Here is a 72,089-nt window from a genome sequence, read left to right on the forward strand (position 1 = left end):
TGAGGATAGTCTATAACACTTTGTCTTCGCCAAATTTGAGCTTCTCGTGGATCACTTGGTGGTGTTCTTGGCATTAATGCATACAAATCAGGCCAATACAGATTTGCAACACTCAATGTAAAGACTATTGTAGGCGAGCCGATTTGATGAAGCATGTCTGTCAATTTTGCACGACATTGAGCCCAATATGACCTTGTACCCTTGAGTTTGTTTCCAAATCACATTAGCCTATCAGCTAGATGAGAGTGTGACATGTTTTCCATATGCTGATGCAACTCATAAATGGTGATTGACATGTCTTGCAAACTTCTTTTCACAAATATTGCAGATGAATTTTGTGCACGATATCTCATTATCATATTCATCATAAAATATCTGAATCTTGGATGTTGACCAAAATGATGATCCTTATACCTTAATAGATGCTTCACAAATTCATGCAAATGCACTCACCTCATTCGAGGTTCTAACCAATCACAACCTCCATCAGTAAACAATGTTGGGAATGCCATATCGAGTAATCCTGATGTGACATACTCATTGGTAGGAGATGTGTTGATTCCTGGCCAATCAATCAATGTTGTTGGATTTGCATCAGAATTATTAACCCATGCATGGATCAATTCCACCTCTCTATGAATAGTAGGAGGGTTTAAAGCCATTTATGTTGTGTGGTCAATTATATTACCTTCATCTGTCTCCATCATTAGACCTACCAATATGATTTCATTTGCATCAAAATCAAATTCCATTTGCACTGTCTTCAATTTGTTGAAAATATTTTCATCAAAATTTCTTGATAGATCATTGAGAGCATTTTTATCAATTCTAACATCAGATAAAAACTTGTCACGCTCTACTTTGTACTTAAGTGATTTGTACACATGATCCCTACTAACTATAAAGTTATATTTGGTGCCACATTGATCCCTTCTTCAAATAATAATGATTGGCAAATGATCTATTGTATGTGACAAAATTTGTGAAACATGTTCAACATTTTGCGAGAAACTTATCGTGTGTCCTTTGGATCTATATTGATCACCAATTGCACGTGTAACTTGTAGTATTGGGCTGACACGTGCAATCAACATTTCTTCTACTTGAGTTAGTTTTGAAAGCTCCTCTGGTTGCGACCTGAGATCCATATTATTTGAAGTTGAAAATCTATGAATACCTCTCTCTTGTCAACATCTAACTATATAACATTCTTGACAAATAGAAGAAATGTCTGACAATCTAAAGCTATCTAATTGATGTCAAAATTGTAGTTGAAATCTTTTGAAATTAGCTTCAAGCATTCTATTTTAGTTTTGTATGTTTTCGACATTCCTTTGTATAGTTGAATTGATCCCAATTGGAGTTGCATTAGATGGCTGATTGTATGTCCCACTTGATTGTAGGCCAAGTTGATGTCTTTCTTCTCTTTCAAAATGAGAAATATCCTCCAAATGTTCGTTGATGAATATTTTAAATTATATTTTTATCATCTCTATTTTGATTTTCTAATTCTTGTATTGTTACTTCTGCCCTTATTTTAGCATTTCTTTGTCTTTTAGCTTCATTATGTCTTGTTATTTGTTATTCCCTTTCAAAATATGTCATTTGTTCCCATTATTGTCTTCGGTATTTTCTTTGATACTCTCTATGATATTCTCTTTGATATTGTCTTCATTGTAGCTCCGATTCAAAATTCAATCTTGGTCACTCCATAACTGTAAAAAAAACATATTTGGTATAAATTATGTTATTCTTGGAGCATTGTTGTAGAGAAGCTTGGACTTGGGAAATTATAATGGAAGAATGACAAACTTATTTTTGTTTTATAGCAATTGAATTTTGCATACAACAATATTGGAAAAGGAAGATTCAAAATAGATGGTAATTCTAAATTGAGTAACAAAATAAGAATTTTATGAGAATTAATGACTGTTGTATAATGACAAGATATGGTAATTGAACTATATATATATTTTCTCAAGCATAGAATGAAATAAAATTTATTTAGAACAAAAGCTATAGGTTTTTCATGTCACATTGAAAAAAATGTGAGATTAGAATGGTTATAGGACACATTTTCATGCAAAAAAAAAAATCAATGGGGAAAGAGGCTAGAGGGTGAGAAGCATGAAGTGGTGAAATACATTCATTATTCTTGTCTTAAATATGGAAGGAAAAAACCCAAATTTGAGTGTTTTCAACTCATCAAATTTGACGTGCCCAAATTTTGTTATTAACCTTAGTTATGTTTAATTTTCTAAATTAAAAAAAAATACAATTGAAAAAAGAAGAGAGAGTAGATATACACACCAATTCACCTTCAAATCTATTGGAAGCACCAAATTAAGCCGCCCAAATCAAACTGCTCACACCAAATCAAATTGCTCAAATCAAACTACTTGCACCAAGTCAAACCACTTGCACCAAACTGCTCTCTATACCCAACAAAACCTTCCAAACTATTTATCTATTCAATGTTTTGCAAAAAACTTTCTATTGTTGTCATGTATAATCTTAGTACATTGTGCTGTGAAAAGAAGGTTAATTCCATTTTATAGAGGTAGGGCTACTATTTGTGGATGATAAGACCATAGTTTTCAATTTGCTTGAATTTTTGTTCCATTCAATAAAATAAAAGTAAAACTTTAATTTTTTAGTTTATTCAATATAAAATATGTTTTTTTTTTATTTAACAAAATTCACTTTGTGTTATGAAAAATATATGCTTTTCCTTTTAAAAGAGATTATATATATATAAAAGTTAGTTTTTAGTTTTATTATTAAATATAGAAACTTAACTTTAAAACGATTTAAAGTAATTTCATATAAGATATTTAATTTAAGTCAAGTTGTTTTATTTGATTTTTTTTTTTGATCGGTAATAGGTTTTTTTTTTACAATTTCAGCTGCTCTGCAATGTTCCACTAACTTAAGACAATATGGGGTCTCGCCCCTACAATAATCATTTTTTGACTGGAGCTATGAACCAGTGGGGTCACAAAGGGGGACCCCATCCCCGTGGTAAGCATGTTGAGGCATTAACACATCCAATGTTTGTCTCATGCAACTTATCAATCCTTCACATTCATAATACTCCTTATATCTCCCTTCTCCTTATCTCTCCACAATACTCCTCTTATCTCCCTTCTCCTTATCTCTCAATTCGCCTTATATCTTCTGCTCCTTATCTCTCCACACTCCACCTTATCACTCTGTATATACTCCTTATCCCTCCACTTGAACACCTTATCACTCCAACTAGCAGCGGGTTCAAACAGGTCATGGCAGGGGCATCCATGCAACTGCATCGAGGAAGTAACACATCAGATGACCGCCATCCAACAGTCACTGGTCTGGTCAACTTGGAAGTCAACACCGAAGTCACCAATGAACAAACATGGGCATTAATGCCATCAGCAGGAGGAAGCAGAACAACGGTCCAAGCACACACCAAGGCACGAATAGGGGGACACCAGTGCAGGGGATGTCAATTGGGCATAGATTCAAACCAACGACCCACTATCAATAGTGGAATGCAACTTGTCGTTGCATTGCGGGGTTAACCCCCGTTTTATTTGATTTTTTAATTCTTATACAATTCTTAAATTTTCATTAGCTTAAATATTACTATGTTTAAATTAATTAATTTAATTATTAATTTAAATGATGTATGTAAAGAACTTAACTTTAGTTTCTTCTTTTTCTAAAGAAAGAAAACTATTTAATTTAATTTCATTTTAGTTATTTAATTTAATTTAATTTATGTTAAATTATTTTTTTTGATTTTTTAAGTCTTATACAATTCTTAAATTTTAATCAATTTAAATTTTACCATGTTTAAATTATTTTATTTAATTTGATTAAAATTTAATTTAAATGATTTAATTTAAGTTGTTTTATTTGAATTTTTTATTGACAACATTAAGTTTAAATAATTTAATTTAATTTTAGTTATTTAATTACACGACACTCATTTGCACATCAAATTAAATGGGTTTAGTTTTTATTAACACATATTTGTCCATCCATTATATGACTGTAATACGCCTCTCGCGTAATTAAAATAAAAAAATATTTTAACTCAAACTAAATTAAATTAAATAATTTGAAGTAAATTAAATAATTAAAATGAAATGAAATTAAATAACTAAAATATTTTGAAGACATGTATTTTCACTTGGCTCATAACGACTATTTTTATTTTTTATTTTTTAGCTTCTTTTAGCTTAAGTTTTTGTTCTATTTGAATATGGATAAAATAGGTAGTGCATGGTCCAATCAACTTATACTTAGTCTAGTCAACTTGCAATTGTACAAAAATTTATTTTATGAAAATTAAAGTCTTTCTTATTAATATTACTCTTAACTAAAGAGAAAATGTACAAGTTTTTCTTATTTGATTTATAATAGAAAGATCTATGTAATTCTTACTATTTGATGAAATTCTAATATTATTTGACTAATTAATAATAGATATATCTATGCAAGGAAAAATAAAAACTCTATCAATTGACAAATATTGATTAATAATTAAAAAAAAATCTAAAAAAAATTAGAAGCAAAAATTAGAGATTTACATAAAATTTTAAAAAATAAATATAGAAAATAAATTAAACAAATATTTTACTCTTTGAAATGAATAGACGAACTTCTCCATTCTAATATTAGCTTTTGTTGATTTAAAAATTACGAACTAAACAAATATTTTATTTAAATTATCATATTATTATTAAGAATTTTAAATTAGTTTTATAAGGTAGTTTCGTCAGGTTATAACCGGGAGGCTTGTAATTGTGAAATTTGAGGCGTAGGTAGCGTAACATGTATGAAGGGTGCGAGCACGCAAACTGAAGCTCTGTATTTATCATATGTGGGATTGATCATTCATCATTTTTCTATTCATCATTAATCACAATCAACATGGATAATGAGAAGCAAGCCAAGATTGCTTCTTTTATCGAAATAGTTGGGGAATCCACAGACAAGGCACGCCAGTTTCTTCAGGTCGGTTAAAAAAACCTAAAATTTATTTGCTTGCTTCAATCTTCTGACCCGACTGGTTATATGATTGTGAGACGCACCAATGAATTACATTTTACATTTAATTGTTAATGGGGATAATATTCCTTTCCTTGGCAACACGTAGTTAGGTCAGAGAGTGACGCATGTCCCGTTTTTGTTAGATGAATGGATAGGAATGATGTGATAAACGAAGAAAAGTTCCGCAGATCTTATTTTGTTAGATGCAGACTTGCTAGGTAGTTGGTATGATGTTAGCAATGCTGCATGTATATGCATTTCTTAATTATAAAGTTGCAAGCTTTGGAATGCTGTGCAAGATAACACAAATTTTTTGATATTGGTGAGCAAACAGAGGAACGCAACTTTTTTTAAGGAATATAGGAATTAATCCTTTACATCATGTGAAAAATTTGAGACCATTCCGAGTTGAAATTGCTGTGCTTTTTTTGGATTACAAGATTTGTTTGAAGGAATTCTTTAACATGGAAGGTTATGTTGTGGTTTTATTTTTGTAAAATGCTTCATTTTTTCAATCAATATACAATATAATTCAAAGATCCTGAACGAGAAACAATGGGCAATGCAAGGCACACCTCCAATATCCCCTAGGCCTAGGATGGGATGATGCTCAAGTTCAAAGGGCTATTAATGTACGTTACCCGGGGACGCATCCCCAGCTTTTATTCAGTGTCCTGGGGATAGGGGACTCCTAGGGGATGTTCTCATAAATTCTGCATATTGACAGTGAATTTTGGCAATGAATTCTATAAGCAATTTGACTTTGACTCTCAATTTAACACAATTTTGGCATAATTACTCTGCTAGTTATATGTTGAGGTTCTATAATGTATATGTGCTGGTTTTATCCATGTTTTCATATGAATATTTAAAATTTCCCTATATATTTTAATTTTCCCTATTTTTATAGAGCTGTCCCCTTTGTCGTCCCCAATCCGTCCCCAAAATTGGCAAAAAAAATATCAGCATCTTGGAAACACGTACCCCCGTTCCTTGCCGTCCCCGTCCCAGAAACTCAGGGTAACATAGCTATTAGTATTAATTCAACATTTATACAGTTGGCACTCCAAACTAAGAGCAACTAATAAATTTTTTCTAAAGTCAATTTAAAGAAGTTTTTTCTGATAAATAACTGGGAGGGGAGGCTACTATTAGGGAACCAGGCTGTGGCTCAAACCTGGGCCAGCATTGGGATAGTTCCAGGGCTTTACTACTGGACCCAACTCGCATGTCAGGATTAAAGATCTAATAACATTAAGATCGGAAAAAACAGAAACTTGTGCTCCATTTATTTAGCTTAAGTTAGCCAAGGGTCTGTATTGTTAACTTCCTAGTTGTCAGTGGTTCAATCGTCTTGATCTTGGTGAAATATCCGTTCCAGATATTATTCAATTATTCAAGCATATTTGCAGGTATTTTATGACATGGCCCATTGAGATCATTATCAATGAATATCACATTTTGAATTTTTTGGGGAAAAATCCAATGTTTTGTAATTGCAAAATTGCAAGTTTATAGCATAGTTTGGAGCTTTGACTGGGAACTTCTTATACATTTTTTTTTTTAATATTTTATCACTGGTGGTAACGAGTATGGAATAATGTTTTTGTATTGGTTTGTTACAATTGTTTTAAATGGTATGCTATATGTTTACTTTTATTCTCAAAGTCAGTTTTTTATCTTGTGCCTGATAGGATGGAATATCCTTAAGATATCAGGGTTTATGTGGACTAACATTACTTCGTTCAAAATCATGCTTTGAATGACAAAATAAAAGTAAAATGAGAAATGAACATCTGAAGTCTGATTTGTGTTCCTGAAACTCTCAGGTGATATGATTACATTTTAACAGATGCATATCCAAACACGAATTCATGAGAACTTCTCTAGTTTTCATGGTCAAGTAAAATAAAAGAAAAATAATAACAAAAATATAATTAAATGAATTTACAATCTTGTACACTTTAAAATAAAGAAATGATTGTGTGCTTTCATTAAAGAAAAAAATTGACAGAGATTTAAATTTTAAAGACAATCATGTTTACTTCATGGTTAATGATGCACAGTACAGATGATCCATATGGAGTAAGAAAAAAATTAACAAAATAAGGATCAATAATGCTGTAAATATTACAAGTTTAAATTATTAAAGATAGTCATGTTTACATGCATCACTAATGATGCACAATACAGATAATAGATATAATGTAAATACTAAACATACATAGGATCTATATGACAAAAATATAAACATAAAATTTAACATAAACTAATACAGTAATGTTGATTAAATTCACCAATAAATTATTGTGTAAATTTAACATAAACAAATATAGTTTTTTAATATGAAGAAAAATACCAGTTCACAATTAGTCATGCAATTATGAAGAGATGAAAATAATCAAATCCTTGCAACCTGGAAAAAAAGATCACAAATGTGTAGCGAACCCTAGTGCCTAGATTGTTGTTTCACCACAAAGTTGCCACTACAAACTGCAGGAAGTGAAATGTAAAATAACATGAAAATGCATGAGTAGAAGCCCTAGGGACAGCATTATGCAGGTGGGTGAAAATCAGTCAAACTGGTGCATTAAAGTTGAAAAACTGCGATTAAACTTGAAAAATTGGCAACAATTGGGGAAAAACAGTCAAAGCCAGTGATCAATGATTTATATGGAAAATGTGTTTTTTAGGGGATAAATTTGGGGACTTCAACTGTTCATGATTTATTGTGATTTTTTTACAATTTTTTCCCAATTTATGCTTCTATGGACTAATGAATAGAAACTAAAAGAGGTGTCATGTAAAGCTTTACGTTAAGCTTACAACATAGCAGAGTGACATTTAGATTGACTTATAAGTCAACTAGTATGATTATTTAACCAATAGCAACTAATAACTCTTAATCAAAGTAATTGAGGCTAAGTTACATCCACAAATCACTCAAGTCTAAAGTGGTTAAACTAGGTGCTTATTTCAAAGAAGATTCCCCAAACAGCTGGGCCCTATTCTCTTGTGTTACATCCACAAATCTCTCAACTTTGAAGTGGTTAACAAGGTGCTTATTTCAAAGAAGACTCCCCACATAGCTGGGCCCTATTCTCCTTTATAATACATCCACTCCATGCTGATCTCTCAGCTGCACATCGTGAGTTGTTTAGGACTGCAATAAAGTTCATCCATATACATGGCCAAGATAAGTGGAGTAGATCTTCAAATAAAGAATTAAAATCTGAACTAATTGTGGAAAAGCCCAACTTAAGTAGAAACTCATTGATCTTGAAATTCTCAACTTGTGGTGTATGCAGCAGCAGCCGATATTAGGCCCTTTTCAATCCTTGGGTATCTATCTATGCACCTCAAGGCCTTTGGTAGTTGAAGCAAAAACTTCAACAAAATCAACTATCTGTTTTTGAGAATCCTCTAGCAACAATAGTAAGAGTCTCATTAAAGTCAACTCCCTCTTTTTGAGAGAGTTCTTCAGCAATAAATTTATCTCCAAACTCTTAAATAATCTCATTAGTGGCATGCATGGAAACTATTAACGATTTGGATTCCATGATAGGTTTATAACTTGTTTCCACAAAGCTGGAAGGACACTTCTCTGTCATGGCATCCTACTATTTCTGCTTGACTGGATCAACAAATAGCGTGTAAAGGCCACTATCTTGAATTCCTTTGGCTAAAACTTGACCAGGTTCCGGACTGTTCTTTGTAATGGTCACTCACAGACCACCAAACTCGGCAATACAATGTAAATCTGTGGTGCAAGAAATTGAAAAGACTCTTTCTTTAACTGTGAACATACACAACATATTTAGCTCAAGAAAATCACTTGAAGGCACGAGGAAGGAGACAAAGGCCATTCTGATAATTGAAGAAGTGACATCATTCCCCAATTCCACTTGTATTCATACTTCTTGTTCTTGAAGTTTGTTGAGTACATTCTTGTTGAAGGTTATGTGTTTGGAAGCTCCATTGTCTACATACCACCCTACACTAGAAACAATGTTTGTGGATAGGCATAATTCCATGGAGGAACTTATCTCTAGCCTGGATGCTTACTTGTTTGCTTCTGTTGAACTATCTGCATTCCCAACAAACTCTTGCTTTGTGGCTTTATTTTCTTCTTCTGAAGACTCTGAGATGCATAGTGGTTCATTTTGTGGCATTTGAAACACTTAATGTGATTCAAGTCTGTAAGAGCCTTTAATGGTTTTAGAAGACTTTAGATAGCCTCCCTAAGATGCTTCCAAAGTCTTTTCTTCCTTTGATCCAAAGAATCTGTTTATTCATCCTTGCCCTTTTGCTTCTCCCCCAATCCTCCTTTCTTAACACTTTTCCTCATCTTCTCAATGAGGGCTAGTTTCTAACTCTTTTCCACTTTGGTTGAAACAGTCTCTAGTTTGCTCTTCTCTTGGATAACATCATCCGAAAAATTCTCAAATGTGGGAAGCTTGTCACAAGCATAGACAAATGGATCCCAAAATGGAGAGAACCTATTTCTAGTTATCGGTATCAACACATCATTTTCCACCTTCACCCCAACAGCAGTGAACTTATCTTGAAGCTTAGTGATCTTCATAATGTAACTGGCCGCTGTGTTTAGCTCACTCTTGTGTGGCACTGCATTTGTTCTTTAGCAGCATCTTGTGGGAAATGTTCGTACTCCGGTATATAGATCAATCAAGGCATCATATGTCTGCATTGTTGTCTTCCTCTCTGAAATGCAAGGGATCAATTGGTCCTTCATTGAATCTCGGATAATTTGCTTTGCTTTGGCTAACTTTTTGTTATATTGGCCAACTGAATAGGGTCTCCACAAAACTCCAAAGATCAACCTTTCTGACTAGCATCTGCAATCTGCACTGCTAAGGTGTAAGGTTGGAAGCACCTTCTAACGGTCACTCATTGAGACCAAGATTGGTCATACTTGCAACTCTTAGACCGCTCTAAAACCAAACAGATCTTACAGGTCTAGATCATTTCAACCATTGAAGCAAGGGCATTACACTTGTTGAAATCCTCTGACAGCTCCTCGCAAGTAGCAGCCCACTGCATACATGGATCAGATTGCGTGGTCTGTTACCATGCTAATTTTTGGACCATCATAAGCAGATTCTGCACTCAAAAAGTTTAGTCCTAAAATTAGGTAGATTAAAAAACAAAAACTGCAATCAAAATTCTATATAGAAGTAAAAGAAGAAAGAAAAAAAATGGTAAACAAAAAGAAAAAAAGGAGTCAAATGGTAGCCCTAACTTTATCTAATATGTACTGTCATTGTATTCATCCAATTGAACACTTATTTTCAATCAGCCTTTTTCTCCTCTTCATATTATTCACAGCAAACATCCAGGTAACAGTGAAGGGCTCGATTTCTAGCTAACAAATGTTCTCAAGTAGTAATCGTTCATATTGATTTGTTTTGGTTCGTAACTCATCTACTACTTATTTACTGAAACCTAATATGATGTCACACCGAGAATTTGTAGTTTGATTTAAATAAGAGCTCTAAATGCTTTGGATATTAAATTTTGTTTAATTGGCTTCATGGTTTTTATTGTTGCTTTAAAACTAAATATTATCTTACATGATGTTATACGTTTGATTTAAACTTTATTGCTTTTCACAATCCCATGTTCAAGTTTCAACTTCAAGTTTGATATTTTCATTTTTAATTCTGCACACATGCCCAACTTCTAGGGTTTCCACACCTTGCATACTCTTAACATCCTTTCAACTGCATATCCAAGTTTTTGTGCTTTGCACTATGCATATCCCTCTTCACATTCACCCACTTGACCTTAATGAGTACTATACCCAAATCACAACTATATTGTTGAAACATTAAGCTCAAGGAAACTACATTTTAAATCATGATATTAAGATGGGAGTAAAATGATTATTTTTGGAATGTCAAGTTGTATCTCGTCAATCAAAACTAGGGAAACTTGATGACGCATCTGCAATATTTATTGGGGTGTCCCCGTGTCCAAAATGTCTGGTGACAGGAGGACATCCTCTGGTCGTCCCCAATTTTTGAAAAAACACAGGGGACGTCCTATAAAACAAAAGAGGACATCCTTCTACCCCTAGGATGGGTGGGTATGTTTGTGACGTCCCTTAACCATTCCAGGGATGGTTGGCCATCCCTATAAAAAAGTAACGTTTTAAAAATGTAGTAAGTCCTAATTTTTTTTCCTCTAGTTCAGCCAATTGCCTTCAGCATGGGTAGGGCAACTACATCTAGCCTGCCTACAACCTTCTGCCCTTTAGGCCTTTGGCTGTGCCCGACGCATACTATTCACTACTCTTATATGCTTCATCAACTATTTAATCAATGCCTGATAAAGAAAAATGACTTCACATGCCAACAACTCCCGCACCCCAACTTGCTCTAAATGATAAGGAAATAAAATGAAACTTTCTTCGTTTTTGTATTTTCATATTGTAGGTGAAGGTGAGACTTGCAGCCTTTGGGCATTTTGTTGTAACTTGTTTGACTCTCGTGTGAACTCTCAATTCAACACAAATGTTATGTACTAACTATTAAGGATCCATAATGTATATGATGAATGCTTTATCAATGTTATTATATGAATATTTGAAATTTTCGTATATATTTTTAAAATTTTCTTTTTTAGTATAGCTGTCTGTAATGTCCCCTTTTCTTTGAGTGATCACGCAGAGGAGATTATTAGCCTATTTTATTCCCATAGGCTAATTGGATTTATTTAAAGGAATAAATTAATTAATTAAATTTTAAATAGTCCGTCCTATGGGATTATTTAATTTTAATTAATTAGCAGCTGGACATACTTTATTTTATAAAGTGACTTTATAATCATGTCGATGACAAATTATAAGTTAAAGTTACTTTTGAGGGGAAAAGTAATTTAAAAGAGAAATAAAATAAAGTACTCCTTTCGAAAAGGAAAAGTATTATAAAAGGAGGAAAAGTGCAATGAGGATTCATTTTGGAGTTGTTATTTTCAAAGAAACTTTTCCTTCAGAGCTTTAGCTTGCAAGTTCAGTAAACCCTAGGACGGAAACCCTAGAGGTTTTGGCTATTTGGACGAAAATCCAGATCGGCCCACTTGGTGAATTCATCTCAGGATTCAGAGTTGCACATCATTTATCAGTTTTCATGGAGATTCGATGATCTATCTTGCATATTTTCAGAGGGTTTGCTATTTTATGTATGGAGGCATTCCGGGTATGTGTTACCTGATGGTATTAGGCATTTTCTGATTTGTAACAGCAGCATGTGTTTGTAAACAGCAATACATTTCTATATCAAAAGAATACCATTGGCTTATTTAGATTCTCTGTATTTCATCGATTGATTTCCTTGAAAATCTATATTGTTCGTCTTGCATGTTCAATCTGCATGTTTGCATGTCTCAATATTACATTATGATGAAACAAAACATGAGTAAAAATGAAAACCCAAATCAGATTTGAAGCATTATCCGAGTCTGGGATATTACACTGTCTCTTTGCTGTCCCTTGCTGTCCGCCAAATGACCCCCAAAAAAGTTATCCCTGAAACTTGTCCCTCTGTCACCTGCTGCCCCCATCTTGGAAACCTGGGGTAACATATATTAAAAATATTATGATGTGTTTTATTGAAAATTTCGTTATTTTCAATAGTCTGTTTCTAAATATTTTCATACCCAATTTCTTTTGTTTTAGGCAACAAACTGGCAGCTAGATGAAGCAATACAGCTATTCTACGTAGGAAATGAGGGTGGAGCTGGGACATCTTCTGCTAATATACCTTTGGAAAGGAAGTCTCCTGGATCTCCATCAACTAACGACAGGTTTTCCAAAACCAGCTTATGTTTTTGATAATTATCACATATTTTGTTCATTTTTGTAACACTTAGTATCATCTACCAATGTTAAATTCTGACTGCCTATTGTTTGATTTTGTGATTATGCTTCCTAGTATTTGTTTTGTAGTTTTATTTGTTGTCATCACGTCTTCATGTTTTGCCAATCCTTTTTGCTGTATTGACTTATTTGATTTTATACTCTAATTTTCATGACAGGGAAAATGATACTTCTGGTGATTATGTGCGCCCACCATTACCTGTTAAGAGAGAAGCACTATATGATGATGTTTTCCATTTGAGGTGTGTTAAATCATCCTTGTGTAGTTCAGCAGTTTTTTAGATGTATGCCTTATATGATGATCTTTTACATTGAACTGCCTAATTAAGGATGCTAATTATTCTGAACTTCATGAAGTCTACAATCTATATATAGATCAATATAAGGAAGATGTGCATATAAAATGTTTTAGAAAAGCATACTTCCCATACATCAAAAGAACAGGAGAAATAATTCTGAAGATCATTCAAAGCAAAGGATTTGACACAGCATTTTGAGCAATAAATGTCAAGAATTTCAAACTTCACTGAACTAATGGCTGTTTTGGCCTGAAACTTAACAGCAGTGTATTCATTTTTTTGCGCCTTGTGGAGGACTATATATTTTTTGGAATTGGGAAGATCTGTTCAAGCCAGGTTAAAAGAACATAGTGGACATGTTCATAGCAAAAGAACTGGATAATTATCATTAGCCAAATACTTTCATACGTTAAAACATTTATATAAATATTGACAGTGTGAAAGTTCTGGTCAGAGAAGATCGCTACCCAAAAGGAATATTAGGAAAGCAGTAGAATGTTAACAATCTAAATAGATATGGTGGTTGGTACTTGAGCAAAGCCTTGTAATGTTGTAGAAAACTAAATAGACATCTTGACTATCAATATTTTATTGCTAGTGTCTGATATTTATAGACTGGATCATTTTTTAATCACCATCAAGCTTTTACTCATTTCAGGCTGTAACTTTATTATTTACATGTCAGAGCACAACAACTAGCACAGCCAACCAATCAACCCAATTCTGTAGATGCCTTTCGGAACTTTGAGGATGAAGCTAAATATCGCTCTGTTTGGGCATCTGATCAGAATGGATCCTCTTCAGTGGATGGGCCGAGAGATAATCTTGCAGCACTTTATCGACCTCCTTTTGGATTAATGTTTCAAGGCAGTTTTGAGCAGGTCCTATTTTGTTTTAAAGTAGAATATAGATCTTATGTGCCTTTTAAAGGTCTAGCTAGATGTATGCAGTCAACTACTTGGAACTTGGATCACTTATACATAATGTGGCTGTCAAAATTTCTTTATGGAGATCCTTCACATTTATTGCTTTTGGGTATTCAATTAATGATGTCAAGCTGGTGAAGTAATTTTTTTTATTAGTTTCTCCAGTCTTTTTCAAGAGCATTTCATGCTCATATTAAGTCTATACAGGCAAAAATTGAGGCTGCTGGACAGGGTAAATGGCTGATAGCAAATGTGCAATCAACAAAAGAGTTCAACTCTTATATGGTGAACAGTGTTTTTGGCTTATTATTTAAGCTATACCTCTGCTTTTTATGGCTGCTAACTGACATTTTTAATCCACTTTGGCATGCAGCTCAATAGGGACACTTGGGCTAATGAAGCTGTAAAGGAGACCATTAGTACAAGCTTTATTTTCTGGCAGGTTAGTTGGCACATATATCTTTGTGCTGATGCCTCAAGATCATAATGTTGCCAAATTTTACATTAGATTAAAACACCCAGTGACAATGAATTTAGATTGTATAATTATTTTGTTCTTTCATTATTTTTTTTTACAAGTGAAGAGTGTGTGCTGTTTGTTTGGGCCAGTAACTGTTAAAGAGAGTATTCATATTTGTACAAAAACTCAAAATCTGCCATGGATCTTCAAACCCAAAGAAACTAGACTAATCCATACCCTGCACAGAAATTCGTCAGAATTTAAATAGATTATGGCCGTAGCAGCCAAAAATTTCCAAAACTTAGAGCATAACCATAGGAACTTGCCATATAACCATGAGAGAATAAAGACAAAATTCCTCTATAAAATAACAAAATCAATACTAATAATCTAAACCAAACTCATAAGTTATTCTTTTGGTGCATGATCTTTCTTGTATATATTTTTGTATTCCATGTTTACTGGCTTTTTATTTTTGTATACTCATATAGCTGTGAGTGATCTGATGTTTTGTTTTTAATGTCTGCATTGTGTGAGATGTAACATAGGGCGTGTGGGTCATTACTAGGGGATATGTAGTTCAATAAATATTTGGTCGAGTTCTGAATATATTTTCCTGAGACAGGTATGTTTGCAGGATGCCTGAATAGTCAGTTTCTCGTGAACACATAAATGCTGCTGACTATATGTTGGGAATTAGTGTTCACATTGGACACACAAAATAATTATTTGTATGGTTTGTTATATTTTGTTAAAGAGGTTAGTATAATAGAGGTACGAATGTGTTGAGTTGTCAACATATTTGGGTAAATTGTTGTGGGTAGTTTCCTAAAAGATAGGAAACTTAAATCCTATAAATAATGTAGATGTTTGAATACAAGGGATGAAGAAATTGAAGCTATTATTCTGTGTGTAAAATCTTCTGTATGTTTCTGCATTTCTGCCCAAAAGATCTGATATGGTATCAGAGTGGGCATGATTAGAGGGATTATAGATCACTATTGCTAAGGCAATGTAAATGGAGGCAGGAGGCACCGGAGGCTGGACGACAATCAGGGACCTCTCGTCATTCACCAACGATGGGGCCGTGCATTAGGTGTGGTGACATTTTTTTTCAGTTGTGTATTTTCTTCTAGTTGTGAATGGTGTGGTGTGCTGTGTGCTTCAGATTTTTGGTTTTCTACTTTACATAGTGTGTTGGATGCTAGAAAGGCAATTGTATAGGAAAGCAGCTAACGTTAGTGATCCTCTGACTACGGAGATCCTCTGACTGCCATACTTCATCAGAAGATGATTGACTAGTGAATACGTTCACTGGCAAATTATGATCATGTGCAACAAGATCCAGATAGCAAGATCCAGACATTGGTATGCAGTTTCATGTGATTTGTTTTCTTTTCAATGCCCTTGTGTGGTGTGAATAAGTGGAAATTTCACATTGAGGGGGGGACATAACATCAATGTTCCATTTTGAGCTAAATCGGCTAAAGTCAAGGGCAACTTCCAGTGGCAGTTTCCTATGTTGTTTGAGATCAGGTGGCAGTGATCGACAACAATGACTTCAATTGAGAACATTTGGTTCTCATAGATGTAATGTGACATCGTTCATGTTTTGTTTTGTGTGAGTTGCATTTCTTATATTTTCCCTTGATGTTGGAGAAATATAAGCACCAGTGTAAATTAGTTCATGGATCTTGAAAGGGTTTGTGGGAGGATCCAGAAAACCACTTGAGGTGGACAGATGGTGGAGGTTCCCGTTCATGTCAAGGTTTGTGGTAAGGCTATTTAAAACAATGGGAGGAGAGAGCCTTTCTTTGGATCAAGGTCATGAGTCAGTTGGACGTGCCATAGGGGTGTGCATACTTGCAGAGGAGTGTGTGAATATTTTTCTACCATCTTCACACTAAGGGGGGGAATGTTGGGAATTAGTGTTCGCATTGGACACACAAAATAATTATTTGTATGGTTTGTTATATTTTGTTAAAGAGGTTAGTATAATAGAGGTACAAATGTGTAACAACACAACATATTTGTTGTGGGTAGTTTTCTAAAAGATAGGAAACTTAAATCCTATAAATAATGTAGATGTTTGAACGCAAGGGATGAAGAAATTGAAGCTATTATTCTGTGTGTAAAATCTTCTGTATTCTACATTTCCACCCAAAAGATTTGATACTATATTTTTATAACTTGGATTCCTTCAGTTTTGTTAGTTGAGGCATGCAATACCTTTGGTGATGGAGTTATTTTGAGATGCACAATTCAAAAATTGGGCTTCACATTCTTGTTTGATTGAAGACTTGTATTCACTTCACTTGTGTGAAAAAACTAGACAAGTCCAGCTAGATAAGATGATAAAATATGAAGACGTTTTGAGGGTTTAATGAAATAAGGATTTTGAGCATAATTCTTTTGGATTTGATATCCTCAAGCTTGTCATTTTGCATTGTTTCAACTGATAACACAGCTTGAAAATTGAAATGGGAATAGCTCTAAGGAAATCTATATTTTTGAGAAAAACTTAAAACAGTGGTTACGTGCACCACCACTCTTCTATACTACTAACATTTACTTAGATTTGTTTGTGCGCTAAGTGAGTCACCTTGCCTTGTAATTCTTACCAACATACTTGAGAAAATAGAATTTCATTAATGTAAATGATATTCATGGTGGCCATCTTTAGATAACTTAAAAGTACAAACAATTAAAATCCTTACTATGTAAACATGCCTGTAAAAAAGCTTTTAATATTTAAGATATGTATATATGATTGGATTTTACACGTTTTAAAAGATTTGCCAATGGGGGAAGAGGCTGGAGGGTGAAAAGCCCAAGCAGCAATATTATTCAATGTTCCTCCCTATTAACAAATTCGTAGAGGATCTTTTGTGCCATGTGGGTTCCTTTGCATTTGCATTGTAATTTTTCACAATGTAACTGAGGAAAAGTGCACCGCCTCCTGCTGATTTGTGATTCCCTGCCACTGATGCAACTCATGAATCTCTGCAACTGGTGTGTTTTCAAGCCTTTTTTTCACCTCTTGCATGCAATGGATGCTGGAAAATGTTGCACAGAAGCATCTTATAAATTTTTGCTGCGGTTTTTAGGGTTTTTTCTTTCCGGTTTGTGGCAAAAGAAGACAATTTTTAGAGGATTAAATCATGATTTACAACACAATTTCAGCAATTTATAATTAAAAAATTGTAGACTTTTGGTCAATGGTTTCTGCGCAATTTTTAGGGAAAAAATTAGGATCGGGATGATCTTTTTAAAATTGTGATTAATTGTGATTTTTTCCAGAATTATGCTTCTATGCTTTTGAGGATGACGAGCCTATTGACCTTGATGAGATTGATGTAGAGTCTGAGTGAATTGTGGGTGATGATGACTTTGTTGACCCTGAGAATTTTGAGATCCTTTAGGCCAACTTGGATAATGATGAGGTTGGACGACTTAGAAGAGTCTCTGACCGAGGAGCTTCATCATCAGGACCTGTAACCCTATAGCATAGCTCTATATGTAGTAGCAAGAGTCATTGGTTATGTTTTATTTATTATCAATCAACACATACTTTTGAGATGCCTGTGTATATAACAATGGAAGAACTGTATTGTATTGCTTGTGCCACCATTGTGAACAACTTTTTGTCAATTGTAGCCTAATAGATCACACAAGACAGGATGCCAAACCAAAGTTCCAATTTGATTTTGGTACTTGGCAATTCTGCTCTTGTGTGATGAAAGTTTTCTTCCAACAACTCAAATTTTTGTTTTCTACTATTAGTAGGGATTGTTAGGTGTGTTCTGAACATGCCCCTGTTAAATGGCAATTAGATCTGAGGCAAAGGCTTGCTTGCCACCAGCATGTGGTTTTGTATTCTATCAACTTATTGCAAGTATTTAAGTTTTTGTGAAATGGATTTGAGATATGTTCTGTACTTGTTTGGTACTAAAGAAGCTTTAAGCTACTTTTTGGTGCTAAAGTAATGGGGAACAGGGTTATCCACTTCAGTTCATACTGTTAAGAGCGATTGTATCTGTGTCTTGTGTATTCTGTAATCTTTTTATGCTGAGAAGCGTAACTAAAGTGGCAACAAGGGTTGGAGTGTTATGGCCTGTGTGTTATCAAAAACTAAAAACCAAAGATGTAAATATCTTAATCGGCATTAAATCTTTTGACTGAAATTTTTTAGAAAATCGGGAATTGGCAAAAAATCGGCAATATCATCGAACATTTGAAAATATAAAATTACTTAAAATATTCTAACACACACACATATACACTAAATTTATAAAACACAATATACTCTCTTTACTTAAATTAATTTAAATCTGTTAAGTTTTATAGATTTGTAATTTTAAAAGTAAATTAAGCATTTTAAAATATTAAATTTTAATTTATCAAATACTAATATTAAAAATAAAAGAATAAAATAAAGTAATAGTATACGATTTAATTTTTATAAATGCCCATTATTAAAATTTAAAATACATATTTGAAATTTTATAAAAGAAAGAAATAAGCTAATTTAAAAAAAACCTAAATACATTAAACACTAAGCAAACAATTGTAAAAATCATTTTTTTTCGGCAGCCTTCCTGGAGGTTGCGGTACAAGAGGCGACGCCCAACACAGGTCAAGCAGGCTTTGTGCAGGTCGACGCCCAGCATGAGTTGCTCAACTTTTTTACACTCGACTTTTTTACAAGTTGACGACTCGAAAAGAAGTCTGAAGTCAACAGACGCAATTTTTTACATTTAACTCGCGATTTTATCGCGATTTTAAACCTGCAAAAATCGCTATTTAAAAAAAAAGACGTCTGCGATTTTTCAGCTGATTAAATTGGCAGGGCAAATGACTTGGGATTAATTGCGATTTGAACGATTTTTACCTGATTTTTTCATCTATGCTAAAAACTATTAAATTGCTAACATATATTTAAAAAATATTAGAACTTCTAAATAAATAAAATAACTACAAAGTAAATAAAATAAAATAATTCTTAAATAAATAAAAATAAATCTTCCAATAAAATAAAGTAAACTAGGATAAATATCTTAAATTAATAATTCTCTTATTTAAATAAATAGCTAAATATTATCAAATTTATAGAAGAGACAGCTCTTTAATACATTTATATTAAGAACACCAAAACCCAAGAGATATCTCTCAATGTCTTTTAGGTGATTGTATTTAAGATATCTATACTAGTCATAAAAGGATGGAATGCAGCTGATGTTTAAATTTTTTTTTGTTATGTCACAAAGTTGGTTGCAGGTGTAGCACTCAATATTTTTTCTGCATTGGTTATAAATTCTGTGGAGCTTTAATGATTCATTATCAAAATAATCAGACGTGCTTGCATACTCCTGTCTGGAGATTGCTTTAAGATTCACAACTCCAGAAGTTAAGACTGTTCAATCTTGTGTGCTTCCATTTTCATAATCCTCTTAAGGCCATGATGATAGTCTGTCCTTAATACTTATGCGATTTGTTATACTAATAACATATGATATTTTTTGTTGTTTTCCTGCCTAATGTGGAGAAGTGGTTTTATCATTGTAGTTTATGGGTTTTAATATTGTTGATTTGTTGGTGATTATTATTTATCATCTACACTCTTTAATTTTTTAAATAGATCATGATCTTGTGCTCTGCCCTAACCAGGATTCATCATAGAGGTTCTATTTGAATTCAAATTGTAGGCATTTTGGGCATGATATGTTGTATATACAATTTTTGGCAGATACTCCAATAGGGGAGACTGCCTATTAGTGAGAAAATTTCAAAATAGAAAGGGTTACAATTTATCCAATTTACCCATCTTTTATTTTGTATGACCTTCAGTCCTTCATATGGTTACTGATTTTGATGCTACAGGTATATGATGATACTGAAGAGGGAAGAAAGGTGTGCACCTACTATCATTTGACAAAAATGCCAACGACTCTTGTCATTGATCCTATCACTGGACAAAAAATGCGAGGATGGCATAGCATGATTGATCCAGAACGTTTATTGGAGGTAATCTGAGTTAATGTACAGTGTATATGTGAACATTGTTCTTACAGAAACCGATATTAGATTATTTTAAAGAAAGTTTTTGCTATTTTTACTTTCTGACATTTTTTAGAGAAGTGGCTGCTGAAGTCATGCATTCTTAAGTTTAAGGCGGCTTTGTTTTTATGATTCAATGTTGTCTTTTCTGCAGGACCTGATACTCTACATGGATAAAGGTCCACTGGAGCGCCATCCGAAACTTCCTCCTCAAAAACGACAAAGAGAAGTTGATGAGAAGACTGCACCAATTTTGCAAGGTATGCAATATTAGCTTATAGACTCAAAGTTTGCAAATCTTTTGTCACATAGGTATCAAATCAAGTGAAACATTTGATAAATGACCTAAGTACATATTGGTTAAATTGGCTTCCATACAATAGCTGGCTAATTTATACTCACTTTTACCCATTTATTAGTCTTTTTTGGAGAAACATTCAAAGCATAGATACAATCAGCTAGTGACAGCAAATAAAATAAAACAGTACATTGATCTATCATTGAATTCACATGTTACAAGTTTCAATAGTTTTGTCTACTAACTTTTTAGTCAATAATTTTAGAAGATTAAGGCACCCACTGTATGATAAAACAATAAAGTGATATGTCTCTACGGTGATGGGAGAAAGCAATGGAAGAAAACAAACATGAGATAATGGTGAAAAAGATGTCTCTACACTCTCCATTAGGGAGGTTAAATACATCCATAAGGTTGAGGATGAGTGATGGCTAGATGAGCTCAAGGACATGCAGACTGCCCCAGAACTGGGAAGATAAAATGTACAGTCTTACATGCATTCAGTGAGGCAACTGTGAGGAGGGCCAACTGTACACATAGATAGGAGATACTCGTAACAATGACTCTCCTCCGGCCTCCCTATTGAGAGAAAGGTGTCTCTGACTTCTAGATGAGGAAGCTTATTGCAAATTGGTCTTTGATAGCCACTTGGCTTGTGTTTGCAGTTTTTTTTTGTTGCTTGTTGCAAGTCCAAACATTGACCAAAGCTTTCTCAACAAATGTGTAGTGTCCCCTTCTCCTCAGTGAACATTCAGGTGTTGATTAGCCTATTCTTTTGTCATTCCGATAGGCTAATGTGGAGATATAAGGGATGAGAGGCTGGCATTGTCAATTATTTATTGATGGAGAAATAAATAATATTACTTTGAGCCCATAAAGTAATATTATAAGGGAAAAGTCAGTTTTGGTTATAAAATTGAATTTTAAAAATAAATTGACTTAAGTTATGAAATAAAGTCATAAAGTGACTTTATTAAGAAGGTAATAAAATATAAACTGACTTTATCATGAAGGCAAAGTTATAAAATGTTTTTTTTATTAAGCCTTATAGAAGTGGGACGAACTTCTTGGAGGGAAAAGTTCATTAAAAATAACACATTGTGATTTTGAGGTCCAAAAGAGGTTTAGAAAATCAATTTAAGGGGTTTCCTTCCTTCTCCAAGCATCATGATATGTTGATTTGATACTTGATAAGTTCTCCATGATTGCTGGTTTGACAATAGCAGCCATATCTAAGGACGGAAACCCTTGGATATTCGAAGGTTGGGTGGAAACCCAACACTACTTGAGAGGTGGGCTCATTCAGGGTTCATCATTGAGCAGATTGGCATCATTTTAATCAGGTTTTGGAGGAGATTTTCTGGCTAGGGCGATTGTGTAGTAGCAGTTTCTCCAATTTTGGAGAGTAATCATTCTTCATATTGCAGCGATTATTTTTAGGCTTGGTTGATATTGATTCCTCCTTGCATGTTGGTATTGGCGCATCTCTACAGCAGCAGCTACACATTGCATAGTTCTCTCTTCTTGCATGTCATTCAATCTTCTTCTGTATGTTTCAAATGATCATACATGTTTTATATCAGAATCATTATCAATAGATTTGTCTTTGTAACATGCTTATTTTCTTGGAAATCTATATCGTTGCCTTTGCATGTTGACACTTTGCAATGAAATGAAGCAAAACATGGCAAAAATAAAAAACCCAAATCAGATTTGAAGCATTATCCATGTCCAGGATATTACAAATTGGCTATTGAAAATATGGAGTGGTAGCCTGAAGATAAATGGCGGAAACATCCTATTTCAAGTGGGATGGCGTGAACAACTTGAGTTCACTCGCATTAAAAATATGAACAAAAGTGTAAGGTCCAACTGTTCGGAGTGTGGAGTAAGGGTTCTCCATGTGTTAGGCTTATAAATTTTGATTCTAACTATGATTTCTCTGCTTATCTCATTGGAGCCAAATTCGATCACCGATATGAAAAGAATAAGGTGCTCTATAATTCGTTCAGGAGACGAGAAAACAACCCTGAGGCAAACTTAATGAAAGGGCTTTGTGATTATGTCTTGTGCCTCTTAACTTGATGGAGAGGTGATTGAATTGATCAATTTGCTGTTGGAGTGAGTAAAAATATGGCCCAATAAAGATGGAGTCAATGTACCAAAAGGCCTACTTTGTATACATGGGAGTAAAAGACTTCTTTATAGTCTATTTGAAGACTTTCTGGGTGCTGATGACTAGCTGCTTTGCTGCAGCCAGAAGTTGGACACGAAACTGCCACTAGGTGAGTGCTTGACCATTTGTATAAGCTTCAATGAGTATAATGCTTTTGAGTCAATGTCTTTATCATGTAATTCTTCTTAGAGGAATAACATGAACATAGTGTTTTAGTCCATACCTAAGGGACTTTTGAGTCATCTGAAAACATTCATGTCATTTTTGTTAATGCTAAAGAAATGGTGCAAGAAATAAAAGAGCAAAGCAATGCACTACAATAAAAACTACATTTTATTTTATGAATCAATTCTTTGTGTTTTTTAAGCACAATAAAACTTCAATTGACATTGAAAAGACGTAAAGTATAATGAGATGATGGGTTAATGTCCCCCTTATTGGACTTGGATAATTAATCCCTAGGACCATTACAAAAGTGATAGCTTGATCAAACTCTAGCATGAAACTCTCTAAAGATCCCTTTAGTCTTAGCTTTTATTTTGCTAAGGATATTAGGGATCATTGGGCCCTAGCTTGGACGTCCCTGGGATGTGGGGACTTGAAGGAGACACTCCCGCTCTATCCAACAATTGCTGCTCAAGATCCCAGGATGTTTTTAGGACATCCCCCTCAAAGAGCTCAAAGAGGGGACATTTTTGGGATGCCCACTAGTTTGGGGGATGTTGAAGTGATGTTGAGGTGTCTCCCAACGGCCCAAGGGACTTCTAGGTGATCCCTATGGAAAGAAAATTAAAAAAATCAATATTTATTAAAAAATAGAAAATGTTTTTGATATGTGTGCCATAAACCCTAATCCTAATGGTCTATGGGTTCACTGGAACTCTAACCATGCACAAAAAACTTATAAATAGGCATCTAACTTTTAAGCCTCATTTCAAACCTGCCCTAAGTTTCAAAACTATTAAAGTTTTGGTGTTTTAAAAAATAAGTGATAAAATTGTGAAAATGATATTCACCATGAAGGTTCGTGTGGCTTAAAGGCCCCTCGATCTCTTAGGAACTGTACTTCCAAACCCCTACTAGTCATTGAGATCTCTTGTCATAGAAGAAACTTGATTACAATGAGGGGGTGACGAGGAATCGAGAGATAACTCTTGAGTATGTTGAATTAGACATTATTATCGCACTTGCCAAAATTCTTTTTAGATAAGACAACTTCTTCATATGACATGTTTCACCGCTATGCCCAATAAGGTAGTACACACCTCATAACCCGGGCCCTTGAACCCCTTTGGAGCCTCATTAATTGATCTCACCATTTTTTGCCAATAAGGTGAGCGAACAACATTAAATGCCAATCCATTAGCATAGATACATCTATGTCTTGCTTGGCAATCTCTCTACCCTCGTTGTGAAAATGCCCTTTCCAACGGTCCCTTTGCTCTCTTTGTGTCTTTCAAGCACAAACAAGAATGGATGGTCCTCTGTAGGTTCAAGATTGGAAGGTGATGGAGAGGCCTTTGATCCTTTCTTCGTCTTTAGTAAAGGTTGAGCACCTGTAGCTAGTTTCCCTGCTTCTTGGTCTGCTTTTGCTTGCCCTTCAATATATCCCAATACTTGTTCCTCTGCAAGAAGGACTTTACCTTTTGGCTTGCGTGGACAAAATTTGATGCCTTGTTGAGGGATAAAGTACAAATGTGCTTTCACTCAATTGTATGAGCTGTTATATTGTTTTTTGCAATGACAACAAATCCGAGTGTAACCTCCTCCACCTGGAAGTTGTTTTAACTTTTACCATTTCCACATTTCCAAAGGGGAGAGTGTGGGTCTGTTTTAAAGCTGGGTTGGCTCCCACATCTAGAAGCAATTGCAATTTTAATACCTAACACAAGTAATTCTACAACGTGGACATGCACAAAACAAAATGAAAAAACTTCAAAACAAAACTAGAGAGTTTATTAAAAAAAAAATATAAGGAAAAACTTAAAAAAAAAAAAAAAAACCTACCTCTTTTGTTGAAATCTTCCTCTAAAATGTCTCTGAGAACAAATCAACACTTGCAAATGCGTAGTAATAGCACAAAAACCAGCTTGGACCATGCAACGATCAAATCTTCAATTCTTTTTGTGCAATGGCAAGCAAAAAAGAAAGTTCCAACAATGGAGCAAGATGTTTTGTTTTTCGTTTACAATAGCATAAATGAAATAGGATTTGCCTTTTTGTTGTTTTCAATGGTCAATTTAGGGTTGGGGGGTCAAAATTCACTTTTTGCAAAAAAAAAAGAAAAAAAAGAACACTGAAAGTTTTAAAAAAGTGCTAAATTTGGCTTGGGCTCGGCCGACGGTAAATTTTTTGGCACAAATACGTCTCGGGTTTGCTTGGGTTCAGTAGGGCCGGACCCACAGATGGTATCCGAGAACCTGTTCAGACCCACAATGAGCTGGCCCAAAACCACTAACCTGGTTCGAACTGGACCAGGACCCAGAATTGTAGGGGGAAGGGCCCGGTAATGATTTTACATTATAAATATGTATATATTAATAAATTTATATGTTTTTTTTTTAACAAATTCAAATCTATTTACCAATGTTCAACTATTTTGATCTGTTTGTGAATGTTTTATTTATATTTAAAAAGAAAACCAAATTTATGTAAAGGAGAATTTAATGATGGTTTTTTTTGCATTTTTTTTCCCTCCTTGAGCTCCATCTGAATTTCATTGTTGTGGAACACGAACTTGAACTCAAACCTTATGACATTGTTTGTTGTGGATGCCATATTCTTTTCAGGAAAATGGAAATAATATAAAGTTTGCCAAAAAATAAATAACATAAACAAGAATTAATAGTGATATGGATACTGTAGTGGCGTAGCATGAGTCATAAGTTCATAACAACTATTTAAAAAAAAAATAATGACTGTCACAGTTCATGGCAGTCATTTATTAATTGATTGGGAACAGTAAAACCACAAAAATACTTTCATGGAGAGACTAAGGCATTCAACGAAGTGCTGAAAAAATTCTCTCAAAACACAGCAATGTCCACAGACACGAATGGAAGCCAACGGTAGCTTGGGCTTAGAGCATCAATTATAGAGTAATAGAAGAAACACCATTCTATTTAGTTGATTGACTTTAGGCTATGATGCTAATGGAACACATTGTTACTAGCTATCAGACAATGATTGCACTAGATTCAACAAATCAGTCTTGGTAGAGAAAACTGGAAGATTTGATTTGTTTGAGTGAATTAGGATTGATCTCATGGTGGAAACAATAAGCTCAGAAGTGGCATTAAAGTCATGGTATGACAGAAATCTGTTGTTGAAGGAGTTTATGTAGGACTTCAAGTATTGCAGTATGAAAGAAGATACAGGGTCGATTTAAGAAAGCTCTGCATTTCAGGCCGAGGTCCATCTGTCATCCACAACATCCGAAACAAAGCTGCAATCAATCTGCAAGAGTTGCTAACACAGGTCAAAGGTAGTCTAATGAAGCCCTACCATTGCCAAAGGCTGCAGCAAACAAGATGGTGGTAATAATTGTGCAAGTCAGCACACAAGTAGGACTAGAAGCTTAGGATAGATAAGTTGTAAATGCCAAGGATAGTGTAATCGAGTAGAGCAGTTTATTATGTCAAATTTGCATGGTAGCTGCGAATAGAGGAGACACACTTATTTGTGAAGGTAAGGCAGTAGTTGTTTCAGAAACTTCGTTGTGAGGTGAAAATTAACATATTGAATTGAGGTGTTGAAAAGAAAAGGCTATTCTTACATTTGAATAGTAGCTATCAAATGAGGAGTATGCTACCTCATTTTTGAGAGGAAGGTAGTAGCCACTTTGAGAAATTTTCAAACTCTTCAAAACATCACACTAAACATTGTAAAGGAAAAATCCACCAAGGTATGGGAAAAGACAGCAAATGAAAGAGAAGTGAACAATCTAGTACCTGTGAAAATAGAAGTGGAACAACCTAGAAGTTCTAAGTTAACAACCTCCAAAAATGGGCAATAGAGGCTTGGTTGTAGTCAGAGTGTGCACTAACTGGAAGAACAGCTTGCAAAAATGTCCCTGCAGCATTGAAAAATCTTGTGAAATTGCATTGAAAAGGGTTTGCATGAAGAATGGTTGTGCCCTCCAAAATCCAAGGTGGAAAGAATAAAAAAATTGTGCCTCCATTTTATAGCAATGCTGGACAAAATTTTCCATAGGCGCAAGTCAGGAGTTTTTTTGCGTATTTATTTCAAGTTTTTGACAATAGACTGCCATGATTTTTAGCAGAAACTGCTGAGTGAGTAATTACTGTGATTACTTGTCCATGGGAACTTTTGATGAGTACTCGCTGATTTTTGAAACTATGGTTTTTAGTGTGGGAACTTTAGGGATATGCTTTTTATTTATCTTGAATACATCGCATGCAAAATATTGTAAACACTTAAGTGCATCATGCACTTCAATGAGGGAATAGTAATTTTATGCCCGCTTGGAGTTGAAATTTTGCTGTTGAAGCCAATCTGTGTGATCTTTTACCTTATGAGTTGAATGAAATTTAATGACTATTGTAGGCTTTGTATTTCAATCTCTTTTGATGAAAATTCAAGCATGTAGTTTTTGAGTCAAACTTGGTTGTTGTGAACCACTACTCATGAGAGTGAATGGTCCACTTAGCACTCATTGCATCTAGGTGATAATCATGGGTGAAATGGCAGAACTGCTTGGGAGTCACCCATCCCAGCATACCTTCAACTCAAGCACACTAAACATGGAGTTTCCTCTAAAGATCAAGCAGATGGGGTAGTGTTGATGTGTATTTTGTACACGACCAAACACAAAATAAAATACCCAGAGGTATCTTATCCTCTCTTGAGTAAAGTCTCCGAATGCTGAAGATATCGCAAAAAGGATCAATTGGAAGGACTTCAAGGTTCTGCTTTGTAGGATCTCTACTCGCGGATAAGCACCAGTGGTCGTTGTGTTTACTGTTTTTTCAAGGGGCCTTACGTACTTTAAAAGAAAGCTTGTCCGTGCTACTATCTTTCCAAATGAGGAAACAGGATTTTCCTAATACTAACAGATTTTCAAAAAAGATCAAAAGATGAGGGTTTCAAGGAAGAGATATTTAAACTAATCCTAAGAATGACTTAATGAAGACTGGTCTTGATAAGATTCTACCAATTTCAGTATCGCCAAAGGATTACAACTTCACTGGAATTGGTGCGATCTTCTAAGGGGATTCAACGATTTTCAAATCACCAAGGAGATAGATACTATCAGGGAGATACATATCAATACTTCTAATGATAATTGAACTCTTAATCAATTTCAATGTTTCCAGTTGACCACACAAGGCGTTCTTACCATCAGTAAGGAGCTACTGGTTTGGAATGCGAATCTTATCAAAGATTAGGCACAACATTCGTCCTTCAAACTTAAAATCTAAATGATATTTCTACTAAGAGTGATTCAAGAAGATAAAGTTCCAGTGTTCCACGGGCGTTCGGGCCGGGGGGACGAGGGGGACGTGTCTCGGGGACGGGGGGACCAAGGGCCTAAATTTGGGGACGGCGGGGGGACGGCGGCGGGGGGGTGGCGGGGTGGTGGTGCTCATATATATACATATAGTACTTGAAAAACTAGTTTTGAAAAGATGTATAACAGTATAACAGTATAAGAATTAGATTTCAAATGAAACTATAGGAAATACCAAGATTACTTAGATTAGTGATACGTAACTAATTGCTAATTGCTAAAACTAAAAGTAAATAAAATTTGACAAATGAAATTGTCAAATTGGAGATTTCTCATTTCTATCATATGAATATCGAAAAAGGAAAACGAAAAATATGAATATCTGATGCCATTGCAAAGTCTATAATAATAAAGATGATTACATGATTCATCATTACAATGAGTAGCCAAATACAAATACGTGTAGCAATAGCATTACAAAAGAGACGAGTCAAATACAAAATGACAAAACTGAAAAGTGAAAACTCAAACTGTAGCTAATGGAGGCCTCTAATCATCTGCAAACTCCTCCTCACTGGAACTGCTGGACTCCTGAGGATCAAGGTCCCTCAAGCTCACACCAACTAGCCCTGCATCTGAAGTGGTAGGATCATCCTCATCAATCTGTGAAGGCTCCTCTGGCTCTACATCCCATCGTGCCGCTGGACTCTCCTTGTACATAAGTGTCTTGCGGTCAATGAGACGCAAAGCACTGTGTACAGCCACAAGCTTCTCTGCTCTCTTAGAGGTAAGTCTGTTCCTCTTAAGAGAGTGGATGAAGCTATATGTAGACCAGTTCCTCTCAGCAGCTGAAGAACTGGAAACCTGGGATAGCAGACGGATGGCTAGAGTGGTGGTCAAAGATTTCGGGCCATGACATTTCCACCACAAAAGTGGGTCCTCCTGTGCCATAATGTCTATATCCATCTTTGCTGCATCTGAATAACCTCTAAGAGTGGCAAATCTTCCCCACTCAGTGCGCATTGTGCCGGCATCTCTGGAATCAAACATCTTCTCTATGCACCTAAAGAAACCTGCCTTCACCTCATCATCCTCAATCGGTGTCGTTCTACCCGGTCTAGCCTTGTACCACTTAGGATTCAAGGCAAAGGCAGCCATATGCAAAGGAGTGTTCAACTTGTCCCATCTACTTTGAATGATAGGCCGGATTTGCTCATTGTAGAATGCTAGAGAGGGGTCCTTCACTCGCACAGCAGCCCTCATCTGGCCAAGCATAGAGTCAATGCACTCATACACCTCTCCAAGGTTAGGTGCATCCCCATCCCCATATCTGATCACCTGGAATACTGGAGAAATGATGGAGACAATGTATTTCGTATCAGTCCAAAACACATCACTCTTCACTATCTCCTTCACCCTTCTCCCCTGCTCTGTCTTGGCCTCAGTTCACCTATTCCACTCATTAGTCATAACCATGAGTTGCAATGCCTCTTGCAACTCAATCATTCTCTCCAAGAGAATGAAATAGGATGCATATCTAGTCTCAACTGGTTTCAAGAACTCCTCCTTCGCGAAGGTCCTGAAGAGTGCATGTGAAATGTGGTGGTTGCAGATAAACATCTGCACATCTCTCGCATCGGTGACCACTCCTCTAATCCAGTCAATCTTCCCCATGTCCTTGAGTGCATTGTTCATGGCATGCACACAACATGGGGTCCACCAAATGTGTCTATAGGCTGCCTCAACGAGTCTCCCTGCTGCTCTACACACATAGGCTGCATCTGTCACTACTTGGACCACATTTTGTGGCCCAACCTCCTCAATAGCCTCCCTGAGGACCTGAAACTGGAAATCAGCATCTTTACGATGCCCTGTACAATCAACTGCTCTAAGGAAGTATGGGCCCTCTGCACATGTGACCATGACGTTGATGAGTGGACGATGGCTAATGTTCGTCCACCCATCCATAACTATGCTGCACCCCGATGCCACCCAACATGCCTTCATCTTCTCCATCAAAATATTGATCTTGGAATAGCTTTTATCCAAGATCGAGGTCCTCATTTTCGTCTCCCCTGGTGGCACATAAGATGGTCCTCCCTTGGCCACCATATCTATCATCTTCCTATAATAAGGAGACCGTGAAACATGAAATGGAATGCCATTGGCAAAGAAGAAATTGCCAATGGATTCATCTATCTCATCTCTCAGCTGCACATTAAACATATCAGCAATGGGGTTGCTCTGTGGTGTATGCAACTTACGTTTCCCAGCCCTGGCAGCAGTAGAAGTGGAAGTAGATGGAGATCCAAACATCATTCCTCCCGCCTGCGAAGCATGATAAGTATGTGGCACTGGCACATTCTGGCTGTCGTGAAGTGATGCCCTAGCAGACAAAGTAGTAGGCATTGAAATATTTGTGTCATCTGGAACCCCCCAAAGCCTGTTAAACTCAATTCTGTAATGTATATTTTTGGGTTCCTCCAAAAACTTACAATGTTTCACGCCTTTTCCTCTCCAAAATAGAAAGTGTGCATTCACCCTGCTAATGCTACCGAACCATTCTCTGTCACAAATATTGCACTTCCACTTCCTTGTTCCCCCACTTGAATGTGATGCAGTGCCTTGTACTGATATTTGTGAAGCAAACTGTTTTAGAGGAGACTTAGGATCAAAATGACCCCTAGCATATGGTGCCAACAACTCTGAAGGGCAACCTGTACTAGCTGCTGCACTTGCCATAGAACTAGATTGGGCTTCAGGATCAGCCCCATGGTCACCCCCCTCATTTTCAGGTTCAAATTCTGAATCATTCTCACTATGAGAATGGATTTCCATGTTATCTTCACTCGTGCCTTGGGAGCTCATTGTGAAATTTTCAAATTGACACTGCATTTCACAAAATAAAAATAAAAATAAAAATAAAATCAGCCTTGTTTAACAATATATTTTTAAATTTTTTTCCTATTCATCTCAAAATGAGATTTGATGTTGAATCTTGAGGGCAAAATGATGAATCATTTTGCCCTCAAGATTCAACATCAAATCTCATTTTGAGTCTTAAGATGAATAGGGAAAAAAAATTAAAAAAACCAAAAATGACATAGAACAATGAAAATCAGAAAGTAAAACAAAAAAAAAACAAGAAGAAGTTGAAAAACCCTACCTTGTGCTTGAAAAATCTCTCCAAAATGTAGAAGAATCTTCTTCTTCCTCTTCTTCTTGCTTCTTCTAGCTCCTATCACGCTTGTAGTCACTTTTCTCACCCCTTCAATCAATCTTCTTCAAGCTGTTCCTCCTCTTCAAGCTGCTGGAAAAAAAATCAGTTTTGCATAATGAGAGTGAAATCCAAACTAAACATGTTTTTGTGTTGTTTTGGGAGGTAGGGTGGGGCCCACGTCCAATTAGGGTTACCCCTTAACCCCCCCCAAAAAGCACATGTCATAAAAACTTTAAAAAAAAATGAAAAATGCGCTTTTAATCCCGTGGGAACGCGGGAGACGCCTGGGCGTCCCCTCGTCCCTCGAGAGACGCCTGGACGTCTCTTGAGGGACAGGGAGATGCCCAGGCGTCTCCCACGGAGACGCCCAGACGTCCCCCAGGAGACGCCCAGACGTCTCCGCGTCGGGGACGTCTCCCCGTCCCGGCGGAGTTTGGGTGGCGGTGGCGGGACGGCAGGGGACGTCACGTCCCCGTCCCCGCGTCCCCGAGACGTCTCTGACGGGGGGACGCGCCCAAAAATGGGGGGGACGCGTCCCTGTGGTTCACTGAGATAAACAACCATGAAGATAGCCACAAGGATTGCAATAAAACACCATAACTTCAATATTTTATTGATCTCATAGCCAAATAAACAACAATTGTTCAACTTTCTCTCTTCACTACTCAATTTTGCTACAAACAATATTAAACTTATTTCTCTCCAACTTTCTAACTTTTCTAACCTTTCTAATCCTTCAAAATGAAATGAGTGAGGGCTTATATAGCATCCTCAAATACAATGAACGGCTTGGATCAAAAGAAGATCGATGGCTGAGATTTTGACACCTAACCCCTAATTAGGGTTTGTTACAAAAAAGTCCCCATTTAGATAAGCATTATTAATCCATAGCCAATAAGAATTGGCACAAATAACGAGGAGACATAGACCAATAGGAATTACGCTGCCACATCATTTTATAACAACTTTTCATCTAGAACTTTGTTCCCCTTCCTATCCTCTTTTCTAGCATAATCAATGAATATGGACGTGACCGTCTCAATTTCAGCAATGGGAATCTCAGGAAGATTCTTCATTCGTTCTTCCAAGTGAAGGACTTGATCAAAAGCTGCGAGAAGGGTCGCCTCCCATCCAGGCTCAAGCTCTTTTGTTTTCTCGATCAAGAACATAGTAGCATGCATCTGATTTCGCTACTCCTCGGTGACTGTGTTCTCCTCTTTGCAAAAGATGATTTTGATCTTGTCTTCCAATTCTTGGATGTCCACATCTGTCTTGATCTCAATTCTTCTGCCAAGGTTCGTACACAATACCTCAAATACCTTGTCTTGAATAACATGGATAGTTCCCTCAACTTGGCTGCCCCTGGAATTGATATCTTCGAAAAGAACTTCCTTTATCTGGAGCAAAGTTGACCATTGTAGAAGACTATGGGCTTCTCCACTCATTATCTTCTCTTGTGCTAGAATTTGTCTTGGTGTCCTTCTTATCACTTGCAAGACCGGGATGACAACCTCTCTAGTATGAGCAAATGCATCCACATTTACCAATAGATTATGGACGATCTCAAGAACTTGGATAGCACGGTGGACCATCTTCATCATCCTTGTTGCAAATTCCATGGCCACCTTGTAAGATTCATCAATCCAAGAACTCATGAGTTGGACCAAGCTCTTTACCCTTTTCGCCTCATTTATTGATTCAAGCGGAAGTGCATGCAAAGGAGATATTGCTGGATCCTGTCGTCTCAAAGGTTGATTAAGATGGCTAAAATAATTCCTCCAAGCACTGACCTCCTTTTCTAGTTTCCTATTCTTTTCCATTTCTTCTTTGAGTTTGTCATTAAGTGCTTTCAGTGAATCAGTTGCTTCTTCCATGGCTTGCATAGTGGTAAGTGGACCAAGATCAAATGTTTCCAGATCGTATTCTTCTGCTAGAATCTCATCCTCATACTTGTCCACCACTGGTGTAGCTATCTGCACTTTTTTGGATTCTGTCTCATCTCTAATTACCTTTGACATCTTTGTGGCCTTCTTCTTTTCTATTACTTCATGAGAATTTCCTATAAGGCTTTCCAAGTCAAATACACGTTCTTCCTCTTCAACCACAACTACCCTTGTCAACCTCTCTTTTAGCCAATCCGGAATGGTAGATCTCCTTTCCCTCACTTGTATTTCTTTAGGAAGAGGTCTATCTTCCCTCAAAGGAGATGTTGCTTCATCATCATCCTTTTCTTCTTGTTGCTCGTTAGCACCAACCTGGGGAGATTGACTCGATGAATGTTGAGGTGTCTGTCCTTTTCCTTGTTTATCATTCTGTACCATGGATTCCATAGACTCATCAATTTCATACACTATCTGCCTCTGATTTTCTCCTTGACTTGCTTCCTTTTCATGCCTAGAAGATGTGCTTGGTGGGCGATCAAGGTCCTTCTTTCCTCTTTGAACCTTTGGAATGAGAAGTATTCTCACTCACACTTGCCTCTCCTTCTTCTGGTCTTGTTTCCAAGGTGAATGCCATAGATACATTCTGCTCCTTCAACTTTTGATGCTGTATGTCCACCCATCTGCGAGTGCAAGATAAAACTGGAGCCATCAAAGCTCTTAGGTCTAAAACCTCGGGCTTATTCCAATCTACCTTCACTTCTTTATCTTCCTTCTAATAGGATGATTGGAGGTATCTACCACTGTCCTGGGCTTGATCGGCTACTCTATAAATTTTGCATTTCCTGATGAGATCCAAGGGTAATCTGGAATGCATCTTTCTTTTGACCTCTACATCATCCTGGACATTCATCCAAAAGTCTTCCACTTGAAACTCATGTTTGTACTTCTTCTCGACTGTCTCTTCTATATAACCATGAGGATCAAAATTCCCTTGAGGCAAAGGATGTGAATGAATATAGAGATAATTCCTTCTCCGCATCTGTCGCGGCCTGAGTATTAGGACACACTTCAACTGAGTTCCCTAGTAGGATGGGTACGAGAATTCCATTTCTATGCTTGTGCCTTGATGCCTTTGCACAAGTTGCCAACTGCCTAGTCACCTCAAGTAGTATTATCCTGTTTGTAGGATATCTCGGCAACATGTAGGGAGGCGAGGGAGATCCATGAACTCTGATGTATATGAATTTTGAAAAACTGAATGAACCGTGGGCCATGCTTCTTCACGAGCTCCTGTGCATCCAGAGACAGTCGATTGTGAATCCCTCCTTGCAATGTCCTGGTGATATACATCGTGAAGGTGTCATTGACTAGCTTGTAGTCACTTCCTGGCGGATGATGCAGTTGAACATAAGAATCACAAACTCTTATTTCTCCGGGTCCTCTTCCAACAACTCCTCTGTGAGGTAGTCCTGCATACTCAAAACCTCTGATCAAGGCATATATAACATATGAACTCATGTGAAATGACTTAGTAGGCCTTAGTCTTCTCAACTGCACGTTTGGGCTGTTGCTAATGATTCTAGCCCAATTGAGCATTCCCTTTCCTTGGACGATCAGTTGTATGAAGAAGAGCATCCACTTGTCGAAGAAGAAAGCTTGAGAGGCACCTGTGACCCGATTGAGCAAGGTTATCAAATCCTTGAATTCTTCTTGGAAGTCGATTCTGTGCGGTGTATTGGGAATCTTGTTCAAGCGAGGTCTGCTCTTGAGTAGCCAATTCTTGTTAATGAAGTTCAAGCAGGAATCAGGATCATCCTCATAGATAGACCTAGCTCCTTCTAGACTTTTGTTTATCACGTCTCTATGTTCTGGGAGATGAAAGGCTTCACTTATAGCTTCCTCCGAAAGATAGGCTAAGATAGTTCCATCCTCGGCTACAATCGTCCTTGAGTGTGAATCATAGTGCCGGGCACACTCGATCATCAACTCATGACACTTGACTGCGGGAGGGAAACCTGCAGCCTTGATGATGCCACTCTCAATTATCTTCTTTGCAACAGGTGACGGCTTGCCGATGTAGGGCGCTTCTCGAAACTTCTTCACATTGAAGTTTCCTAGATTGGTGTCTCCGATATTGCTCCACTTGGACACGATCCTGGTCTCCAATTCGTCATTCCTTTGATCCTCCTTGATGAGAGCCTGTCGAGTAGTGGATCCTCCGGCCTTGGGGGTCGTCATTTGATACCTACACAAAAGCTTAAAGTTAGGGTTTGAGCATAATATCTTAAGGTATAGGATTTAAGACCTTTCAAGGAAATAACTAAATATTAATTTGAAAATGATATGATAAATCCTAGAATTATGAATTTTCAAATTAATATTAATTATGAATGGAAATCAGATTGCACAAGACTTAGATTTTCAAAGGATTGCTATGGAAATCAAACTAAAATCTTGAACAAACTTTCAAAAATCTGATTATTCATACCTCTCCCTTGATTTTTAGCTATCAACCTTTGAAAAATGAATGAAGGAAGATGAGAATTTGCTGGACAAGGATGTTTAATTTGAATTTCTGGTCCTTTCTTTGATTAATTTAATCCTATCGGCCTTCAAGAAGAAATTCGCCTTCAACTAGCCTTCAAATACCTTCCAAATTCTGGAAATTTGCCTTCAACTAGCTCAATTTCGCACTTCCAATTCTGCTCTTCAAGTTCGCATGAGAGACAATGAATGAATGATTTGAATTTGTCAAAACACACCTCTCTTTATATAGGGCGCTCACCTTGATTTCCCTTAAGGCCGACTTGGTAAAGGTTAAAATAAAATAAAATAAAACACCTCCACAAGCATGGCCGACTTGTTTTGCAAAGGCAAAATAATGAATATTGAGCGCTCAAGCATAATTTTTAATTTTTTAAATTAATTTCCAAGCTAAGGGTGGATTTTTCATTTATTTTAAGGCTTAAAAATTAATTAATCAAATTATAAGTGCCTTAATTTATGCGAATTTGCCTTAATCTCCCAAATGTGCTTTAATTGGCAAGTTTAGTGAAAGGCTATAGGCCAGCTTAAGGAATGTTAAAGCTTGATCAAGGCTTGAGGTATCTTGGGCATTAAAATGTTCAAAGTTTAGGTCTCTCCAAGGAGGCTTGCTTGAATTTTTATCTAGGTTTGTTTGCTTCATTATTCAACATCCTTACAACCTGGATTTGCCATCTCCCATGTTCGTGCCATCAAAATTTTGCAACTTGCCTTCAATTTAGCCTAAACAAGGTGAATAATAGGTGTTTTCAAGAATTTCGCCCTGGACCTTTTGGAAGGGTCATGAGCGATTTTCTTGATTAGGCCTTGAATACTTCCTTTTCTTCACTCCAAAATCCTCCGGAAGGCGAGCTTACGCTTGTTTTGGTCTAACAATGCCTAGGATTTCAAATTTTAGCCTTTCACATGAGTAAATTAGGTGCAAATGGGAATTTTGCTGTGGACCCTTTGGAAGGGTCAGGAGCGAAATTCACTTTTTAGGTCAAAATTCACCTTTGCTTGATCATCGACCTTCTCCAAGGCAATCTCTAGGGTCCATTCTCCTTGCCCACTGACTTGTCTTAACAATATTTTGAAGGAAACACAACATTTTAGGAATTTCGCTCTGGACCCTTTGGAAGGGTCAGGAGCGAATTTCTTTGCTTGTAGCTCATTTTTCATCATTTCAACTTCAATTCACCTCACAAGGCTAGGAAATAGTTCTCTTCTTTCATCCAATCCAAGTTTGATTTGATTCTGCAAGGCAAAATAGGTGATTTTAGGATTTTTGCTCTGGACCCTTTGGAAGGGTCAGGAGCGAAAATCTTGTTTTAGGGCTCTTTCGCCATCCTTTCAACTTCAAATCACCTCCAAGACTTAGAACACCTTGCCTCACTCCTCTCCAGGGTATAAAAACCAAAATCTTGACTTGATTTGCAAAGAAAGTAGGTGCTCTTAAGAATTTTGCTCTGGACCCTTTGGAAGGGTCAGGAGCGAATTTCTCATTTGGCTTCAAAATTTGCATTCTTGGCGACCAAAATCCACTCTAAGGCAATCCAAATGACTTCTCGCACCCTTGTCCAAGCTTGACTTTGCTCAAATTTTGGAAGAAAAGTTGGTTTTCAGGATTTTTGCTCTGGACCCTTTGGAAGAGTTAGGAGCGAAAATCACTTTTAGGCTCAATTCCTTCATCTCTCATGGTTTCTAGCAACTTAAAGTCACTCTTAGGGGCAACTTCTCCTTGATTTTACCTTATCCCACACTTGATCTTAGCAAAAAATTGATAGCAAAGAGAAGTTTTGAGAGAATTCGCTCTGGACCCTTTGAAAGGGTCAGGAGCGAAAATCTCAATTCTTGACCAAAAATCATCATTTTTTCAACTTGAAACTTCTTTGCAAGGTAGAATTTCATCTTTCATTGCCCTAGGAACAAGGTTTCATGTCCAAGAAAGGTCAAAAAGTAGGCTTATAAGGAATTTCACTCTGGACCCTTTGGGAGGGTCAGGAGCGAAATTTCCTTTCCTGGCTAAAATCCTTCATTTTCATAACTTCCAAACATCCCCAAGGATTCCAACATGTCAATTCTCTCCTTCAACATGCCTTGGTCATCAAGATTTGACCAAACAAGGAAAGAAATGCCTCTTAGAGAGATTTTTGCTCTAGACCCTTTGGAAGGGTCAGGAGCGAAAATCTTGACTTGGGCTAGATTCTTCACTTTTTTAATTCAAAACATCTTCAAGAGGCAAAGACAAGCTATCTCCCTTCCATTCAATTCATAAAAGACCAAGAACTTGACCTTCTTCAATGCAAAAATAAGAGTTTTTAGGAATTTCGCTCTGGACCCTTTGGAAGGGTCAGGAGCAAAATTTCCTTTTTTGGTCCAAAATCCTTCATTTTTCAATGCTTTCAAACATTTCAAAGGCAACAAGAATGTCCAACCTTCCTTCCAAGATACCCTGCAAATCAAAATTTAGCCAAACTTAGGAGGAAATGAGCTTTAAGAAGATTTTTGCTCTGGACCCTTTGGAAGGGTCAGGAGCGAAAATCTCATTCCAAGCTAGATTGCGCACTTTTCAAACTTCAGACCACCTCATAAGGCAAAATTAGATCATTTTCCACATTAGGAACAAGGTTTCTAGTCCATTCAAGGCAACAAATAAGGTTTATTATGAATTTCGCTCTGGACCCTTTGGAAGGGTTAGGAGTGAAATTCTCCTTTAGGCCAAAATCTTGTTCTTCAAAATCAATCAACTCCATCTCCAGGCAAAAACATATCAATTCATCCTCAAACATGCCTTAGAAACCAACACTTAGCCAAAATTGGGAAGGAAATGTGGGCTACAAAGATTTTCGCTCTGGACCCTTTGGAAGGGTCAGGAGCGAGAATCAAGATTTGAGCTTGATTCTTGACCTTTTGAACTCCAATTTTCTTTGAGAGGCAAACAAAGACCCTTCTTCACGCATCCCCATCAAGATCTTGCCTTTAGCCAAGTATAAATGAGAGCTTTCAAGAATTTCGCTATGGACCCTTTGGAAGGGTCAGGAGCGAAATTCATCCTCTTGACTAAAATCTTTCATCTTTCCATCTTTACAAGGCTAGAACATTCAAAAAACATCACCAAGCATGCCTAAGGAAGCAAAAGTTTGTCCTGAAAAATGAAGAAATTGAGGTTTTCAAGGATTTTCGCTTCGGACCCTTTGGAAGGGTCAGGGGCGAAAATCACTTTTTGGGCCAGCTTCTTACTTAGGTTCACTTCATTCTCAATCAAACTTGATCAAATCAACTTCCTTCACTCACTATCAAGACAATTCCTCATCCAATTTGGTCTAGGCAAGGTCCAACTAGGTTTTTAGGGCCAAAGGAAGGCAAGAAAGAGAGATTTCGCTCTGGACCCTTTGGAAGGGTCAGGAGTGAAAATCTCATCCTAGACTGGCTTTCATCATTTCAAAGCCTAAAAACTCTTCTTCAAGGCGAAAAATGTATCAACTTTCTCAATTACGCCTCAAAAGTCAACAATCTTGATCATTTCCTTCCAAAACTCCATAAATCATCATCCAGTGCATTCATTCATCAATTTCTGAAATTACCACTTTCATCCCTCTCTTATCACTGACTCTGCTCAATCGACTCAGAACTGGAAGAAAACAACTCTAACAAGAAAACCATCAAACTAGACCTACCCTGACCTTAGACCTATTCACCCTCTTCTTCAATCTCACCATCCTGATTCTCCTGGAAGGAAATACTTCATTAAGGCAAACTTAAGGTTCCAGGCAGACAACTAACGACCTCCCTAAACTAGGCTAGACTCAGCTTGAAAGAAACCCTAAAACGAGCTTTCAGAGATTAGCCCTAATCTAGCTAGCCCAGGCAACCACTCACTCACTCAAAACCTAGCAAGCAGAGAGAAAAACTAACTAAGGGAAAGCAAGACCCTAAAAAAAAGAGGGGGTCCCCATTCTGATGGGGCGATGTGTGAAATGGTCACAATAGGTAGCAATCTAAGTGGGGTTGATCTCAGCGAAATTTCCATGGTTAAGCACATTTGAGCTGGAGTAGTATTGGGATTGGTGACCTTGTGGGAAATCCCAGTGCTTAACCCTTGTGAGAATCACTAGATGCAATGAGTGCAAAGTGGGCCGGCCATTCATGCTCATAAGAGATGGGTTCTTATGAACCACTACTCATGAAACATGACTCATATGAGATTGACTCAAAACTATGCAGTTGAATCTGGATGATAATCAACATAATTTGACGCATTGAGGAAGACCACCTACTTGACTCCACTTGACTCCAATACTTTACTCATCATCTCTCATGTTTGTGTTCAATCTAATTCATAATTTGTGCTGTATTCATTCTTTCCTAAGTTACCAAGTCGGACACGTTTCTAGGTACGCTTCATTTTGGAATTGAAAATGGGTTTGATTTGTTTGTTGATTCAGCTGGGGCATGAATTTTCTTACCCAGTTTCATTTTTGGCTCGTGCCTATGTGTACCTAGGCAATACCAACTACTTCAAGGCAGTTCTGGAGTGATTCGAAGAAGATTTTTGATCAAATGCATAGGGTTTTAATTTTGTACCATAGAACACGGTGATATTTGCATTCCTGTTTTATGGCATTTATTGGCTTGTGTATAAACATTGGCAGGGGTTTCTGGTTTGGCTTGCTCTTGTTCTCTTTGTTCTCTTTGTTTGTTCCTGCACTCATGTTGGTTAGAGTTAATCATATTATGTGTTCCTCTATAGAGTTGTTCGTTTTCTTGACTGCTTGCTGCAAATGAAATTTAGTAAGATGACATAATTTTTGTTGAAAAATGATCAGAAATCCTAGAACCAGATGATGAAGAACTTCGTCAAGCCTTGGCTGCCTCATTAGAAGACATAAATCTGCCTGTGGTTGGAGCAAATGATTCCCAAACATTAGAGAAGCAATCAAAAGATCAATTACTACACAATCAAGAGTTAACAGCTGCACCCTCTCAGAAACCCAAGCTGGAATACCCATCTCTTCCTGAAGAGCCACAAGGTCAAAAAGAAGTTGTTTGCAAGGTGGGTGTCCGTTTCCCTGATGGCAAAAGGACTCAGAGGAGGTTTCTACGCTCTGATCCAATACAGGTGAATTATTTTGATTCTTTGTTTTTTACTACTTTCATTTAGATGGTATTTAGTTGCATCTTCTACATATGTATCCGCTTTTATGGATGTTGCAGTTACTTTGGTCCTTCTGTTGCTCTCAAGTTAAAGAAGCTGCAGAGGGCCGGCAATTTAGATTGGCACATGCAGTTCCTGGTGCATCAGAAGTTTTAGACTATAATAGCAAGTATAGCTTTGGGGAATCTGGAATTTCTAATTCGATCATTTCAATGACATGGGAATGAAATTTGAATACCATGACCATATTATATTTTTGGCCATTTCCACTTCTTTTGTAAATGCAAAATTCTCAGCCTCCAATACTCAATTATTTGTGGGTTAATTTTGCTGAAATATCCTTAAGTTGATCATGTTTAACTGGAGGGTGGAGAAATATTCTGATTCTATATAATTTATTGTATCTATTGCGTTGAATGAAACTTGCTCTTTTGTACCCTCAATCTGAGTTTTGCTAATTATGTAGTGGGAATTCCCACCAAGGTCTACACTGTTTAACTGAGATTATATTGCATATGAATTTTGCATTTCATACTGGCTTATGAAGCACTCTTATTTTTTAAATAGGTGAAATTAAGAATGCTGACATGGCTTGCCCTGATTTAGATATGTAATTGATGTGGTTCCAGTAGACTGCTACTGCCACTACTTTGTTAAATGGCAAGCGACATATTTTTGGTATATATATATATATATATCATATATTTTGAGGATCTCATTCTGGTCAGTTTGAGTGAGGAATGTTTTTGATATTGATAAAAAAGAGGATTAAAACAGGGCCCAGACCCTATTACAAAGAAATAGTCAAAAGGCAGATGAAAAAAAGTCTCGTGAGACATGAAATAGGAATAACCCAAAAGTATTGAAACCAGCTAACCTAGACAGGGCCGGTGAAAACTCGGCAGAAAAATGAAATCAAGAAATAGAAACTAATCACTATTAGCCAAATGTTACAGGCCTCTAGCCCCCTCTCACTCCTTGGATAGGAGATAATGTTGAAGAGGGTGTCTGTATATTTTTTTGAATGAATTTTTCTGTTTAGCTCATGTAGTGCCTGAGGAAAGACCTATATCGGAGCAACTTAGGTTACTTTGTCCCGTCGTATATGTATATGCCATAGGGGGATCTGGTAAGCAAGCACTTCTGTCTGGTGCTCAATGCCTGGTTATTTCTTGAACCTTTCCCTGATTTTTTGAGTGTCTTAACATATGTTAGTTTCAAATGGGTTGAATCAATTGGATGATAAGTATTTGATGAGGTTGTTTTCAGTTAGTGATGTTAGCTTGTACTGATTGATTTCTCTCGATGGGTTATTGTTAATCAGTTGCTTTGGTTTGGTATCCTTACTAGCCATAACCTTTGCTTGTTTTGTATCGAAAGCTGATTTTTTATGTGGATTTTGCACTGCATATTGGCTTTTGTGTTAAATCTTTTCTTTAAAGAGGTGAAATTAAGTTTGTGGATACTGCTTCCCTACAAAATTTATAATAGTGTATCGTGCTGTCTTAAACTCTCAATATTATAGCCGACGGTAATATCTTTGTTAGTGATTGTTGTGGACATGTCTGAACTTTTTCCTTGAAAAAATAATACTCATTCATGCGACTTTTGAAAAACATAGTTGCAATTTTCCTCTCCCGTAAATGATGTTATCTTCTCTGACTTGGGTCTCTTTTTTACAGTGGCATATTTGACAAATGTGAAATAATTGACATCTAATTTCAAGTATTATGAAAGTACTTGAACATTCAAAAGCCAATACAAAATTGGGTTGTAGAGTGCTCAATAACAAAATAGATGTATAGGTTTTTTGAGGGATCTGTATGACAATGATAAATCAATAAATTGGTCGAACTTTGTCCAGATGAACTAGAAAATAGATACATTAAAGCTTGATGCTACACATTCTCCAAAATAAATTACTTATTTTTTAAAAGAAGAAATGATACCAATGCTTATATCTTTTTAATTCTAATTATTTTTTCCCTTTTGATTTGAAGTTGGGAGGATTGGGATTTGATTATTTTTGTGAATTCAAATAGTTGGAGATTAGGTGTTTTGCTGCCAGGAAACTAAATAGATAGAGAGAAAACAAGAACACTCGTTAGCCATATTTTGGTTGAAACATCAGGTTGCCCTACTGAGAGTGTGGATTGGGTTTTTTTTTTCCAATGAAAATGGATGCCTTTATAAACTTTTTCTACAACATAGGTTGAATCTACTGAAGGTTATCTTACTTCCAGGAAATCAGATAGAAAGAAAGGCAAATAAAAATATTCATTGGCCATAAATTTCTGTTGAAACATCAATTGCCATACTAGGATTGTGGATTGGATGTTTTTGCAATGAAAACGATGCATTCATAAACTTGTCTTTAGGATAGGTTGAATAGATTGCGAGAAATCGCATTTACAAATCTTTTCCTTGTGAGTTTGCTTGGTTAAGGGACTTGATCAATTTTTGTGAATGCAATTTGCTCTAGACTAGAAAGTGCTATCTGAAACCAGCTATAAAGATAATCTAATAGAACTATTCGCTAAAATATATTTTTGTTTTTCAAAGAAATTGATGCGCTTATAAATTACCCTTTGGCTTAGGTGAAAACTATAGGAAGGTTGAAGTATTGGACGGATAGGCCATTAAGAAAAATAAAATGAAATGGACATCCTTTCTTTCGTTACTGTTCTTGATAACAAATCGTAAATTATTGGTAAATTATTGGCAACAATATTTTCCAGAACTCTTAAATATGACATATCTTGAGTGCTGAAATAGTTTTAATTTAAAAAAGTGCATTGGCCATTTGTCAAATCTCTGATAAGTCAAAGAAAATATGTGATTGGTACAAATTAATGATTCTAACGTTGCGTTCATCATGGCCTACTTAAGTGTGGGGGCACATATCACTAAGATCATAAAAGTTCGCGTCACGTTGTTCATGGCCTGTATGACTTTGTGGTGGCTGTGTAATATGTGCATCTGTTGTATGATATCTTCATTAGAGGTTTTCCCATGAAAGAAACCTTAAAAACAACTCATAAATATGAAAATAAATAGGTAGAAAAGCATGGTTCTTATATAATGTTTCATTTTTGATTTTATAGAAGTTTTGGAGTTTGGATAACAATATCTTCATTAGTTTCAACTCAATTTGTCAATGGAATTTTTGAATTTTGAAGAACACACCCAAAAAAACATTAATTAAATAAGAATAACACCTAGATTAATTGGCATCATCCAAATATTTTGAATAGAGCCATCAACTACGATATAACTAGATTGAACATGAGATGATGGTATATATCCCTAGCTATAATCATAGAAGACTTTGTGAGGATGGAGAATACGTATTTTTTGAAGATGTAATATTTGAGAAATTTTTAGTCCCCCTTGCCTTGAATTTAAAAGACAATTCAAAATTAAAGGAAACTAAACAAAGATGATATTGCTACCAAAACGATGTGAAGGGATACTGTCAATCAGTAATCGGGGTGAACGAACAATCAATATCGGACAATATATTAGAGATGTATCGTAAACAAAAAGTAACCAAAGATAGTAGTTATAGTCATATAAATCCCACAACAAAAAATGTGAAACTTAATAATGAAAGAGAACTATTTTACAGGCATATAATGGATTGAACCTTAAAAGTGCCTCTCAAGATTGTTGTGCTATAGGAGAATCATGACTTGCATCTACTAACTCTTCCACCTAGGGCCCCACATTATTTGCAAATTGACATTTGCAATGACACGTTATAGAAGGAAACACCACTCCTTAATAACCCTAGATGTAGTATAGAAAATTGGAATAGTAGCATCATTACCAACTTCAGGTTGCCTATGATGATGATACACATGTGAGGCAACAAACACTTTACACACTTTCGTAAAAAGCACAAAGAACTATAATTTGTCTCCACAACTCTACATTTTCATGGACATTACCTATTTGTAGGGTTCGAGTGGGAGGAAAACCTTCACCCTTCACGTCTTTAGCTTGTAGGGTTCGATTGGAAGCAAAACCTTCACCGTTCATGTCTTTAGCTTGTAGGGTTCGAGTGGAAGCAAAACGTCCATCTTTCATGTCTTTAGCCTTTATCTCCTTTGTTTCTCGCATAGTGTTTTGCAAAGTCATGCTTGAGATGTAGTCACATCCATAAGATAGATTGCAAGGTTGGTAATAAAGTGCTTATGTATGGTAGCCTTGGAGAATTTACCAATTGATAATGCTTGGTCACCCAAGATACCTTAACAAAGCCTAGGGTAGCTAGATCATTGCCTTAAAAGATACATTGGAGTTATTTATCCAAAATTCTACCTTGCATCATTTGCACACCTCTATAAATCTCCTACAATTGGTCTTCCATGACTCTCAAGAAACAAAAAAACAGCCTTGAAAGATAGTTAATCAAGAAAAAGCCCTTGCTTTGCCACCTTAGCATGATAGAACATGAATTGCTTAAACCATTCTTGAAAAGAACTCCTAAATGCCTCACCATAACCACTAATATTTAATGATGCGTCGTAGAACACCCAATCAACATGCCACCTTATAACTATTTGACGACGATCATTCTTCCAAATTTTTATTAACCATGCCTTCCAATAAGCCATGCTATTAATACTAGGGTGAAGAAAAACATAGGAGTAAGTTATATACCTTAGCTCTAAAACAAGACTTAGGTGAGTTTGGGGGCAAGTACAATTTTTTTATTTTTTTTGAGAAAGCTTGTTCTACAACTTGGTTTATGCCTTCATTGGCCAAGTCTTCTACTACTATATTAAAATGCCTTTTGTAATGAGAGAACCTGATTACATAAGAAAATAATCTATAGTATTTGAGCCTCTTCTATGTTGATTCAATTTTCAATTCAAACTTATTTTTGAATTGCATATCAATTACAAATATCTTGGTAATTTGAGCATCAACATGAGATCAATACAAGCTCCTTACAAGCAAACACACTAGAAATCATCTATGGAAGACAAAGAGTCACTACTTAGAAATCCACTATTATTTAGAAACCACCTAATATAAATCACCCCCATATTGGAAGCCAACTATGGAAGACCAAAAGTCACAACTCGGCATTCCACTTTAGATATCTCTATGGGGAATTGTACTCAAGTCTCCACAATGAAAACACAACATCGTAATCAATTAAGCTCAAGCCCTTGAACTTTTTCATTCAAAATAGCATTGATTATAATCATAGTCACCTTCAACTAACAACTTCTCGTCTTGCTTTTGAGGCTTCTCATTATGTTTCATGTTAGTGTGAATATTGAGAAAAAAAGAGCCTTCTGAGAGCTATGAAAAATAACAAGTTTGTTAAACATACAAAACATATAAACCAATGCAAACACATCAAATATAACAAACTATATTACCTTCATGCTCCATGGATAGAGCTAGAAATGGATGCGCCCATGCTCCATTTGATTTGCTCTTGCTGGATTAAGTGTGAGATGCTCTCCAAGTTATACAACAATGCAGATGGATTGATTGATTAAATGGATGATTGGATTAGGATGATGGATTGCAAAGGAAATATGGCATTATGAGGATAAGCTGAGTGGATTGGGTGATCAAATGAGCATTATGAGGATGCAAAAATGGAGTGGATATGGAGACAATTGAACAACATAAGAGTGAAATGAAGTGGATGATATGCGAAGGAAAGAGACTCCAATTTATAGACTTGAGTTCGAAAAGGATGGTTGAGATTGAAAGATGAAGGGTTGGGATTGAGTGAGAGAAGATGAGATGGATTGGGCTTAAGTGTCTTGGGAAGAACACTTGGCATGGGGAAGAGGGCAAGGTGTGCTTACACGTGTGAGCACATCTTGGGAAGAACATGACGATGACAAGTGGAAACACTTTCGGCAAAGTGTAAGAGTCCTAGGATTGAGAATGATGACATGTGGATGGAAAGGGAAAGTGTATGGTGGCTCTTATAGGGAAGAGCATTCTCACATGTGTGAGCACCCAAGGTCAAAGATGAGGTGGAAGTGGAAGTGATGTATGCATGTAAATGCATTTAAGAGGGGGAATCACATGTGGACTTGGGAAATGTGAGGGAGTTTTAAATTGTGGAAAATGATTAATGAGGATTAGGCCTTGGTTAATTAGCTTGATGAAGGAGATTAGCAGGAAGGTTTTTAGGAATCGGGATATTAGCTAATTAATTGTAAATTAATTAACTAATTGGGCTTAGGAGGAATTTTGAAGAATTTGGCTAAGGTTGGGAATTAAATCAAATTTTAGAAGAATGGGAGATTATATAATCAACTAATAAATTAATTATATGGTTGAGGAGGTAAAATTAATTAAATATAATTTAATTAATTTTAATAAGAATAACACACTGACATAATTAATAAAATTAATTAAGCGAGGAAGAATAATTAATTAAATATTAATTTAATTAATTTTAGGCGTCTACATTTTGCCCCTCTTTTACGTGGCGACAATAAGTTGGCGATGGGTAAAAGAAGAAGATGTTCCAGCGAGGAAAATGAAATGTCGTAGGAAGGATGCAAATAATGGATGCTGATGCAGAGGTGAATAGATGTCTAAACTGACTTACAAGCAGGTTTACAAATCACCAAGGCTGATACACATTTAGGGAGATCTTTCTCCCAACTCACCTACCAAACCAAGTCTCCTAGACCTAGGCAAAGAGAACTCAATGTGGGGCAGACACTCAAATGGTTTCATACTTCAAGGGAAGACTTCAAAGGAATCTTATAACATCCAAGCAAACAAGTCCCATGCATTGGTTATGGTCTCTAGCAAGAGGAATGGTGTGACCCTTCACAAACACCCCAAAATCCTAGTAGCCCTCCTTTTTAGGACTGTCATGAATATCTTTTGATATAGACCGGATATCGATACTGTGAAAGGATTTTTGGATATCCTTTTTTGATTTCTAAAACATATCAAAAAATTGGCATAGGTTGTTTTGTAACAAATCAATTGAAACTAGAGTTCTACTGTTGCTCTAGAGGCCCAATTAGCCCTCTTTTCCAAAGCAAGTACCTCATAAATGCACACCAATCCTCAACCGATGGTTCTGACATTTTCCTTATGTATCCAAACCACCAATTCTATCATTTTTGGGCACCCAAACACTCATCTTTTACACAGGTCCACTCAAACCCTCATTCTTAGGCCTGACACATGGGGATGTTAGGCATTCATTGCACCAAACATGCTTTAAAACTTAATCCATGCAAAAACAGAAGAAAAAACACTTGGAGGATCCCTATATATACCATTCCAAAATATTTGGGCTTTTGATCTCAATGGAATGGCGAGTTATTTACATTTCTTAGTCCAAACCCTTGAAACTAGGGTTTCAAGATAGTTTTTAGAAAAACACCCAAAAAATGCTTTGTACTCAATGAAAATGCACAAAAGTGGTATCAAAAGAAAGGTGATTCAGTCATATTTAAAATGGAACTAGTATCACATCTTGATTCGACTGTACAAGAAATATATGAATAGTTTTGCAACAATGTTGCAGGAAAATTTTAGAGAAAAGCTTTGAATTTTATTGATTTATTCCTCCTTTCGGTGCATACATCAACAACCAATCTGATTCAAGAAAAGATGAGGCTATTTATACTTCTCATGCCCCATTTTAATGACCACCAACTGATTTTTAAAAGGGGTGACCGTTGGAAAACAAAAATACATAAAACTTGTATTAAAAAGATGTAAAAGTTGACAAGCAACTTTTACATCTTTTGACAACTTTTGACCTACTCATCATATGGACTCAAAAAATCACATGTACCAATAAGACATATCAAAATATACCATAGAACACCTATTACACCATTTCCACTCATTTTGGACACCATTGGAGTGGTTTGACCAATGTTGACCCCATTAGGACCTTATAGGTCTATATGACTCCATTGGCATCAAAGGCCTTACAAATTGATTTGAAGTGATTACAAATGATTGTAATTGATAAAAAATGGTACTTAGGAGCTTATTTCATCAAGAATGGTCTTTATGACCTTATTTGAAAACATTAACATGAAATAGAACTATTAAAAACTCAAATTGGCCTCATGGAGGCACGATCATCCATAGGTGCTCTTGCACCATACACTCGGGCTTGAAAATTTTCCAAGTCTCTTGGAAATGTGAGGGTACCTTGTCCACCTTTCTTGAATTCCTACATACAAAACACTTACCAAAAGTACCTTGAACCAATTCCTCCATCACAACTGCTTCCTGCTTGTTTTTGCTTTTTGGCCCTTGCCAAACACTCTTGGCTCCTTGTCCAACCACTTGCACTTCATGCCTTACGTTCTTTATCAGTGGAACCCCTAATCTATCATGTTTATCAGACCCAAAATGCTCTGTGATTGCAAGACATGACTGCCCATCAACTTCCATTGCCATTATATGACACATCACCATCCTAACTAGGATTGCTTCATCCTTCTTCCACCAATCTTGTGGTTGCACATAGAGCTGATCTTTGGCCTTACCTTGGTTTTTTCTTTGCATCAACTTCTTATCTCTATCCTCCATGACTGAAACTACCTTCAAGTCCTTTGTTTGAGCATCTCTAGGTATTGGAGTGACTGCAACTGTGCTTGATTCCTCCTCAATCACCTTCACAAACTCTTTACTACCCATCATGATTATCTTTGCTGCCCTTGTCTGATCTTCTACAACCTCTTTCAATGGAAGTAAATTAAAGGAGTCTCCTTCATGTTCAATCTAATAGGTGTTAGCCCATCCATCATACACAACGTGTTTGTCAAATTGCCATGGCCTTCAAGTAACAAATGGTAACATTGCATTGGTAGCACATCACAAAGCACCCTATCCTTATACTCTCCAATTTGAAACTCAACTAGAGCCTTCTCATTGACTAGAAGTGACTGATCATCATTTAACCATGACACCTTGTAGGGTGTTTCATGAGGTACTTTCACCTATCCTAACTTATCAACCATTTCTCTTGACACTATGTTAACAGTGGAGCCTGGATCTATTACCAATTTGCATACTTTACGTTTTCTCTTGCATGTGGTCTTGAATATACTTCTCCTTTGCATTGGTTCCTTCTCCTTTGAGGCTTTCAAAAGTTGTCTTTGCAGCATCAAAGCTTCACCAACTTTTGGTTCACATCCATGACTTGGAGAATTGACACTTCTTCCTCTTCTTGCACAATTTGGACTCTCTTCTCACCTCTTATTTCACTACCACTAGTAGAACCAAACATATCAAGACACTTAAAGGATGGATGTCCAAACTCACCACAAGTATAGCATCTTCTTGAAAACACATTAGATCCACTTCCTTGACCCACATATCTGCCCCTTGCATTTGTTCTTTCATCTCTATATTTAGCTTCTTGTTCTTTACCCTTACCAACATCTTCTTGTCCTTGATTAGTTTGTTTTGATGTATAAAATGTACCTCTTCCTCTTCCTCTTGTAGCCTTCTCTTGTCTCCTCTTCACCTTTTCTTCTACTCGTATAACCATTTGAAAACATTGTTCTACTATTTTTGGTGCCATCAAACTGATTTCATCTTGAATATTATATCTCAAACCATTAAGATATCTTGCCACTTTTCCTTCTTCATCTTCCTCATGCTTTTCTCTTATACTTAACCTATAAAATTCCTCAGTATATGCTTGCACATCTGGGTCCTTTTGCTTGAGATTTTGTAGTTTTCTAAATAGTTGAACATTATAATCAGTAGGAAGGAACTTACCTTTGAGTTTTGCCTTCATTCTTTCCCAAGAAGTGTGATCTTGCTCTTCCCATTCTTCTACCTCTCATCTTGTACAAAGTTCCACAACATCAAAGCATGTCCCTTCAACTTGGTTTTAGCCTTCTTCACTTTGTGATCATCATCCACCTCTTCAGTTTTAAAGTAGATCTCCATGGCTCCAATCCAGTCTAAGAGCTCTTCACCATATAACTTACCTCCATACATAGGCAAGTCCATTTTGCCATGTCCATCACTTTTCACTGCCTTCAAAAGCTTCATCATCCTCACATCCTCTGGATCCATCTCTCCCTCTTCACTAGAAGTTTCTTCCTCTTGATCACTTTCTTCCATGGTCACCCCAACATTTGACTCCAGTGCAACAATCTCCTTCTTCAATATTTTTAATTCTTCCACCTCTCTCAGGGCTCTCAACTCCCTAACAACCGTTGACCCACCTTTTGGAAGCATCTTGTCTTCAACTCCTCAACCTTACCTTTTCTCAACCTTCACTCTTTTACCTTCAAGGATATAATTACTTGATCTGATACCAATTGATGCAAAGGTGGATAGATGTCTAAAATGACTTACAACTAGGTTTACAAATCACCAAGGCTAATACACATTTAGGGAGATATTTATGCCAACTCACCTACCAAACCAAGTCTCCTAGACCTAGGCAAAGAGGACTCAATGTGGGGCATGCACTCAAATGGTTTCATACTTCAAGGGTAGACTTACAAGGCATCTTATAAAATCCAAGCAAATATGTCCCATGCATTGGTTATGGTCTCTAGCAAGAGGAATGGTGTGACCCTTCACAAACACCCCAAAATCCTAGTAGCCCTCCTTTTAGGACTATCATGAATATATTTTGATATAGACCAAATATCAATAATGTGAAATTATTTTTAGATACCCTTTTTGGAGTTGTAAAACATATCAAAAACTTAGCATAGGTTGTTTGGTAAAAAACAATCAAAACTGGAGTTCTACTGCTGCTCTAGAGCCCCAATTAGCCCTCTTTTCCAAAGAAAGTACCTCATAAATGCACACCAATCCTCAAATGATGGTCTAATAGTTTCCTTATGTCTCCAAACCATCAATTATATAATTTTTGGGCACCCAAAGACTCAACTTTTACACAGGTCCACTCAAACCCTCATTCTTAGGCCTAACACATGGGGATGTTAGGCATTCATTGCACCAAACATGCTTCAAAACTTAATCCTTGCAAAAAAAAACAAAAAAACTTGGAGGACCCATATATCTGCTATTCCACAATATTTTGGCTTTTGACCTCAATGGAATGGCGAGTTATTTACATTTCTCAGTCCAAACCCTTGAAACTAGGGTTTCAGGATAATATTTAGAAAAAATGCCCACACAATGCTTTGTACTAAATGAAAATACAAAAAAGTGTTATCAAAAGAAAAGTGATTCAGTCAGATTTCAAATGGCACCGGTATCACATCCTGATTCAACCGTACAAGAAATGTATGAACAATTTTGTAGCAATGTTGTAGGAAATTTTTAGAGAAAAAGCTTTGAATTTTATTAATTTCTTACCCCTTTCGGTGCATACATCAACAACCAAACCGAATCAAGACAAAATGAGGCTATTTATAATTTTAATGCCCCATTCCAATGACCTCCAACTTATTTTTAAAAGGGGTGACTGTTGGAGAACAAAAATACATAAAACTTGTATTAAAAAGGTGTAAAAGTCACTAGTACATTCGAGACTAATTTTCGATGGTCGATTGTCAGAATTGTGACTAACTTTCATCGGAGTGCCGACAAAAGTAGTCGTCGAAAACTCGTTGTCGGACTTTTCTACAATGCCTCTGACTGTCGGAAATACGACAATCCCATGGACTCTGCCGACGGTGGGCATGATCGCTCTTCCGGTCAAAAAAGTCGTCGGATATGCAGCATCCCCATCAGATGTTTGTGTAGAATTCGTTGTAACGTCGACAGAAGTTTGGAACTTTGTACCAACGGTGATGCTATTTGTTCGACGGTTGTGTCATCGGACCATTAATATGCATCGACGACTGTCCGAGTAGGAAGTGCCGTCGCACGTACAACATCCTCATCAGATGTTTGTGTAGTTTGAGTTGGAAGTGCGACGACTCCAGAACCTTTGCACCGATGAGAATGCTATTGGTCCGTCGATTTCATCGTCGGTGGAAAGCTTGGTATCCGTCGTAATTCCGATGAACATTTTTTTTTTAAAACATATATTATTATCTAGTCATTGATATGTACAACGAATGACATTCTATCCCCACCAACTATCAATAGGGAGCATAGGTTTGAAGCTAATATGAGGCGCACTGGTTTCAAGCTAATATGATCAGGCGCACCATGGTTGAGATGGTCCAACTCCTAAGAGGACTGTATGAACCACTGAGTACTGGTAAACCTATTAAAAATGGTGCTGATAGGGAATTAGCTAACCCAAATATAAGAGCCTTTAAAGCCAATCAGGGAGATGAAATGACTTTATCTACCTTATCTAAGTTAGTTGTTCTTGGGAGCTACCAAAACTTATCTACTATATATATACATGAAATGAATTTATCTACTATATATGCACATATTTCTTATAAGTATTGTAGACATATAAAAATGACTATATTCCTAAATGAATATTTTATGTTCATTTCTCTATTTAATTAAATCTAATTTAATTAAATTATCCACATTCCTTTATTTAATTAAGTAAATTACTCAATTTATTTAATTAAATTTAATTAACCCCTTTTAGGTCATTTAATTGAATAAATCATTTTATTTAATTAAATCTATTCTTCTAAACCTTTTAATTAAATTTACATTTAATTAAATAGGGAATCCCAATTAAATAAATCTAATTTATTTAAAAACCTCCACTTGCAACCAAATTGAATTAAATTAACTTTATTTCAATTAAATCCTATTATTTCTCCATCCACTTGCAAAATCCTACATCTCCCGCTTGCCTCCTAAACCCTATTCCTAACCCCCTTCTATACTCTTCTAATCACTTCTAAATTGGCCTAACCCATCTCCTAAATATTGTCACATCCCTAAGCAAGAGGAAGTCACTTCTCATATCCTCAAAGTCTTTGATAACCTTTAATGGCTTCAAGTCTCCAACAACTTTCTCTTCCAAACCATTAATGGTTAACTCAACCCTCTCGCATGATTAGAGACCTTTTCTAAACTCAACCCTCAATCTAACCCAAGGGTCTCATCAAGCATTCATTGCTTTGACCATGGTTATCCCTTAAACCTTGCACAAGAGTTTATCCTTTGGGTAAAAGCTTTATCCAATGGATAATCTTAACCTAACCTTAACCCTTACCCCCTAAGGTAACCATGAGGTCTTCTCAAGCATTTAATGCTTCCTACCTCTCTTCTCAACGCAACCTTATGTTGACAATTGTCACCATTTCATTGGTGCAAATTGCAAACATGGATTCCCAACTTTCAAACTCAACCCTTGATTAACTCTTTCAATCCTGGCCATCCATTACCCTATTTTTGCTATAAATAGAGCTCTCATTCCTCCATTTCCAGAGATCCAAGTCTTTAGCATCATACTTATACTCAAATCCATGCAAGCTTTAATATCTCATTTATGCTCATCATTTTTTTTTTTTTTTTTTTTGAAAAGAAGGGGATAAAATTTATTCAATCCAAATCGAGATACAAGGCAGAAGCCAAAGGCTCAGTAAAAAGGAGAACAACCAACAAACCAAACAACAACACTACATAGTCCTGTCTTCCAATAAAGCTCTCTCCAAAATCCCTCGATAATCAGAAGGTAACTCACCCCTACCACTGATATCCCAACCATCCCCATTCTCCGAGGCCCACTTCGCTAAGCAGTCAGCCACGGTATTCCATTCTCTAGGGATGTGACAGAAAGAGACAGATTCCAAGGAGCTACATACACTTAAAATCTGTCTGACCATCAAAGCTAAATGCCAACTAACACCATCCAACCTCTGGTTGTTCAACATATCCACAACAATCTGAGAGTCAGACTCATAGATAATCCTCCTCCAGCCAAGAGAGCAACCCCGCTCAACAGCAGTTTTGATAGCCAGGGCCTCCATCAGGTTATTAGAGTAAAGCCCTTTGTAGATAGAGAAGCAAAAAACAACATCACCATCTTTACTTCTACCAATGCCCCCAATACCAGCATGCCCAGGATTCCCCCGAGAAGATCCATCCGTATTAATCGTCAGGACCCCATCAGGAGGAGGTGCCCATCTCCCATCACGACAGACCCGTTTCTTGACACGACGGGTCATAATATTAGCAGAGCAACCCCTACTATTAGCACCCAAGCTCAGATCTCGCACAACCGCAACATCCCCAGGATCAATGCTTACGGACATATCACATTTAGCATGAATAGTCTCCTGAAGCCTACTGATAATCTTTGTCCACAGTTGACCGCTATCCAATCTGGAATCACAAAAAACTCTACGGTTTCTTTCCAGCCAAAGGTTCCAAAGGATGAAACTAGGCCCAATGAACCAGGCCACCTGAAGAAAAGGAGTCTTCGCAGGAGGCCTGCCTAGACTCTTCCAAAACTCAATAAGGGAGGAAGCATGAATGCAACCATGATGCCAAGCCTCCCACCATCTGTGCCAAATCTCACGCGAGTAGGGGCAATGGAAGAACAAGTGGGAAGAGCATTCTTCACTGCTCAAACAAAGAACACAAATGGAAGGTCCCTGAAACCCCCTTTTACGAAAGTTCTCCCAAGTGAGACATTTCCTCTGGGCAACCAACCATAAAAAGAAGTTACACTTGGGCCAAGAAAAGTTGTTCCAGACCTTTCTCCACCAAGGCACCTCAGCAGGACCATGTAAATTCCTATCAAGCACAGCATAGCCTTGAGCAACAGTATAATTACCTTTTGGGGTAGGACTCCAAGCCAATTTGTCCCTCTCCTTCAGAGAGCTGCATAGCCTGCCTTCCAAGACCTTACACAAAGCTGCCCGATCCTCCTCAGAACCGCCCACAGGCCACTCTTGCGGATCCTTCCAGCAAGACACCTCCAAATGACCAATACGCTTAACAGTTTTAAAATGCTCCACCTTAATCCACCCAACATCAGAGAACATTTGGCAAAGAGGCAGAAGCTGAGGGAAACTAGATAGGATGGGAGGGTGACCATCCCAAGAGTCCAACCAAAAAAGAGTATCAAATCCATTATTACAGATCCAGAAGAGACCATTCCTAACAAGCTGAGCTCCCTTCTTAAGAATATCCCATATGCAAGAACCTTTGCCCAACAGAGAAATCCGCGGCACTTCCTGACTCTCAACCCCAGGAACATACTTGAAAGAAAGAATCTTGGCCCACTCCTGATCCTGGTTGTTGCACCATCTCCAGTACAGCTTAGCCGCCAAAGCCGAAACCATAAGAGCCACAGACCTAAGGCCAAGGCCCCCAACATGCTTCGGCCTACAGACAGATTCCCACTTGACTAAACTCCACTTCGAAGAAAGAAGGTTTCCTGACCAAAGGAATTGCCGGGAAAGAGCATCAAACTCCCTCATAAAGGAGGCAGGAGGAATCTGTACACAACACCTATAAATAGGGAGAGCCTGCACCATAGTTTTAAGGAGAAGCACTCTACCAGCAGAAGAGAACCGTCTGTAAGTCCAATGACTAACCTTACTCCGGAACTTATCCAAAATCCCCTGCCAAAAACCTCTCCGTTGGGGTCCCAAAGCCAAAGGAATCCCTAGGTACATCAGGGGAAGAGATCCAATTTGGAATCTAAGAATCCTGGCAATCCTGTACTGAATGAGACGAGGAGTATTAAAGAAATAAATGGAAGATTTATCATCATTAATACTCTGACCAGCAGCTTTCAAGTAGATGTCTAAAGTTCTCCTGAAATTCACTGCCTCACTAACTCTAGCCAAGCCCATCAATGCAGTATCATCCATAAATTGAAGGTGAGAACAGGGAGGGAGATCATTGTTCCAGCTCCAGCCATGAATACGACCCTGTCGCACCTGAGATTTAATAAATCTACCAAGACCTTCCGCCATGATAATGAAAAGATAAGGGGAAAGAGGGTCCCCTTGCCGGAGTCCCCAAGAAGCACTAAACCAATCTGAAGATTCCCCATTAATGAGAATGGAGAAGGAGGATGAGGTAACACAACTGAGAACCCAACTCACCCATTCCTCTTTAAATCCAAAGGCCAAGAGGATATTTTGAAGGGACTCCCAGCTCACCCGATCATAAGCTTTAGCCATGTCAAGCTTAATGAACATCGCCCTCTCCTTAGAGGAAGCCATAGAGTGAATAACCTCTGTAGCAATCACGACACCATCCAAGATTTGTCTCCCTTCCACATAGCCTCCCTGCTCAGTAGAAATCAAAGCACCAAGGAGAGGTTTGAGTCTCTCAGCAATCAATTTGGTGATGATCTTGTAGACAACATTGCATAAAGCAATAGGCCTGAATTGATCCATCCGATTAGCCCCCTCCTTCTTAGGTATGAGAGCTAGAAAAGTAGAATTCAGAGACTTAAGCATTTGTTTGTTCCTAAGGGATTCCTGAACCACCTCAAGGAGATCAAACTTTATTATTTCCCAAAATTCCTGGAAGAACTCAATCGGAAATCCATCTGGGCCAGGAGCTTTGCCTTTTTTCATACTAAACACAACCTTCTCCAATTCAAGCATCAATATTGGACCCAAAAGAGCCCCATTCATCTCATCTGAGACCAAGAAAGGAATAGAATCCAAGATAGCCCTCTCCTCGGCTCTAGTAGCAATATTCTCCCTAGTAAAAAGATTAGAAAAATAGTTGACAGCTTCCCTCGAAATTTCACCATAGGACGAGAGTTGGGTCCCATCACTCGAGACAAGCATGGAAAAGGAGCTCCCCTGCCTACGGGCCTTGACCGAGTTATGGAAGAAAGATGTGTTCCTGTCCCCCTCCTGAAGCCAATCAATACGAGATTTTTGCTTCCAGAAAATCTCCTCCCGAAGCTCCCACTCTTCTAAGTCCTTAAGGGCCAAGGACTCAGCATACAAAAGGTCAGAGGACAGCCCATGGTCTCGAATCTGACGAGTGACACTATCCAGCTTGGACTGAGTAGCAAGTTTCTGAGCATGCAGATTCCCAGAACATTGTTTATTCCACCTCTTAAGCCTATATTTCACATGTTGGAGCCATTTGCAAAAAGTGTACATGGCCCTCCCATGAGCAGGAAGCCCTTCGTACCACCAATCCAGCACCAGATCTCGAAGAGAGTGATCCCGTAACCACATCAATTGAAATTTGAAGGACGGATTTTTGGTGACCCCATAAGAGGAGACACAAAGTTTGATGGGCCAGTGATCAGATCCCCTCCAATCCAGGATATCAGAACTGGTAGTCCACCTGCTACTCATCCAATAATAGGAAACTAGAAATCTATCAAGCCGTTCTGAGATAGCCTCATCACCACATCGCCTATTATTCCAAGTAAAAACTCCATTGATTGGCTTTACATCAACAAGGTTGAGGAGACCAATATTATCTCTGAGCAAAAGAGAGGAAGGATCAAGCCTGGCTAACCCTCCTCATTTTTCATCCATACTAATAACAGCATTAAAGTCACTAGCCAAAATCCATGGGAGAAACGGGTCCAGAGAACGGACAAAATTGATATGATCCCAAAGGTGTGTCTTACCTAGAAGATCAGTAGGAGCATAAATATTGGAGAAAAGACATCTTTCGCCAGTTTCGAAAATGGAGGCAACCATAGAGATAGAAGACCGACTAGAGACCCACCATAAGGGGGAGACTTTCCTCGAGTTCCAAAAGCAAGCCACCCCCCCAGAACTGCCCAACGCCCCCACCCCCTGCCAGTAGCCTTGGGGCCAGATACGCAGAGCACAATTATTCAAACCATCCACTGAAAGCTTGGTTTCCTGAATGAATACCACATCCGGAGCCTGAGACTCGATTAATTTGCGAACAACCTTTTGTCTGGGGATGCTGTTCAACCCCCTTACATTCCAAGATAAGACTATCATTTAGGGGGGTGGGAGAAGTGGGAATCAATGGGTTTCACAGACCCAGACTCAACCAAAGTATCCCCCATAATCTTGACCTTCTCTTGATCAGTCTTCCTTCCACTCCTTGACTGCTTATCTAGAGGCCCCTTTTTAAAATGTTTTTTATGCAAGCCTAAGGCAGGAGGAGCCTTAGCACCCTTCACAGGATCCGCAGATGCCTTCAAAGCTTCCGGACAAGGAGCCAAGCTAGCATTACCCACCGTAATCTGTGACTCCTGGAGGCCACCAATATTCTGAACATGAGAGAGCAAGTCCAAAGCCGGTTGACAAACCTGTTGAACCCCTGACGATGGAATCGACTCCTCCTTCCTTGCGACCACCTCTTGATTCTCTACTTGACCCTTAACCCCAGAAGAAAGCTCAGTTGGAATACCATCTTCTTGGACTACGCTATCCAGAACCTCAAACCTGTTAAATGTGCCATCATTCTGTCTATCCATCCAAGGTCTCTTCTTGCCTTTGCCTTTATTACGGGATTTAACTGGGGTAAATCCCTCCTTATCAACAGGCCCATCAGACACTGGGGCTTTCCCCTTGTTCAACCTAGGAGGTTCAGAGGTAGGCAAGGGGGAAGAATTCAATCTGGGGCATCTACGATGAAGGTGACCATATTCATGGCAAATTCTGCATCTGAATGGGAGGGTTTCATAATCTAGCTGCTGAATCTAGGAGGAAGAACCCATGCAAATTTCCATAGAGTCTGGTAGTGGATTATTCAAATCAACTTCAACACAAATGCGAGCAAAGGAGATTACCTTACGATCTTGAGTCTGTGAAGCCAATCCAACAGGTTTCCCAAGAAGTAAAGAGATTGAGTGGAGGATATCTTCCCTCCAAAATTCCAACGGAAGCCTCGGCAAACGAACCCACACAGGCACCCGCGACGGGATCTCTTCCGCAGAGTTGAAGCCCATATGCCAAGGCTTGATGAAGAGCCCAACTTGGTTAAAGAAATAAGGGCCACCCTCAAAATCCCTATTCCCATCTGCTATGCTTGAAAAAATAACCAGGAAGTAGTTATTAGCCACTAAAAGAATCTCCATATCTCCTTCAGGGTTTCAAACCCGACGTGCCCAGGACTCCAACACAGGAAGAGAGAGACGAAGGCCCAAAAATTTGCATATAAGAGCATGCTTGCCCCAGTAGTCAACATCTTCTAAAACCTGCTCAGGTTGAATAACCAAAACTGGTCTATCTTCCGATCTTTGCAAACATCCATTAACTTTTTTAATTCGAAAAGACCCTTTTGACGAGGAGGTACCCTCCCCAGAAGGGGGAAACTCAGTCCGATCCTTGTTACTGGCATGCATCAAAGAGGATGGATCTACCATCTCCAAATCAAGGGAAGAAGCAAGGCCCTGATTCTCCATGGAAAAAAGAGCCCACGTACCAAACAAAATAAGGAGAGAGGCAAGGCAGTCGGCCCAAATGCCCAAACGACCTCGAGCCCCCCGTCCAAGAGACCCTCGCACCAGATGGTGGCCAGAAAAACACCCAGCCGCAGAAAAGAGGAGATTAAACCCCTGTCCAACCCCCTCTAGACCCCTGCGAACCCAAAAACCCCCCCCCGCGAGTAGAACCCAGTCACCGGCGCGCACAGAAATCAGGGAAAACAAGCTAGGGCACGCGGGCCCTAGCTCGCACCAGAGCTCCGCGAATCGCCATCTCCATTTATGCTCATCATTTAGCCTCTCTTTTAAATAGGAATTAATCTAAATATGCATGTTTAGAGTATTTTCCTTATCATTTAGCTTAATCATAGACTAGTATATCATGCTAGGATAGCCTTGCTACTAATCTTGTCATCTTATAATCTAGTTTATTGCATTTGTAATATCATGCATAGCTTAGGATGCATTTCATAATAAAATCAACCAAAGCATCCCTCGTTCTTGCATTTGTCATCCCTAAACCACTTTGCTCAGTGATCTGAGAGAAAAGACATTGGTTTGAGGGACCTTGTGAGATAGAGAACCATGGAACCAACCTTGGGAAGCTGAGTCATCCTTCTTGACTCCATAGCTTGCACCAAGAAGTCCTGTGGGTGTGTGGACAAGGCTCCTTAGGCTTCATTTTTCACATTTTATGTTCTATTGACCTGCTTTTCTCGCATACATTTCTGGTGCCCACCGTGGGGCCCGACCCCATATATCAAATTGGTTTTTGATTTTAACCCCTTGTGCAGGTACGCAGGAAACAAGAAACAATGCGTGGGAAACATTCCCTAGCGCATCTGGTTAATAGTGTAACGCATCCCGCTTACTGTTCAGCGCATTGGGTCCATTTAATAGCGCGTGTAGTCTTTACTATAACACATTATCCCACTAACATTTTCCTGTAGGTCTTGGCACGGGAGAAAAATAGAGCAGCGCATCCGGAAACCATCCTAGCGCATCTTGGAAATAGCATAGCGCATCGCTGTCATCTTGTAGCGCATCACTGTTATATTGTAGCACGTACAGTTTGTTCTATAGCGCATCACGAACAGAGGCAAAAACTAAAATTTGTAACTGAGGGTAAAATTAGACTTGTTGAAGTCCACGAGTTATCTAACCTTTTTGCTTATTATTTTGCAGGGTTCTAACGATTTTATTGCAGATAGGAGCTCAGTTTTAGGACCATTAAGATAGTTAGAGTTTTTACTAACTTAGTTATGTTAGTTTAAAATTTGAACTTCTTTTAATTTTCTTAAAATTGAACTCATATTTCATTTGGGTACCTAAAAAGAACCACAAATCAAAAATCTTTTCTTGCTTTCCTAGGAGGAAAATTCTTAATTTGGGCTTTAAAAAGAACAAGACAAATTTTTATTTTGCAAAGGGCTTAAAAAAAATAAATTTCACCATCCTTTGGTGCATAAAAGGATCCATCTTTATATTTGGGCAAAGTAAAGAATCACACCAAGTCACAAAAGTCAGTTACAACTAAAAGAGGGAAGAGCTTCCCCATTTGATCGCTTTTGTTTTGTTGACCAAACATTGAAGTTACTTTGTTGACGATTTCTTTCCATAGAGTAGAAAATCATTGCCTTGAAAGGGTAAAAAGAACACCATGTTTTTGTGGAGCAACATCCCCATATAGATTTAAAAAAAATCACTGAATTGAAAGGATACAAAGAACAACTTGATTGCCTTGTCTTGAAAGTAGAAGGTATATGCTCTCCCCTTAACTAGGCGACAAAAAAGCCAGACTACTTTTACGCTTTCACTCATTTAAAACATTTACATCCTTTAGTAGGCCTGCCTTCCCGAGGGGTTGAAAAACTCTTAAAGCCATTCGTGGCCGGTGTGAAGGGAACGACCTAAGTGGGAAACAACTTTGACGCCAAGTGTTCCAACCCACTATAATCAAAAGTGGAAAGTGATGAAAGTCCTTTTCAACGGTTGCCCGCAACGATTAGCCTTCCCCCAGTATCCTTGAGATACGTAAAACCTTTGTTCTAAAGGTTGGGAAGCCTCCTGAGGGAGTTTATCACTGACGGTCGAACAGGAAGCCTGATTATGAACCTTAGAAATAGAAACCTTGAGCCAAGTCAGTGACCAGACATTTGTAATATCATAGTGCCAAGGGTGGGGAAGAATCCGCCCCCAAGATTACTCACCATATATCTCCCAAGATAACTACTCAATTGTGAAACAATTCACTTTGAGTTAATTTCTGGCAAAAGGCAAAAAAACAGTTGCCCTCTAGGGGGTGACACGACTGTTTGAGCTGACGGAGTATCGAGCCTAGTGAGCTATGGTATTACTTATGACCTTTGAATAAAGAGTCTTCTTGAAGTGTATTATTTGTATCCAAACCTGTTAAAACATTGGGGATTTGAACACATCCTCATAGAACATACACTTATTGTTAGATTAAGCAAAATGGTTGTCTCTTTGGTGTCGTGCTTTCATTTGTTACTTCAGAAAATCATCTGTCAACACTGAAAAATTCAAAACAAAGATCCAAAAATCGCAAAAAACAACCAAATCAATACAGCAGAACAAGTTTAGCACTTAAGAACAACCTCTTAGCACATGTGAACTATCTTTTAATGCATTAAAAATGAACTTTAGTGCGTCAAGTCTTAACAGTAACGCTTTACCAAAAATCCAAAACCCACAGTCGTAACTTAGCGTGTTTTAAGAATAGCATAGCGCGTGGAAGCATCAGCTTAGCGCGTAGGAGTCAAAAACTAGTTCATAGAGTTGATTAGTTAGCGCTTAGCAGGCCCATACTAGCGCATGACTTTTTGAGTGAAACAGAAAGCAAAGTAAACAATCTAAACCAGTTAGCGCATAGCCGGGGGCAGCCTAGCGTGTGTGGTATTTTCCTTAGCGCATTGAAAACTTTCTGTAGTGCATCCCATCTCTGCTTTAGCGTGTAATAAAAAACATAAAAACAGGGGGCAAAACAGAGATAAATTTGAAAAATTTTGAAAACATTTTTGAAAACCTCCTTTCATCAGCTTCATTTTCGTCAAAACAGAGTATTAGAAACAGAACATTAAAAGCTATTTCTAAGACAAATTTCTAGTCAAACAAAAGTTGTCCAGTATCCAAAACTGGTTGCACGATAAACATATCTATCCTATCAAAATCAGGAAACATAATCACGAGTGATGAATAGGTCCTTTATTATCTCACAGATTTTATCCAAAACACACTTGTTCAAAACCTCAAATTGTCAAATCAAGTTTCCATATCGGGAAACTTTATCTATATCATTTGACACACTTTGTCGTGAGGGGGCATCTAAACCTTCACTTTGATAAAGTAAAACTTTAAGTCTTCAAAACAAGATAACCTAAATCCAAAACAATTCAAATGGAAACCATTAATCACTTATGCATGACTAATGCTCATATTCTGAGAAGAAAGAATATTTATTGTAACACCATGTTGAAGAAACAACAACCAAGTTTTTCCAAATTTGTCAAAAGAAATAAATTTTTATACATCAATCGTCAACTCTTCAAATCTCATCGAACATTTCTTCATCATGTCAAACTTTATATCCAAAACAAATCCAATGAATCTGACAAGGAGCCTTTGAAGACTAGAGCATATTGTCAAAAATTTGCATTTAGTCAAATCATAAATCATGGAGGAAAGATCAATCCTGCATTCTTTCCCGACGAGTGCATCACTTACAACATACCATGATTTGAACCGCCAACCCCTGAGCAACACATCGAAGAGGATTTTATCCCCTTTATCATAGAAAGCTTCTACTAGATGCCTATTGTTACTCACTCTCAATAAAACAAACAAAGCAAAATGCAATCAGAATCCAACATGAATCGGAGATTATCAAATCCTTTCGAGCATCCGAGTCTAGAGGATGCCAAAATTTCTGAAGAACTTCTTCAGGAATGCCAAGAGAGTGCTTCATTTCAAAAACTTGTAGAAAGACTCATGGAAAATGACAAGGAAAAATACGTACTCATGCTTACAAGCAAAGGGGTTAAACTTCTTGATGACTTTGACACATACATGTTTAGAACAAGATCTCAACATTATGAGTATCAAGAACGACAATGAGAAGGGGAAGCATGTGACCCTGAGCAAGATATTCCTGAACAAAATGTATCAGAACAAAATACACCAGGGCAAAACATCCCTGAGCAACACATCCCCGAGCAAAACATACCGTTCCATATACCATTTCAATCCAGGATTAATGCGAGGGAAGAAGTCTTCCCTCGGTAAAACAATGCGCCTTTGGTTGCCCTTACTCAACAAAAGCAAATGTTACAAAGACAAATGCAAGACATGCAACAAGGGACAACAATACGGTATTCACTAAATGAAATTTGTCCTTATCTTTTTGACAGAAGATTGCACATGGTCCCTTTTCCTCCAAACTCAGACATTCCAAAATTTGACAAATACGATGGTAAAAACGATCCTTGTGATCATGTTCGAGAATTCTGTACCATGAGTCTTAAATTTGCTCACAATGACACCTATCTGATGAGGTTATTCCCACGAAGTTTGGGAGGACAAACAATGGAATGGTTATCCAAAATCACACCTCCTGTCATATCATTTGATGAACTAGTCAACAAATTCATCACTCAATATTCCTATAACATTCAACATGCTATCACCATGCTAGATGTCTGTAACACCAAATAGAAAAACAATGAAACATTCATGGTATTCCTTCAACGTTGGCCACGTATGGTTTCACGATATCCTTGAGATATTCCTGAAAAGGAGAAAATGGAAATTTTCATTGACAACTTGAATGGTGAGATGAGTTATAGGATCAAACTCCAATGCATACCATCTTTTGCTAAATTGATTGAAAATGACATTCAAGTAGAAGAAACATGTGTCAAGAAAGGAACGCTCAAATTATTCAAAGAAGGAATAGGTTCATCAAATTACAATAACCAAAATAACAACTTAGACAAATCTAGATTCTGGACTTGAAACAAAAATAATGGAAATGAAGGAGGCAATGAATCACATGATCCAAAATCTAAACAACTAGTGCTCACATTATCAGGGAATCCCCAAGATACCAAAAATCCCAAAGGTACTAACCCAGACACTAACACTTGCACACAAAATACCAATCAAGGTCAACCCAACACCAACAATTCTCAAAACAATAACACAAATCGAGGACCTAATAACAATTCACGAGGTAACACCAACAACTTTCAAAAGCATGTCTACACACCATTAGGGCAATCAATGGAGTCAGCATTCAGAGAACTCCTGGCAAACAAAATTATCTCTTTACCAGCAATCAGCAACTACAAACCCCAAATCAAACCACCCTGGTGGAATGACTCACACTTTTGTGATTTTCATCGTAACAAAGGTCATCAAACAAATGATTGCATGAGACTGAAAAACATTGTTCAAGACATGATTGATAGAGGTGATTTAACAGTGGATGGTCTCAAGACAAACGATGACCATGGAGCTTTTAAAAATCCTCTTCCAAACTATAACAAGGATGGAGCTTTGACCTCAAATGATACACATGGAGCTCGTATCAATCACATATACAATAACACTATCAATCACATATCAGCTACAGATAATCAAGTAAATGTCATCACAATCCGAGATCAACATGATCATGAATTTGTCAACGTAACAACAAGAGCTCAAAAATATGTCTTGAAGGGACATATGTCAATGACAAACACAGTACCCAAAATTCAATATGATCTAGTCAGCCAACTGCGCAAAACTCCGACTCAAATATCTATACTGGAATTGCTAAAACTTTCACCAAAACACAAAGACATATTGGAGCAAGCCTTATTAGAAACAAATGTACCTCAAGATCTGGATGCTGACAAATTCCAAGCCATGGTCGCTCATATGACAGGGCCTCATAATCTCACTTTTTCAGAGCATGATAATATCTCATTAAGTCATCCACATAACACTCCTCTCCATATTGAAGTCATCGTCTATAAACACCGAGTGAAATGAGTATTGATAGATGGAGGAGCTGGGCTTAATATATGTACCTTAAAACTTATCCGTGCATTAGGCTTCTTAGAGGAGTCTATTGATCCATGCAAAAAGATTACCATAAAGGCATATGATGATGAAGAAAGATCCTCTAAAGGAACAATGGTGTTGCCGATTCAAGTTGGACCAATACAAAGAGATACTATGTGCCAGGTCTTAGACATAGACCTCACCTACAATATCTTATTAGGTCGACCTTGGATACATGAAATGCAAGCAGTGCCTTCTACATATCACCAGTGTGTCAAATTCCCCTATAATGGGAAGGAGGTTTCTATATCTGCTGATCACAATCCATTTCAACATTGTAATGCAATGGGGGCAACCCAGGATAGTTTGGTTCCGCATAATAGAGAGAAACAAAATCCCTTAGCATCAGATCTTCAACAAGAGAAGTCTAAATCATTACCTGGAGGTTTTAAGCAGAAAATGAAAATCAAAGAACAAGGCATGGGGGAATACTCTTTGGAACCCATGTGTTTGACCAGCTTACCCACATCACCTAGATCTCATGGATTACCTACAACATCAACACATCAAGCAACTCAGCCCATCACCAAGTTCGATGGCACATTCATTCAACTCGACACTTTAGCACATGAATCCGAGGAAAACGATATCCTTAGTTGGCTATACAAAGATGAGGAAGAAGACAGAGCAACTACTGTGGAAGTAGCTATACCCACATACCTATATGGAAAAGGCTACTTAATCATGCAACAAATGGGATACAATGGCAAAGGACGTATTGGTAATCATCAGGAAGGTGTCACAGAACCATTGGATCCTCCTTCACAATTTAGTAAAGACAAAAAAGGATTGGGCTTTGAATTCACTCTAATACCAAAGAAAATACCACACAAATATCAAAAACCTCAGTGGAAAGCAAAGAAGAAGTACAAAGAAGAATCCTGGCAAGAAGCACTATTTGAGTCAGCAGAGACGATCCGTAAGGAACGTGAACATCAAGAAAAAAAGCAACATCAGGAGAAGCCCATCATTCACAAGAAGGCAACATCTATAGCAGTAGCTCATATTCATGAACAAATATCCAACAAAGCAGAATCACCTCAGGGCAACATCATTCCTCACCGAGAAGAAACCGTCTACAAGCAAATGCAAAAAATAGAAGCAGGATCTGATGCAGAATCAGAAAAAGCCAGCAAAATCGTATCAATTATCAAAGATCTATTTTTGCCATTCAACATACCTGTTTACAACACTGAAAAGATCTGGGATGATAACTCTGAGACTGATTCCAATGAATATGAATGGGGCAGCTGCTCAAATGCTACTGAAAATACTAGTTCTATATCCCTTTCTCAAGAAGAACATAGCACAAAAATTAGACTACTTGAATTTGGACTACCAAATATCTATGATGCTAAGGAAAGCGAGCAGAAACATTATGAACAAGTCTATACGGAGGATGATACCATCGAAGACCTCGATGGAATCCTGGACTTCTTTAACACCCAAACCAATCACAATGAAACCTCTATCCTAACACTTACTATAGTAGAACTCGATCCACCAAACGATTCCTTACCACTTGTCTTTCCTGACCTCATCGACTGGAACGAACCCGAAGTACATGATATACCAATTTTCCCAAACAATGAATCTATTATTCACTACCTATGTATCGTTAACCCGAAAACAGACTCTACCAGTGAACAAAGTAATGATGTTTGCAACCAAGGGAGTGCCAAGTCTCTTAGTTTCAAAAATAAACCAAATAAAGGATCTGATGCTGAAAACCAGTCAATGGCAGCTCTAGATCACAAAAAAGTAAAAATAAAGGACGCATTTGAGGGTGAAAACCTTTTTAAGGCACCTAAAGATGGGAGACTTGACACTCTTCCTGAACATTTTCATGAGCGATCACCCATATTGATTGAGCCCACTCAATCAATCAACATTGGTACTACATAAGCGGCAAAAAATATACACCTTGTAGAATCTTTGACAGAAGCAGAAAGATTAGAATTTGCCAAATTTTTTAAAGAAAAAAAAATCAACTTTGCTTGGGCATACACAGATATGCCTGGGATTGATCCATAATTAATCATTCATCACTTGTCTATGGCTCTAGTAGCTAAACCGGTTAAGCAAAAACTAAGAAAGATGAATCCACATGTGGCACTCATGGTCAAAGCTGAACTAAAGAAACTATTAGATGTCGGATTCATCCGACCCATCGACTATGCAGAATGGATTTCAAACATTGTGCCAGTTTCAAAACCATATGACAATATCAGGATATGCACGGATTTTAGAGACGTCAACAACGCCTATCCAAAGGATGACTTTCCTTTGCCAAGTATTGACATAATTGTAGACCTCACAACAGGTCACACAATACTATCACTAATGGACGGTTTCTCAGGCTATAACCAAATCAAGATTGCTCCAGAGGATCAAGATAGAACAACATTTACCTGTCCGTGGGGAACATACTATTGGAATTTCATGCCTTTTGGCTTAAAGAATGCAGGGGCAACTTATCAACGAGAAATGACAACAATATTTCATGATATGATGCATACCTTCATAGAAGACTATGTGGATGATTTACTAGCTAAATCCTTCACCAGAGCAGAACATCTAAGCATCTTAGAAAAGATTTTTGATCGACTGGAGAAATTCCAAGTCAGGCTCAACCCTAAGAAGTGTGTCTTTGGGGTTACATCAGGCAAGTTACTAGGCTACATAATCTTAGCTAAGGGTATTGAAGTGGATACAACAAAGGTACAAGCCATTATGGAGATGCCACCACCAAAGAACATCAGCCAACTCAGTTCTCTACAAGGACAACTCCAATCAATCAGGCAATTCATTGCTCAATTAGCAGATAAAAGCCTACCATTCAATCATTTGTTACATAAAAATGTACCATTCAGATGGGAAGCCAAATATGCTGAATCCTTCTATCAAATTAAGCAATATCTGATGAACCCACCAGTTCTAGTACCACCGATTGCAGGGAAGCCAATCATTCTCTACATTTCCACAATAGATATATCACTAGGGGCACTATTGGCACAAGAAGATCAACAAGGCAAGGAACGAGCAACATACTACATCAGCAGGAATTTGAAAGGATATGAGCTCAATTACACATTTATTGAGAAAGCCTGCTTGGCTATAGTCTTCACCTCCCAAAAGTTCTGACACTACATGCTAACTCACACAATTAAGCCAGTTGTAAAAAATGATCCTCTCAAATATTTACTCAGCAAGGTAGCTCTTACAGGCCGATTGGCTAAATGGGTCATGATTCTTAGTGAATTTGATATCCACTATATGGAGTGAAGAGCTATCAAGGGACAAGTAATAGCAGATCAACTAGCAGAAGCACCACTACTGAGAAAACAAACTATGGAGGTTGAATTTCTAGACAGGGACGTTCTTGCTATCTCTACCAAACAATGGATCCTATACTTTGACAGATCCTACACACAACATGGTTCAGGTACTAGCATTCTATTCATCACTCTTGAAGGACACACTATACCAAGATCATATAGGCTTATGTTCCCATGCATAAATAATGTGGCTGAATATGAGGCATTGGTTATAGGCATCAAAATGGCCGTAGAATAGAAAATCACAGAGTTAAAGGTCTACGGAGACTCACAATTAGTCGTCAATCAAATCAACAATGACTATTAGACAAAGGATGACAAGCTGCTACCCTATAAGCGAATGGTGGATGACTTCAAGCAATATTTTGCACACATCACCTTCGAGCAAATACTAATATTGAACAACAAAGCATCTGATGCAATGGCTACTATCGCTTCATTACTACAAATTCCAGAACAACAAAGTCGTTACGAGTTTCTGGTAGAGCAACCGTTCTCCCCAGCCTATGACCACTCAGAATCCCAGGTTATCTACGCCTTAACTGGTTCAGACTCCCCCTTATATGGACCAATATACGATTATCTAATGAACAATATCCTACCCATTGACCAATCCCGAAACCAAAAACATAATTTTATCCGACAAGCCGCTCGTTATACCCTTATTGCTGATACTTTGTACCGTCGAGGTCTAGATGGTACTCTTCTTAGTTGCCTTGATCATAATGAATCTGACTCCAATTTACATGAGCTTCACGAAGGTATATGTGGTACACATTCAAGTGGTACAACTCTTGCTAAAAAGATTTTACGAATGGGATATTACTGGCCGACAATGGAAAAAGATTCTTACCACTTCGCCAAGAAGTGTACTAAATTCCAAATCCATGGCAATCTGATACATACACCATCATAGGAAGTGCATCCATTTACAACATCCTGGCCCTTTTGTCAGTAGGGACTGGACTTGGTCGGCAAAATTCATCCTTCCTCATCAAATGGACACAAGTTCATTATCACTGCAATAGAATACTTTACCAAATGGATCGAAGTAGTCCCCATGACCATAGTAACTAGGAAATAAATTGCCTCTTTTATCCTTAACTATCTGATCTGTAGATATGGCATCTCGAGTTCCATCATCACAGATAATGGACGACCTTTCAAAAACCAAGATGTACGCGAACTATGTGAAAAATTCAAAATCTGACATCGTTTCTCTACACCTTACAACCCATAGGGGAATGGTCAGGCAAAAGCATCCAACAAGACAATACTGAAAATCTTGAAGAAAATAGTGAATGATGCAGGCAAAGATTGGCATGTACAACTTAATCCAACACTTTGGGCATACCGAACTAGAATTCGTACACCTACAAGAGCCACACCATACTCATTGGTATATGGATCAGAAGCTATTTTACCCCTGGAGATAGAAATTCCATCTCTCAGAGTCTCTCCAAAATGCTTAATCCCAGATGAAGAGTATCGAGTTAATCGACTACAAGAACTTGAACTCTTAGATGAAAGACGCCAACATGCTTATACTCATCTCAAATCATATCAGCAACGCATGTGCAGAAGCTACAACCACAAAGTCATTCCCTGAATTTTTAAAGTTGGTGACCTAGTACTCAAGGAAAATCCTAGAAATCAGCAAGATCGAGAAAATAAAGGGAAATTTGAACCTAACTGCTTAGGTCCCTATGTCATTATATCAGTCTATGGATCAGGTGCTTATCAGCTAACAACTTCAGAAGGAGACGTGCTCGACGAACCAACTAACATCATCCATCTGAAGAAATACTACACTTGACTAGTCTAATACATGGAAAAAGTCAAAAAAATCAAAAAATCAAGAAAAAGAAAATAAAAGGTACAATAAAAGCAAATGGTGAAAACCTGGTAATAGGTGCTATTGTGAAAGAACAACTCCTCTATCTATATCCATATCCTTATCTCCGCAGCAAAGCACTATCAG

General features: G+C 37.5%; 3 protein-coding genes across 4 annotated transcripts; 1 reads left to right on the plus strand and 2 right to left on the minus strand.

Annotated features, from left to right (window-relative positions):
* Positions 1-4,775: 4,775 nt before the first annotated feature.
* Positions 4,776-41,939, plus strand: LOC131073254 (plant UBX domain-containing protein 7). 2 transcript variants are annotated; one of them, XM_058009663.2, is made up of 10 exons: positions 4,776-5,004; positions 12,737-12,864; positions 13,096-13,179; positions 13,922-14,117; positions 14,370-14,447; positions 14,536-14,604; positions 20,503-20,646; positions 20,834-20,939; positions 41,079-41,371; positions 41,467-41,939. In XM_058009663.2, exons 1-10 carry the CDS (start codon positions 4,921-4,923, stop codon positions 41,632-41,634), a joined length of 1,350 nt encoding a protein of 449 aa, XP_057865646.1. In that variant the 5' UTR covers positions 4,776-4,920; the 3' UTR covers positions 41,635-41,939. The 2 variants fall into 2 exon arrangements, with proteins under 2 accessions (XP_057865646.1, XP_059067026.1); XM_059211043.1 differs by lacking the exon at positions 4,776-5,004 and adding an exon at positions 12,119-12,257.
* Positions 28,980-31,996, minus strand: LOC131073247 (uncharacterized). Its single transcript, XM_058009652.2, has 2 exons — positions 31,790-31,996; positions 28,980-31,512 (listed from the first exon to the last, which is right to left on the minus strand). Exon 2 carries the CDS (start codon positions 31,489-31,491, stop codon positions 30,070-30,072), a length of 1,422 nt encoding a protein of 473 aa, XP_057865635.1. The 5' UTR covers positions 31,492-31,512; positions 31,790-31,996; the 3' UTR covers positions 28,980-30,069.
* A 12,979-nt stretch (positions 41,940-54,918) lies between the features above and the next one.
* On the minus strand, positions 54,919-60,296 carry LOC131858416 (uncharacterized). The gene is made up of 3 exons (XM_059211650.1): positions 60,009-60,296; positions 59,254-59,918; positions 54,919-58,645 (listed from the first exon to the last, which is right to left on the minus strand). Exons 1-3 carry the CDS (start codon positions 60,294-60,296, stop codon positions 54,919-54,921), a joined length of 4,680 nt encoding a protein of 1,559 aa, XP_059067633.1.
* Positions 60,297-72,089: the final 11,793 nt, after the last annotated feature.

This window comes from Cryptomeria japonica, chromosome 9 (genome assembly GCF_030272615.1).
Source record: "Cryptomeria japonica chromosome 9, Sugi_1.0, whole genome shotgun sequence".
In the NCBI taxonomy this organism is placed as follows: Eukaryota; Viridiplantae; Streptophyta; class Pinopsida; order Cupressales; family Cupressaceae; genus Cryptomeria; species Cryptomeria japonica.

Bases quoted from the DNA above. Each gene is read 5' to 3' on its own strand.
- LOC131073254 (XM_058009663.2), top strand. From the start codon at position 4,921: ATGGATAATGAGAAGCAAGCCAAGATTGCTTCTTTTATCGAAATAGTT. The intron at 5,005-12,736 runs GTCGGTTAAAAA...CTTTTGTTTTAG, and splicing joins AGGCACGCCAGTTTCTTCAG to GCAACAAACTGGCAGCTAGA. The intron at 14,118-14,369 runs GTCCTATTTTGT...AAGTCTATACAG, and splicing joins TTCAAGGCAGTTTTGAGCAG to GCAAAAATTGAGGCTGCTGG.
- LOC131073247 (XM_058009652.2), bottom strand. From the start codon at position 31,491: ATGAGCTCCCAAGGCACGAGTGAAGATAACATGGAAATCCATTCTCAT.
- LOC131858416 (XM_059211650.1), bottom strand. From the start codon at position 60,296: ATGGAGATTCTTTTAGTGGCTAATAACTACTTCCTGGTTATTTTTTCA. The intron at 59,919-60,008 runs GTAATCTCCTTT...TCTTCCTCCTAG, and splicing joins CACAGACTCAAGATCGTAAG to ATTCAGCAGCTAGATTATGA. The intron at 58,646-59,253 runs GTCTGTGAAACC...TTGGAATAATAG, and splicing joins GATACTTTGGTTGAGTCTGG to GCGATGTGGTGATGAGGCTA.